The sequence below is a fragment of the Dromaius novaehollandiae genome, chromosome 8 (assembly GCF_036370855.1).
Source record: "Dromaius novaehollandiae isolate bDroNov1 chromosome 8, bDroNov1.hap1, whole genome shotgun sequence".
Classification (NCBI taxonomy): domain Eukaryota; kingdom Metazoa; phylum Chordata; class Aves; order Casuariiformes; family Dromaiidae; genus Dromaius; species Dromaius novaehollandiae.
The window spans coordinates 15,170,818-15,242,906 of record NC_088105.1 but is presented as its reverse complement, the minus strand read 5'-3'; the positions used below and the strand labels follow the sequence as shown (position 1 = coordinate 15,242,906).

The 72,089-nt window shown below is 37.4% G+C and overlaps 2 long non-coding RNA genes across 2 annotated transcripts; one reads left to right on the top strand and one right to left on the bottom strand.

Annotated features, from left to right (window-relative positions):
- Positions 1 to 14,915: 14,915 nt before the first annotated feature.
- LOC135329014 (uncharacterized) lies at positions 14,916 to 19,561 on the bottom strand. Its single transcript, XR_010390139.1, has 4 exons — positions 17,230 to 19,561; positions 16,974 to 17,110; positions 16,790 to 16,906; positions 14,916 to 16,501 (listed from the first exon to the last, which is right to left on the bottom strand). It is a non-coding gene; the product is annotated as an uncharacterized LOC135329014 (long non-coding RNA).
- Positions 19,562 to 25,497: 5,936 nt separating this feature from the next.
- Positions 25,498 to 53,546, top strand: LOC112987230 (uncharacterized). Its single transcript, XR_003260231.2, has 4 exons — positions 25,498 to 25,564; positions 35,198 to 35,251; positions 47,536 to 47,611; positions 53,263 to 53,546. It is a non-coding gene; the product is annotated as an uncharacterized LOC112987230 (long non-coding RNA).
- The last annotated feature ends 18,543 nt before the right edge of the window (positions 53,547 to 72,089 follow it).

Sequence of the window (72,089 nt, the reverse complement as noted above, 5' to 3'; positions counted from 1 at the left end):
TGAATACTACCTACTGTTAAAATTGTGCTTTTATATGGTTTGCTTGTTCTTTGTGTAGGAAAGGATTGTGCACTTCCAGAGCATCTTTCAAATACAGCTTGAACACAAGAAACTGAAAAGCAAATACATGATAATACAGCTAAGTCTACTTTTTGTACTACCGCAGTTCATTGCTATTATAATTTAATTCATTTTGAATCGTGCCTGCAGACTTGGAGGAAGAAAGAGAAAGGAACAGAATGTGAGCTCCCTATTTCTACAAGCTGCTTCAAATCATTATCTGATTTGAACATGTTTACTCCCTCTGCTTTATGTAGACAGCTTCAGCTCCTCCAAGTATATTACTCAAATTCCACTAGCGTCCCTCCACAAAGACAAAAATCTATATAAAAAAGGGGAATACTCTTTACTGTAAATTACAGAAATGTTTCAGACATAGCTTGATAGACATGCTGTATAAAAACCCAATATGATCAATTGGTATTGTTCTTTTCCTTAACTGAATGGCTTAACCTTTATATATTAGAGTATTTTTGAGGTATCATAACAATTCTTATTTTTTAAACAAACCTGTGATATTGTAAAATTTAGCAAAGCCACTCTAAAACGAACACAAGTAATATGGTACAGTCACTGTTACATATGTAACAATAGAAAAATGTCCCAAAGATCTTACAGTCTACTCTGATCATACATAAAAAGGAAATCTTTACAAAAAAAGATACATAAACTGTCAGAAGCAATACAATGTCATCATAGCCAAGGAAGCAGCACCGTTACTTCTATGCACACAAGGCTAGACGTCCTTTAAACAAATATCATACCAGTGTCTCCACTTAAAGATAGTATTTATAGATAACAATAAAAACAAATAAATAAAAACAGCCTCTGAAAATCTGGGCAAAGGAGGTTTTTCAAAAAATAGGAATTTTGGTCTGGAAATACACAGTTTCCAGTGAATCAGCAAGCTTTATTTTTGATATCTTTCTTCAAAAGCTTTCATTTCCTTCTTTCACAGTAAATACCGAGTTACTGATGACAAGACTGCAAACCAAATATCTGCTTACTACTTTCCTGTGCTATAGGATTATTATTTCAGAAAGTCACTCAGTAGAACACATGTAAAGTAATAGAAAATATTAATAATTTTTGAAAGAAGATTAAAGTATAACCTTTTCAAGAATTAGATATATTCCCCAGCTGGAAATATATGGCTACTGCTGGATGAGTAAACAAGAAAAATGGGGAGGTGGGCGGGGGGGGAGAGAGAGGAGCTAAATTCATTCTTATGTAAAAGTATTGACAAAGGATCATATTAAAAACCTAACCCTAACGCAATCATCTCTTCTCTAAAATCTTAAAAAACAAAACAATGCCCCCTCCCACACACACACATGCACTTTTGGTGTAACAGGTGTGAGGAATGGGAAAAAGTGATGCAGAAGAAAAACAGAAATTTTTGAAAGTTTATCCTCAAAAAAATCCAAATACAATTTCTGGAGACCAGAATAATCTCTTCACCAAATAATATAGTATATGTTCTATTTATTTTTTAATTACAAAACTATGTATTCTTATATACTACATCAAATTTTATATCATCTACCAATGTCAGAGAAGTACACCTCCTTTTATTTGGTGTGCTACAGAGGGAAACTCTAAGCATATTATTTCTCATGCTCCGACCCCTTTCTGTATGCCAAAATATTTTGATCTTTATGAATACTGAAACTTTTAAAGTATTAATACCACAGATCAGAAATGTGAAGCAATCAGTTTGCAAATGTCTACAGACCTGAGGTTTAAAAATAATGGATTTTTACTTTGAGTCTGCTGTCCTCCATTTAGTCTCTCTTAAGATGTATCTAAATATATGACTAGCTATGGCTAGTAGAAAAATGTGTAGATATTTACTGTTTTGTATGGATGCCACAATCCCTACAATGGAACATGGAGCTATTTTTGCTTCACTATTAGTCATAGCTAGATAATAAAACCAGTTTAAACATCAGATGTCAAAACTCTAAAAAGCTCTAAAGCTAAAAAACTCTAAAAATTATTTGGTAATCAAAGTTTTAAAATAAATTGTAATTAGTCTAATACCAGCTATTCTTATTTTGACAAACAATGTTTTTCAAAACATTTCAGTAATATTTTCAGTTTGCACTCTACAGCAATTCTTACAATTTTGTAAAACAAAAAAGCATGTGGAACCTTATAAAACAAACTAATTTGAAAATGCAAAACATTTTTGCATAGGTTACCTCTTCATTTTTGATCATCTATACTATCAATAACCACTGATTTTGATATAGAAGCATTATATTTTCTTTGTAAGAGGTCTGTTCTTAACCTTCCTTCCTCCTCCCTCCCATCCGGAGTCCCCTATTGGCAAGGTTTCAACATATAGCTCATTCCCTTAATTTCAACGGAATCAAAGATATCAGTGGGTCTACTTCAGGTTTGCTTTATTCTTTTTTTCATGTCCTTAAGCGTGCTCTTGAAATGACGCAAGGGTGAATTGGTGCCTTTATACTGCAGTATTAATAGGAGAGACTGGACCAATATATTTTAACTGCAATTTGTTCTCTTTTCAGAGCCAGACTAAATTCAGAACCAAGTTGTTTAATCATACATACTTTATATTGACAGTCATGCTAAAACACAAATAAAAAAAAATCCTGCATTTGTGCTTATATACAATTGATCCTGAAAACAAGGACAACTGAAAGAGCATCTCCTTAGAAGAACAGTCAAAGTGTCATTCATGAGAGTCTGAAGGCCTCTCATTTTCACTCTATGAAGTTTTCATACGTGATATTTTCCTCCAATACTGATTCAAAAGTGAAAAGGAATTTTCTGAATAAAAATGCTTTGGCATTTAGATAGCTATCTACATATAAATTAACATGTTAATTACACTCTCATGAGTTGCATATAATTAGATTTGCAGAGAACACTTAATGTTAGGCTTCAGTAGTGAATGTGTCCAACTGCATAAAGTTCTTCTTTTAATTGGGCATTTACATAAGTTGCAAATCATTAAAAAGTTTTATTCAATTTTTATGCTAATTTATATTTTAAAAGGGGACAGGTCCTTGGAGATATTATGACTTAAGTAGTGGGAACTGCCAGGTCTGATAGCATACATGAAAAAAAAAAATCCAGATGGCAAAAGTCACCAACATCACTCTACTAGTAAGACCATTTCTATCTTGGATTCCATCACATGACTAGCTGGTGGCTTAGCAAACAACTAGCATTCAGTAAGACCACAGAACCCGTTTTGGATGGAATAAACATCAAAAGTAAGGGATAGCAGCATCCAGACCATGTTAATTTCACATTCTTTTTCTTTCAAAATTCAAGCACAAGTAAATTACTTCTCTGTGAACCTGCAGAGTACATCCATTCCACCAGAAAGCCGGAACTTATCAGAATAGCAAAGAAGTTTTTTTTTTTTTAACCAACTATCTGAGCAAGGGGACCACTCTTGAACTAAGATACAAGGCTATTTGTTTCTTATGTCACTGTCCTACAAGATTCTAGACTAATGCGTGTATAATCTAAAGGAGAAGAATACTGTTATGGTAGTCTGTCCTATATACACAACCTCAATCCCGGAAAGTGTTCATTAAGCTTTGGAGAAAGGGTTCATTCCTCAAATACCTATTCTTTGATATTAATGTATACACACACACACCACAGTATATAAAATGCAAGTCCAGTACGAGTAATGCTCCATTTCCTGGATTGTTCTCGGTCACGCCATGGGAAATATTAATTCCCACAGCTGATCACTCTTTTGAAGTCTTAAATAATTTTGGTTGTGTCATTCTGTATCCTCAGCTTCCCTTTAAATATTATTGGGCTACAAACATTTTTAGGAGTGTCTTTTACAGTTTGTCTATTCCTTAAAGTAGAATGCAGACAAAACACAATCAGACATTGCACAAAGGACCATTGCAGTTTAATATGAGTCACATAGTTGAAACACCTAAACTATGCTTGAACTCTTTTTCTTTGTTAATCATTCTGGGAAAAGCAACTGTTACAGTAAATTTCCTCTATTTTCAATTTGCATTGAAACAAAAATGTAGCTTTGTGTACTTATCACGCCAGAGAAGGAATCATCTTTGTCACTGACTTTTGTCACCTTAACTTCTCTGACTTGTTTTTCACTATGTCAAGCTCTTTCATGTGTTCTGTGTTGTCTGTAGTGTAATGTACCTAACCTGTCATTTTGATATGTGGAGATCCTTTAAGTTTATACACATGTGCAAATTCATTCAATGCTGCCAATCTCTCACTTTTCTCCTTGAACAAAGTGAGCCAAATTCTACTCCCAAATGAAATCAGCCCAAGTCATTTGATTAGCATGGCTGTAACTGAATTTAGTCTAATCTACTTAGCTGTCTTGTGATACGCTTCTTGCAGGTTCACCCACAATATACTCTGTGGCTTGAACAAAGGATATGGGAACTGATTTCCAGATAGTTTTAAGGTGTTCTCTCCATTTCATCTTTGTATTGTGTGCCCTTTTTGTACAGGAACTTCTACTTCTTTCTGCAGTACACTTGAATTCTTTGAAGGCTGAAATGAGGACAGAACACAGTGATACCTATGAATCTGACATAGAGTTTACACTGCTAGGTCTGCCTTTCTTCTCTGCCAGCAGGAATCACTGCCCTACCCTGAAAGACTCTTCTTCAACAGTAACAACAGCCTGGCTTTGCAGGAATTTGGCATATACAAAGTAAGTAGTCAGGCCATGACCATTTTGTTTTCCCCAGAAATCTGCTCTGCTAGGTTGCTGCTACTTTGTTTTATTGAGAGTTAGTGCATACCCTAATACTGTATATCTACACATTCGAATCAATATTTTCAAAAATGCTTAAATAAAAAATCCTGGAGGGAACAATTTTCAGAGGACATATCTTCTGCACTTCTGAAATACCTTGCTCTTTTAAAGTCCTGGAGATAAAAGTGAAAGGCTCTAAAAAAGTCTAGCCATTAGACAGGAGGAAAAAAAAAAAAAAAAAAAAAGTCGTCCCCCCCCCCCCCCAAAAAAAAACAAACAACGCAGTGTGCTGCGTATTTATTCACAGGGCATGTGTGTTCTACATCACGATTTTCTGAACATGTGATAGAACAGGAGAACCAGCAATATAAATTCAGACTAGTAGGATTAAATGCCTAGTAGGGGAAGATATTATAAACCAGCCAAGAGCACACTACAGAAATATTAAATAGACATCAGTATAAAAGTGCAACTCAAGGTCAGTCAGTTTCAGGACAGGGTAATGGACAAACACAACTTAAAGGCACAAAAGGAATTCTTCCATTAATCAACTTACTATCAATCTAGAATAGTCTATAAGCATTTAGTTTCAATAGCTTCCTCTAAAACTATGGATAAGAACTGCAGTAATATACAGAAATCGTTTCACTTCGATTGCTTAGTCAGTTATTGTATATACTTCATGAAACCATCAAAGCCCCTCACAAAGCTTTGTAGCATCTTTTAGTATATCAGCAACTCAATAACTTTCTAAAACTTGATGTGACTGATCAGTCACATCAATAACTCCAGCCATGAACTGATGAAACTAGTGTCACTTGCTGGTATGCAGCTCTTCTAATCACCAAAGCCCTTTGGCATACAATCAACCTCAGAAGCTGTAACAGAAAAAGCAGGGTTTTGCATGAGAAAATCCATAAGCACAAGCCAGATATTTTCACACCTCTCCCCCTTGATTCCATGTAGCCCATCACTACTGCACTATATCCCTCTTCCCCCCACTCCTCCAAATATACTGCATTAAAAACAAACAAACAAACAAACAAACAAACAAACAAACAAACCCCCATTAATTTAGAATGCTACAACTCTCTGGAAACACCTGCATGCTCCAGGCATGCTGTGCAATGTCATGTGCTGAAAGTTAAGATAATGCTTAAATAAATGCCCTATTCATTATGCTAAGGAAGGACAATTTTCATGAACACACTGAAATGCAATTGAGGAAATAATGAGTGTATTAGGCCTGACAATCTGCAGCAGCAGATACACAAATGGAAGTCCAGCATGGGGGAAGAAATGATAAATGACACTCCAAGTCATCAGGAATCTATTTTTCAAGTAGCATTCATTACTTTGGGAAGAGAGGACCAGGGAAGTCTTCAAAGTCAAGTGTGAAAACCTCACAAAATGACTAAAACAACGATGTTTTTAAAATATTAAAAGTGCTAATATGTGCTGCTTGTATTCACTGATACCAACTGAGGATCTCAAAGTACTTTGCAAATTAAATTTAAATACCTGAAAGAAGAACTAAAAGGCTTTTTTTTTTTTTTTTTTTTTTTTTTTGCATTAGATATTCTGTGCAAAATTACATTGCAAGGGATGTGTCTCACGGTCTAATCTGTGAAGGGCAGTTCTCCAGATGCCTCAAGAGTTGAAAATTTATGATTTTAAGACTATATTTAACTTAACAGGTGAGTAATGGCTTTGATAGTGAAATGAATGAAACTTTGGTCACATTCGAACTAGTGTTCACTTTCATAAAACTATACATCAGCAGAAGGATAGAAATTTTTATGCTAAGAACAAGATCCAAAGCTGGCATAAGTTGTTGGAGCTGACATAACTTCAACAGTTACAGAAGTTTCTGTCTAATGAAGATCTGTTTCCAATGATTCTACGGTAACTTCAAGAAGGCTCTCTCTCTAATCCACTTTAAAAAGAATACACACTAATATGAACTTTGTTTTGCAGGATATATTAGGAAGAGCTTGCCAAATAGATTTTAAGTATCAAATGTGGTAACATCCAAGTCATTTATTCTGTCAAAGCCATGAAGCTATACCAATTTAGAGTAGCTGTGTGCATTCTTTAATTGTAATACGTTTTATCAGAAAAATGTAATACAATGCAGCAATATTAGTTACAGATTTATTTCAATGAAGCTGATCAAAACATACAGCAACACTGGTTACTATTAATATGGCAACTTTACCCTGCTAAATGTAAAGTTATTGCAATATTCATCAGTAATTGACTCATTAATTTTCTTTACATAGCATTATTTACATAGCATTAATGGAAGCTGAACTTTTGATTTCTGTGTGGGGAAACATATCAGCTTTTTGAATTACCCACAGATACATGTTTGAGTAGCAGGTATTTCAACTGCAGCTTTCAACCAGATCATAAGGCAAGTGTTCAGAAAGATAATTTCTTTTCCTTCTACAAAAAGTTTTAAGAAAATAAAATACGTGAAAGTCCCCAATTTCTCCTCAGAAACAACCACTCCTTCCAAATCTGAAAGTACAGCACATCATTTTGATGACTAACAGTTTTATATAACATAAAGGTGATTGAATGAGTAATGAAATGTCTACAACAACTCTGATCTAATAAGCACTGTATCTTCAAAGGTTCAGGTACGGCATACATTAATGAGAAAATCCTTTGATGAGCTGGAATACACAAAAGCCTCCATAAATGCTCATTTCAAAGCAAAATAACCTTAGTTCTAAAAACTTATGATCACCAAACACTATTAGCAACAGTAAGCACTTAAAAATAAATGCAAAAATGTTTTTCCTCACAAAAGTAAACTAGAGGTTAGTTCCTCCTTGGAAGTTATGTTTACTTTATTATGCATATGGGGAGAGGTTGAGTTTCAAAAATAAGCACAAAATTACAGTAACAGCAATGCATTTTTTCATGTTTCTTTGGGTCCCTTCCCCCGCCCCCCGACTCTGTGCAAATGTTTTCTTTCAGTCCCACTTGCTTCTGAGAGACTATGATTCAGCAGAACAGGATTTCAACCACTGCACTAGTCTAAACTCCTCTGCAGTAAGAGCATTCTCAGTTACACCAGTGAGCTGTGGTTTATGAATGAATTAATAGGAAGTCTCCAAGTTTTCCAGTAGAGCCAGCATTCCATCCATGTGGCATCATGCATTGCTGACTAACACTGCCTGTATTTCCTCTTCCCCACCTAATGCCTTGACCCACACACTGATAGACTTCTGTTCTTCCTTCTCCCCTTCCCAAATAGTCCCCCTCCCCAGAAATTCATTAATGTCATCAATTCTAAAAAAGGAAGACTAAGTGTTTCGGCTTCATCTTCCTATTGTTCCCCTTTCTGGTGATGCACACTCCATAGAGTGCTTATACTGTACAATCAAATGATAATTAACACAAGCTCCCTGGTTTCAATTGGCATTTTCTAGAGACAGCATGTTTACATTTTAGAGTGATTTTTTTTTCCATATCGCATTCTATGTTACTTAAAGACACTAAAAAAAAACCAAAAAGAGAGAGAGAGAGAGAGAGAGAGAGAGAGAGAGAGAGAGAAAGAGAGAGAGAGAGAGAGACAGCAAGCACACGTGAGAGAGCATGCACACACGTGAGCAGCATGCCTGCATCCTTCCACTTTTTCCCCCACAATGGCTTGGTGGCTGTGGTAATTTCTCTCTTCCTTCAGCATATATGCTGCCTTGCAATCTTACACAATCTCACACAATCTCCTACTGTTTTCATCAAGAATATGCTTATTTTTCTACTTACACAGCTGCCCTCATCACACGGATGGAATATAGTTACATTTAACTTAATAATTCATTTGGTATTCACTAGAACCCTGTAGATGATTATGAATTCACATGGTATTCACATGAATGTCAGGCATACTTCCACATGAGCTCCCTTGTAATTCAGCATATTTAAAATCCAATTGGCACCATGACCTGTAGTACATAACTGATTAACATTTGAGGAAGTAAAGAGTTTCCTTTGTTAATAGCTCTATTTCAAGACGATACAGTAAAATGCCACATGACATGAAAAATGGTGTAACACAAATAAAAGCTTCATGTAAATATTCTGCACATGCACTAGCATGAAAGACAAATGTACTTAGAATTCTTCTTTTATAGCTGTACCCAGAATTTATACACATGATGAAGTGGGGAAAAAAAGACCCAAATGAAACTGTTTTAATCATTTATAATCTCTGAATGGAAGACTGATTTGTAGTTCTCATGTATTAAGAAAAAATTATAAACCTGCAACAGTTTCATTAAAATATTAACCACTTCAAAGACTATTAATAACAAACTTCTCAGATTTCCAAACTACAACTTCTCCGAATTCAGCAGACCTCTGCTTAAATCAATGCAAAAGATAGGAGATGTTCAGTCCACAGGAGCATCTGCAGTAATAGAACAGAATTGCTGAATCAGTTATTCTGATTAAGGCAACCTCTAACAGATATTATCACTAAAGACAGACTGTTCTGGTTGTAGAGACCACTTACAACTCTAGCATGAACAATTCATCGCCACTTCTTTTTTAAAACCTAAGCTATTTCTATGTTCTGTGAATGTTCATACAACTTAGACATTTGGGGCTAGTCCCATCTCAAATTCACTGTGGCTTTTGAGGACACCAATATTCCACAGGTCTCTATACTATATACATATATATATACACACACACACACATATATATATACATATGTATGTATAAAAATAAAAATCAGACTCTCTCTCTCCCCCTCAAAAGAGTTCTCTTTACTATAACAGAACACTTCAATTGCTGCCATATAATATGGCTCAAGACATAATGCTAAATCTAAGGTTAAATGTGTTCTTTCAGAAAGAAATGCACCTTCCAAATTTTGGGGGTATTTTTTGCCACCTCATCTCAGGTGCCTTCAATTTTAACCATCCAGTTTAAGAAAGACATTAGCCAAACCATTAGAATATTATACATGCATAGCTTCATACAACAAAATTTTTTCCAGAGTAGGTTCTTCTATTATTGTTTCTTCTTAGAAGTTTATTTCTTCTGAAATAAAGTTTGTATTGTTTTATGCATCACTCACACAACTGACACACATGACTAAGATACCCAAAATATTGAGAAAGAGTTTAACTGCAGGACTTATTTTCATTCCAGCCAAACGAATAGGTTCAATGCAAGGATGATCAGGTGAAATGAAATGAATTATGATACTCAGTGGTGAGATGAGATGTTTTAACATGCCTGTTTGCTCTTAAGCTACATAAATATATGCACCAATGCTAAGGAATGCATTTGCAAAAACTAGCTTTAATAAGCTGTAAAAATATAACAAAAAATTATTTAAGCAAGGCTTATTATTCAGGTAGTTTAAAGCCAACTAATTCACATTCACACGTATTTTTCTTACACTAATGTGAAAATATTAAGTTTAAAATGTCCTGTTACACAGAAAGATTCTGATGGCACATAGATTTGTAACTCAACTGCAACATTAATAAAGGCCTGTTCATTCATAACAGTACAAACACGAAGAAAGAGGACTAACAAATAAGGAGAATGCTTTTGTAACAGAACTTAAAAATATACCCTGAATAACACTGCAAGTTCAGGGGCAGAATTAAATATATCCTTCCTATTACCAGAAGGGACAAACTCTAACTGTCTTCCAATCCAGCAATCCCTCAAGGGAACCTCCAAAGCTAGGAATACTGTTCTCTAGCCAGTAATTAGCTCAGTCAGCTCTAAAAACTGCGGTGTTATTGTGGGAAATGCCAGACCATTAGCTGTTTCTATCAGCATAAAATAGTTCTTGGTTTTATTTTAGTAACTGTATATAGCTTTTTGATTGCAGCACTAGAATACAAAGAATGTACTAACTTCTGAACCACATTATGTAACAAAACATTAATGAAAATCTATAATGTAATTGATTAACATTTTATCAATTTACATATGCCATGAGAATGTCACTTCAGAAATGTTAATTCATCTTACCTGGTACCTTTGCAACTGCAAATAAGCACTGCAACATTTTGGCATATGTTGTCTAGAGGATATGCCAAATTTCAAGTGGTTGATTTAAGGAATTCCACACATTTCTGACACAAAACTCACTGACAAAGAAATAAAATTTCTGGTGCCTCAATCAGCAACCTACCAAGCTGATTTGCTGTTCCTAAAGCATGGCTTCTAATTTCTTATTTCCATATATTTTCACCTAAGTTAGCAGATACCTAGTGCTTCTAAGGCCTCTCAGGATCTTAGCAAACCCACTGCTTGAACTACCATTTTCTTCTACTGATATCTGTAATGCTCATGCCCAGAGACAAAGGTGAAAAAGGCTGCACCTACCTAAAATTACAGCTTTCCACCTGGAGCCAGCAGACACCACAGGTGATGACATTTTACTTATATTCACTGTGTTACTGATTGGAGAGGAATGTGGAGAATACCTCAGCATAGCTCCTCGGCTGCATTTGTGAGCCAGAACACAACATGCCTCACTCCTGCAGATCCCAGCTTGCCAGGAGCCCTCCACCCTCTACCGGGCCATTCTGCTCCCGTCACAAGTCCAGGCGATCATTACTTCTTTTAATGTCAATGCATCACCTATGGATGGATTATTTTTTGCTGTGTAATACATTTTTATTTTCATTTCGGCAGAAAGGGTCAGGATGTGCATTCACAGCACCTCAACTCCACTCAAATTCTCAAGGCAAATTCTAATTGCAGGTTGGATCATTCCACTTCAGACCAGCTGTTTGTGCAAGACACAATGCTTGAGTCAAGCATGTATCAAGTCTCATCCAAATATCAGCTGGGGAGTTCTACTTGAGTTGATTTATTGCCCACCAACAAACCTTGATCATTGAATCGGGTATTGAGGAGGAGGAAGAAGAAGAAAACTCCCCACAATTAGACAAAGACTTCCATTAAAGCCCACCCTCCCACTTCCCCGTTCTCAATTTACTTTGATTTTGCCTCCAGCATACCAAAAACTCCTCAGATGAGGCGGCGGCCGTTGAGGCGGTTGGAATAACGGTTTCTGCCACGCCCTTCCTCAGGGGTGTGTCCCCCCCGCCCCCGGCACGGCTGCGCTCGCCTCAGCAGTGGCCCTGCCCCGGCAGGGCACTGGCTGCAGCCCCCTCAGGAGCACCCACCTTAGGGGCTGCAGTCCCTTAAATAGGCAGCACCGCCTCCTTCTCAGGTGGGTAATTTTGGCACAGGGTGGGTTTTTGCCACTCTGGTCCCAGCTGCCACAGGCCAGCTGGAGCTGGTTGAGCAGCAGGTGGTGGCCCATAGCCTGTGCCCCCCGGTCACCGCTGCAAGCCCATGGCCCTGGATGTGACACAGGGGAACAACCCAGCAGGCTGACAGGCTCTTTCCCAAGGAGCCCAAATTGTTGCCTCCAAATTTGCAAAGCCACTGGGATGCTAAAAAAACATCCTGACCATTGAAAGTAGGGAGGCTTAGAGTAACATTTCAGAACAGTTTCTGTCTCCACAGACTAGTTTTGCAGGTGTCTGAAGAAATTATCCATGCTACGGGAACAAGCTGATAATTGAGGAAAATGAAAAGGTCATACTCTGATTCTGATACAGCCAAATTATTTTACACCAGCAGAAAGCTTAGGCCTCATATATTCCAAATAGTCCACATTTCTAGCAGAATTGTGTTTCATTTTGCGTAATAGCTCATTCTGTGGTTCAGTGCTAGCAGTGTGTACAACTGTAATACTTCGATCATTTTGGCTCTATCATACTCTTGCAATTCATCTTGACTTGTAGTAGGCCTACATGCCACTATATGATTTGTTTTCTCAATTGTTTGTCCACAGTAAAGCACAATGAACACCTGCATTTGAGAACCGAAAGCTTTTCAATGACCAGAGTCAGTGTAGCATTCAAGCATACGAAACTAGGCCCTCAGCTATGTAAAACGAGCCTGGATAAAGCTATTTCTTTACTAAGAATCTAGTCCCTGTTCTGCAGTGGCAGAGGAACACTTTCAAATAGATGGATAAATTTGTATCATAAATTGACATTTTTATAAATCTTACATGTTTCCTTAAGAATAGGTTTTGTTAGAGTTACAGTGATAAAAAATACAAATTTCTCAAAAGGCAAGGTAAATAACTAAGATGCCTGAGGAGGGGGAAAGTTTTTAAATATAACACTCCCTTCACTTTCCAGAAGGTATAACGTGCAATTTCTAACAAACATAGGAAAAACATCACTACGTTGTGGAACACAAATCATCTAAAATTTTGCTGTTGTAGTCTTTGGTTTGATCAAGGAAGGCTTCTAGATACAATGTATTGCAGGGAAAAAAACCTGCTCAACTCACATGGTTTATATTGAATCAGGAAGCAGGTTATTGATTTGACAATGACACTATTAACTCGCACTCTGTGAGCCAATCATTTAGAATCAATATCGGCAATATATAATAACACATACTTACAAAATGTTAATAAAGACCTACACATTTCTCAGCACAGTTACAATTCATGCTGAAAAGCTCTAGTCACACGAAAGCACGTTCACAGTTGTAAAACACTCCCACCTGCGGGTGCGGGTTCCTGTATTTACACACACCTTCTGTTGGACTTGCAGATGCTCCGGCTTTACGTTTGTCTGTGCTGCTCCCTACAATCTGCTGATCCTCATGCCGGTGAGAAAGCCACTGTGAGGTGACATATGCACGTCCCAGGTGTGGGTCCCTACTGCTCTGCCTGGCCTAGGCAGAGCTTGGGATGCCCGTGGGGCAACTTCTGCCAGTGTCGAACTAGGTTGACTGCTGCTGTTACTCTTTTCTCACTCCATTTCCCTCACTATTGTTACAAATTTTCATGCTTTTTTCATACTTCTTTTCAAGTCAGTCCTCCTTTGTTTCAAAAGTCTCTTTGGAATTTCCTGGTTACTCTTTAATTCAGACAATGGCCATTGTCTTTAGCACCATCTGCATTTGGGAAAATGCCCTCACAGACAGTTTTGGCTGTTGCAGTCACACATATTGTTACTGTTTTGTCAGCTGTTGTTATCCAAATCATTGTACAGGCTCCCCCACCATAATAGTGCATATGAACATTTAGATCAGTCAAGGATGGAAGGGACACACTAAAAGGGGGAAAAGTTTTGGGGAAAGAAAGGGAAATGGGGAAGGCAAGGGAGCTGATACAAATACAAGGCTCACCTGTGTTTAACCATTCAGCCCTAAAATTCATAGCATCTTCTTATAATTAAATATATTAAATATAAATTCTTTATAATTAAATCCTTCGTGATTCAGAGTATAAAACAAGCCAATGTCAGTAAAGTATAAGCCCTTTGCAAATAAACCAAATAAACTTTTTAAAGAAGAAAAGTAAGAATGAGTTTGAAGGACCATGACAAAGCTACGTTCATTTCACTTTCATCTCTTCACTAGGTTTGTTTTTTGTTGAGAATAGAGCTGTCTCACTTTGGCCAACTTCTTAATGAAAGTCAAATTCATCAGTCCTGGTGCTATGTCCTCTGTGATATTAGGGGAATCCTTTCTCAGTAATGATCACTTTTCCCACTAGATCTAAGTGGGTATGGTGTAAGTGCTACCACGAGGATAAAGAACGTACAGGCTGTGATTTGTATGAGGGGTATTGGCTCTGATAGCTAACCTTAGAGCACAGAGTCATGGCTGAAAGGCTGTTTTGTTCCTGTAGCCTCGGTATTTTGTTTGGATTCTTTTTTTAAAAAAAAGCCAGCTGAGCTGAGGAAGTAGTTTTGTTAGAGTCATCAACTCATGTATATCACACATTAATCACTAGAAGACAAAACAGAGGGAAAGAAAATTGTGTTTAGTTGAACAATTACTGGAGTTATTTTTAGACATTTTTTGCAACTGAAATTAAGGCTTACAAAATACAGTGTACTGTACTCTGACTAATCTCTTCTTGTTACAAAATGCAGATGGGAAATAAGGTTTATTCTGTGTAGGATTTCTCCATATGCACTAGTCAGAATCCATATGTTTCCCATTTAGAAGAAAATGTTATGGAAACAATATTAGTTACTTGTAATTCCTGTTTGATTTAGGACAACATTTTCTAAACTAAACATTTTTAAAGTATGTAGCACAGTTTATTGTTGGCATTTCTTATGTGGAAAAGATCTGACATCGAGCAAAATACATCAGTTTTTAAGCAGTTTAAAAACACACATACAATGACAGCACCTTATTTTACCATGCCATAAGACAACACTGTTACCCATGTAATTAACAGTCTATCAGTCTAAAAAACCCTCATCAAATCAGCTGAAAGATTTCTGTAGACTTTTGTGGCCTTTCAAAATAGTCTGTTCCAAAGTCATCTAATTTACTATTGTATGTTAACACAAAAACCAGGCTTTTGTTAGCATCATCCATTATTTTTACTGTACTTTTTAGAATGAGAACATTATAATAAAAGAAACATAATTGGTATACTTACTCAAATGTCATGCAATATTTTTAGACTTAGTCTTTAATCATTTATGGTTTGTCAAAAGGAGATAAAAAAATAGATAAGCAAGTGTTTTCATAATTATCACTGAATTTTGGGTGTTGCTTATTCCATATGCTGATAATTTTGCCAGGGAAGACTTGCTCAGAATGATTATGAAATGCTTTTGTTTCAGTATTCAATCATAATCAACAATTCTTGAAGCAATAATAGTTCAAAATGGCCCGAAGGCCCCATAAAACAAGAGCTGCTTAGCTCTGTGACCTTGATCTTTAGAAAAGCTAAAAAGTTTTAAGATTAGATCTGAATAGTAATGCTGATGAGATACCGTTTAATGGTTTTAGAATTTTGAAATATAATTTTGATCCAAGTGTTTAATAGCATCTTAACTTCTATTTCAGAACTTGGTGTTTCTAATTAGATGTAATCGGGTCTCATTTTTGGTACATAGCCACTACAAAAACAAGACAAATACTGCATGAAATGTGGTATGACCTTTTCATTATTGCTTTGTCAGGACATCTGTCAAGAGACATTTCCCCTATTCCACAGCAGTCAGACATTTCAATGAACTATAGTAAGGTATAGCTTGTTCTTGGTAGGAAGCCAGACTGTTACCCAATAAGATTCATAATACACTATAGTCAACAAGATACCAAGGTACAAGGTACATAATAAAACAGAATTTGTCTTTTGAAGTAGTAAAGGTCAACAACTCACTGCACTTTAGAATGGCAGATAGGAGAGGGCAAAAAAAAAAAAAAAATTGCGTTTTCCACACTCCTGACAGTATTATCTGATTATACTAGTTAGAATTTTTATTACGCAAAAATTTCTGAAATGTTTTTAGTGAGCAATTTTGTAACATCCATAATGAAAGGCAAATAAGAAATGGCAGCTCAAAATTTACAGCAGAAAGAACAGACATAGGCAGACATAGTTTTCTAGTGAAAAGAAAAAAATTGCATAGACTTGCCAAATTCTGGAGAGTTTAATATGACAGTTTTTAGGGAGTTCGTAAAAATCATTCTGTCTTCTCAGGTTAAAATGAGTTGTTTCAGAGACAAAGCAAGCATCCCATCCCACAAAATTTAATAGTTTTTTTGAAACTCTGGTTATACAGTGAAGATGAAAGTGACAATCAGCTCATCCCAGCATATATGCATGCATTTTCTAATCTCTTCAGATTACTTCTGAGGGAACTGCAATGAATAAGAAAAGCACAAGCTACATGTCAGCGGTAATGACAGTTCTCTCTCTTGGGAAAGTTTTAGAGGTTTCCTAATCAAAAATATCATGGGTATAGAACAATTTAAAACTTAATAGTAATTGCTTACCACAACATCACAGTTCAAGACAAATATTTGCTACTAATGAGTATTTACTCCTTCATTCTAAGCAATACACAATAGAAACATTTAAAATGTTTTTACTGAAAATTAAATATTTATATTACAATTGTCTTTATCTTTTCTCAGTGCTTCACTTACCTGTTACATCTGTCATTTAATCAAGCCTCCAATCTTGCAACTGATTATATGCAGAAAGACTGCTGAACCCAAAGAGTGTCCTTTTGAGTCATTCTCAATGAGGTCTGAGAGTAAATTCTTTGGAAAAGAAATGATTTAGTGTAAATTTCTGTAGTTTTTTAAGTGAGAGAAAAAACATATTTACCTTTGTATTTTAGTGAATATCTTCAATTTTCAGAAAGCACAGGGGCAGGACATATTTAGGAGAAGGTAGACAGTGATTAAAACAGGAAGGGTTCAGTTCCACATTATCAATGCTACAGCACTGCAGAGCCTCCAGAGCTATATAAGGAAGCACAAGTCATTATTAAGAACAATCCTAAAGTTTGCCAGTCTTGCTTATAAATACACTAGGGAAGAAAATAGGGAGTAGCATTGTATCCTAAAGCAATGTTTAGTACCTTTCAGGAAAGACAACTGTGATTTAGCAAACACTTCCTTTTTCTGTTTAATTCTGTGAAACATTTCTAATGCTTTCTGATTCCTCAGTCAGCTTTTTTTTCCTTCCCGCTCCTTCATGCACATACAGAGAAAACTCTGAGTTACAGCCCAGTGGCCTGGTTCATTGTCATTTTCTGGAATGGAGTCACACTTTGTCACATCCGGTTACTATTATTTCCTTAAACTTTCCACATGGTGAGTCAGCTGAACTTTTCGAGGCAAACACCCACAGGGCTACTGCAGCTGTCTCTACTGAAAATGGCTTAGTAGTGTCACATACGACTTTGAGAGCTTGACATTCTACAGATAGTTTACAATTGAAATTACTTTTAGGAGAGTGCAGATTTATATCTCAGCAATTAAACCATCCACAGTTCCAAACTTTAACCCTGTGATTTCTCACCTGAGCTTGACTACATGAAATGGAGTTAGCATTACACAGTATGTGAGAAGACTGGCTTTAATTAATTACACCACTGATTTAATATGTCTTTCAGTAGCTGATCATGGTAGCAAAAATACTAAAATTATAGCAACTTCTTACTAGCAACAAAATGGGAGGGACCTCAATGATCAGAGCACAAAGTAGCTCAAGGTTTGGAGATGGGCATCAACATTTTTCATAACAAGATCTTTAACTAATAACAGGATGCGTGTGCTATTTTTCATGTTATAGTTACAATAATTATAGTTGTAGTAGTAGTTCCTAGTACTAATAGTTACTGGTATATAGTTGTATAGTAGTTACAGCAGCTCAAGAGTTTAGAAATTCTTACGCTGAAAAACTATGCTGAGAACAATGTTGTTCAAGACTTCTCAGGCATATAAGAAAATTAAGTCTTGAAGAAGCAGCAATTAAGATCTGGATTAGGGAACTGGGAGGGGTTATTTCAGCTGCCTCTGTGCCTTCCAGTACTCTCTCCTCCTTATTGCCTAAAACATTGACAAGTATGGGATCTCTTTACTCATCCTAATGGAAGTCTCCTAGGTCTCCCTCCCTATTCCCCAGACAGCACTTGGACATGTGGGAGAGATGAGAACTGGCCAGGAACTGTTCCTGCTCCTAGGCTGCCTAAAGAGAGGAGGAATAGAAACAGAAAAGAGTTCTGGAGAAATGTTGAGAGTTTAGCTTTGAAGCTCTCCAAAGTATGTTTTAAAGAACCTAGTTAACCTTGCCTTACTTTTATCATACTAAATATCCTAAAGGACTTTATTATTATTTGTGTATCATTTAATATGCTTTCACACTTTACCTAAACTTTTGAATGTGTGGAGCTGACAAAAGTATAATGAGTACGTAGCCATAGTCATTCTTTTTGAACTTGACTGTTGACTGAGTAGAAACAAGAGATTTTAGTCCTTGGATAGAAAGCCCTCACTAAAATAGAAAGTCTTGTTCTTGTTGATAGAGTTAAAGAGTACATTAATATATTCCTGGTACTGCAGAAATGTGGTGATGGTTTGGGGAGTATTAAAATGCCTTAAAAGATGCATAAGTCCAATAAGCAAGAATCCTAGATCCCAGAAGGCAAGCCGTAGCACCGAAGTAACAAGCATACTGTGCGGAAATCTGCACAGCTCCCCTTGGTAACTAGGCTTGGATAGCAATGGCTGATAAAGTACAAACATGAGTGTAAAAAGAATGTGTGAATGGAAAGCCAGAAGCATCTGAGAGTCTGTGTGCCCAAAGACTGATTACATTAAGAGAACATTAGCAGTGATGACGTTTGCTTAAGATGGCCATCATCCCGATTTAAGTGTAACTAAGGAATTCCAAAGAGACTTTGGGAGTCACCTGAAGCATGAAAGAAACATGAAAATTTGTAACAAGAGTGAGGAACCATGGACTGAGAAGAGGGTAACAGAGCAGCAGTCAACCTGGCTGGACACTGGCAGAAGTTGCCCCACGGGCATTACAACTCTGCCTCGGTCAGGTCTGTTCGTATGTCTTTATTAACATTTTGTAAGTGCATGTTACTGTAGCTTATCTGTTTTATTACTGGATCCTGAATGATTGGCTAACTGATTACCAGTTAATAACTTTTCATTAATAAATCAATAAACCACACCAATCCTGATTTGATGTAAATCACATGAGTTGAGCGGTTTTCCCTACAACAGCCTACCTCTATTATATAGGAAGCCATTTCTGTTCCTGTGCCAACAATAGCCATATGGCACAGTAGAACGGAAGGGAAAGACATCTAAACTAGCCCTCATTACTACAGGTATTTATCCTGGTTTGAACACTGTGCTAGTAGTGCACAGAGCTGTGAACTTGCCTCTGTACATGTCAACATAATCACAGTTCATCTGCAGCTGAAGTTATGAGTTATGAAGCTAGATGAGAAAGGGAATGAACATGTAGAACAGGGCTTCAAGATACCATTCATACCAGGGCCTTGCGAGTTTTTTCAAATGTTCATAGGTCAGTTAAGCTCTAAGCAAAGCAGGTTCTGAGGAATTTGAGCTGGGGTAAGCAGATTTCCACATTCAGAGGACAAGAGAGAGATCTGAGAGCAGCTACAGAGAGGGAAAGAGAGAGAGAGATTTATTTCACAGAATCACAGAACGGTTGAGGTTGGAAGGGACCTCTGGAGATCACCTAGTCCAAACCTTCTGCTCAAGCAGGGTCACCTAGAGCATGCTGCACAGCATCACATCCAGACGGGTTTTGAATATCTCTAAAGAAGGGGACTGCACAATCTCTCTGGGCAATCTGTTCCAGTGTTCTGTCACCCTCACAGTAAAGAAGTTTTTCCTCATATTCAGATGGAACTTCCTGTGTTTCAGTTCATGCCCATTGCCTCTTGTCCTGTCACTGGGCATCACTGAAAATAGTCTGGCCCTATACTCTTGACACCCTCCCTTCAGGTATTTGTATCCATTGATAAGATCCCCTCTCAGTCTTCTCTTCTCCAGGCTCTTCTCGGTCTTCTCTTCTCCAGGTCTCTCAGCCTTTCCTCGTAAGAGAGATGCTCCAGTCCCCTAATCATCTTTGTAGCCCTATGCTGGACTCTCTCCAGTAGTTCCACGTCTCTCTTGTACTGGGGAGCCCAAAACCATACACGCAGTACTCCAGATGTACTCACCAGGGCTGAGTAGAGGGGAAAGATCACCTCCCTTGACCTGCTGGCAACTCTCTTCCTAATGCACCCCAGGATACCATTGGCCTTCCTGGCCCCAAGGGCACATTGGTGGCTCATGGTTAACTTGCCGTCTACCAGGACTCCAAGGTCCTCCTCCGCAGAGCTGCTCTCCAGCAGGTCAACTCCCGACTGGTGCATGAGGTTATTCCTTCCTAGGTGCAGGACCCTGCACTTGCCTTTGTTGAACTTCATGAGCTTCCTCTCCGCCCAACTCTCCAGCCTGTCCAGGTCTCTCTGAATGGCAGCACAGCCCTCTGGTGTATTAGCCACTCCTCCCAGTTTTGTATCATCAGCAAACTTGCTGAGGGTGCACTCTCTCCCTTCATTCAGGTCATCGATGAATAAGCTGAACAAGACTAGACCCAGTACTGACGCCTGGGGGACACCGCTAGCTACAGGCCTTCAACTAGACTGCGCCACTGATCACAACACACTGAGCTCTGCCATTCAGCCAGTTCTCAATCCACCTCACTGTCCACTCATCCAACCCACACTTCCTGAGTTTGCCTATGAGGATGTTACGGGAAACAGCGTCAAAAGCCTTGCTGAAGTCAAGGTAGACAACATCCACTGCTCTTCCTTCATCTACCCAGCCAGTCATTCCATCATAGAAGGCTATCAGATTGGTTAAGCATGATTTCCCCTTGGTGAACCCATGCTGACTAATCCTAATCACCTTCTTTTCCTCCACATGCTTAGAAATGACATCCAGGACAAGCTGTTCCATCACCTTTGGAGGTGAGGCTGACAGGCCTATAGTTTCCTGGGTCCTCCTTCTTGCCCTTTTTGAAGACTGGAGTGACACTGGCTTTCTTTCAGTCCTCAGGCACCTCTCCTGTTCTCCATGATCTTTTAAAGATGATGGAGAGTGGCCTAGCAATAACATCTGCCAGCTCCCTCAGCATCCCTTCGGGGCCCAAGGATTTGTGGTGTCAAGTTTACCTAAATGATCTCTAACCCGATCCTCCTCGACCAAGGGAAACTCTTCCTTTCTCCAGACTCACTCTCTTGTCTCCAGGGTCTGGGATTCCTGAGGGCTGGCCTTAGCAGTAAAGACCGAAGCAAGGAAGGCATTCAGTAACTCTGCCTTCTCTGTATCCTTTGTCACAAGGGCATCCACCCCATTCAGCCGTGGGCCGCATTTTCCCTAGTCTTCCTTTTGCTACTGATGCATTTGAAGAAGCCCTTCTTGTTGTCCTTGACATCCTTTGCCAGATTTAATTCCAAATGGGCTTTAGCATTCCTCGTCACCTCCCTGCATATTCTGACAATGTTCCTATCTTCCTCCTGAGTGGCCTGTCCCTTTTTCCACGTTCTGTATACTTCCTTCTTTTTAAGTTTTGCCAGGAGCTCCTTGCTTATTCATGCAGGTCTCCTGCCCCCTTTGCTTGACTTCTTACTCATAGGGATGCACCGATCTTGAGCTTGGAGAAAGTGATGCTTGAATATTAACCAGCTCTCTTGGACCTCCCCTTCCTTTTAGGGCCCTAACCAATGGGATTCCTCCAAGTAGGCCCCCAAAGAGGCCAAAGTTTGCTCTCCTGAAGTCCATAGTTGCATTCCTACTTATTGCCCTGCTTCCTCCTCGCAGGATCTTGAACTCCACCATCTCATGTCCCTGCAGACAAGGCTGCCCCCAACCTTCGCATCCCCAACCAGTCCTTCTTTGTTAGTACACAGTCCAGCAGCACACCTCTCCTCATTAGCTCCTCTACCACCTGTATCAAAAAGTTATCACCAATGCTCTGCAGAAACCTCCTGGGCTGTTAGTGCCTAGCTGTGTTGTCTTTCCAGCAGATATCAGGGTGGTTGAAGTCCCCCATAAGAACCAGGGCCTGTGACTGTGAGGCTACTTCCAGCTGTCTGTAGAAGGCCTCATCAACTTCGTCTTCTGGATCAGGTGGCCTGTAATAAACACCCACAACAGTGCCACCCACATTAGCCTGCCCTTTAATCCTTACCTATAAGCTCTCAACTCACTCTTCATCCACCCCTAGGCAGAGCTTGATACATTCCAGTTGCTCTCTCACATAGAGAGCAACTCCACCACATCACCTTCCTGGCCTGTCTTTCCTAAAAAGCACATAGCCATCCATGACAGCATTCCAGTCGTGTGAGCTATCCCACGTCTCTGTAATTGCAATGAGATTATGGCCCTGCAACCGCACACAGATCTCTAATTCTTCCTGTTTATTCCCAATGCTGCATGCATTAGTGTACAGGCATTTCAGAGAAGTAATGGAGCATGCAGGTTTCCCAGGAGGGATGCAAGAGGATCTTTCACAGTCATGTCCCATACGCACTTCCCCGGCTGCATGCACTCGCTGGAGGCTTGCGACTTGAGCTGCATTTTGCTGACTACCCTGTCTCTGTAAGTCTCTTCTTCCCCCATCTTTCCTAGTTTAAAGCTCTCCTTACCAGGCTGGCCAACCTGTTGGCAAAGACATGCATGCCCTACTTAGTGAGGTGGATCCCATCTCTCCCTATCAGTTGCTGATCTTCAAACGGGGTCCCATGGTCTTAGAAACCAAAACCCTGTTGCCAACACCAGTGGTGCAGCCAGTTGTTAACTTGGAAAATCCATCTACTCCTCCTCCCATCCTTCCTCCTCACTGGCAGGACTGAGGAAAAAAGACCTGGGCTCCCAGACCCTTGACCACCATCCCCAGAGTTCTGAAATCCTGTTTGATGATTTCCACTTTGCCCTTGGGATCATTAGTGCCCACATGGAAGAGCAGCAGAGGTAACAGTCCGATGCACGGACAAGCCTTGGCAGTCTTTCCATGACATCTCATATTCAAGCCCCTGGCAGACAACAAACCTCTCTAGACAAGCGGTCAGGTCAGCAGATGGGTGCCTGTGTCCCCGGCAGCAGGGATTCACCCACCGCAATCACTTGCCGCTTCTTCCGGGCGTTCCCACAAGGCACAGGGTCTGTTGGCCGGCTCAGTTGCTTCCCTTGAAGCCATGCCCAGCTCCTCCTCAGCCTGCAGGGCACAAAACCTGTTCCTCAATTGCAAGTCTTCAGGAGGAGTACGAGCCTTTCTCCTCCTATGAGAAGTAACCAGTTTCCAGCCTTCTTCTACAGTGTTATGATGTAGTTTCACATGGCACAGAGCCCTCCAGCACCTCCGCTGCTGTGGAAGGTTGGGACTCCTGGAGCTGTAGTAAAAGTAAAGTTTCAGTAAAGTTTATTTAATCTACCAAAAAAGAGCTTAACGAGCTTAAACTGCTAATAGGTGAAGCTATCTGAATTCACAAAAAAAGGCACTTAAAAGAAAAAACAAACAAACCAACCCCAAACAATGACCTGACCCAGTCACAGGTAAAATAACTACTGGCACCACAGCTGTAGTAGGTTTTCACCATTTGAACTTTTTCAGTGAAGACTTTGTGTCTAACTTAAATTCTCTAACCAAACAAATAATAGGATTAAGATGAAATTTTGTCATATAAATTATATAGGTCAGCCTGACTAGTGATAATGATCCTTTAGATCTTAGTACGTAGCCATCTGCCTAATACTTTATATTCCTCCTACCACTTGCTAATGTTCCTTTCTTGCTATGTAGAAGAGGTTTTTCTCAAGCTTAATTATCTTTTAAGTACTAAGTTATAAATATGCAGTGTTTATAATCACATTTTCATGAAACATTGGGAATAAGATGAAATCCATTCAATAGGTATTAAATAATGAGAAAATGTAATTCAAATAAATATACAATTCTGTTTAATATTTTATTGTAATTTAACATAGGAGTCACAAACATTGAATTTGCAAAATATTTTATAACTAGTGTTATGTCCGTTATTAAGACTGCAATTTATTAAGTCTGCATGTGATTTGTTAGCCCCTTTTTTCAAAGGCTGTTAATTTAAAGTGTTCCACTAAGTCTGGACTACTTTTGCTAGCTTTGTAGAGAGGAATAAGCAACTTATGGCACCCAGTGGCTACAAATTTCATCTGCGAGAACCATGTAGAGAAAAAACAAACACTGGATATAAATCATTTAAATTTGAGGGGACCAAGTCATGAAATAAACTTGCAATAGTGAGTAGCTGCACAGGCTTTGACAGTCCTTCTCTTTCATGTTATGCTAGAAGACTTTTCTCAATGACACTCCTTATCAATAACATTGTCATATAAGTAAACAGCAGTGTTTTATCATGGTATTTGAAAATCTGTAGAAAATCAAATTAAAAAAGAAAAAAAAATACTTCAAGCAAAACTTTTGCTTTAGGCTGTCAGGATTCCCTTCAGCTTCCTGACGACTTTAATACTAATTTTAATTAGATGTGTCCCTTGACAAGGTCCCTAAAGCTAAGATCTTGATGATAGTCAAACTAATATTCTGACCAGTGACCTAACAAATCTTTTTTTTTTTTTTTTGCTGGAAGGAAATAAGGTAGTTACTAATCATGTTTGCAGATACATAAAGATTGAGACTGATAAATAATGTACTGAAAGGATCATAATAAAAAGCAATCTTATTTATTAGGTAAACTGGGCACAAACAAAAAAGTATACATTTAGCCATGATGAAAGATGTAAAGTCTAGTACATATGAACAAAACAGACTTGTGTTCTTAAAGGATAGGTGACTGTACCGGGAAGAAGTAACACCAGAAAAAACCCTGGGAATCATGAGAGTTATTCAGCTGAGCCTGAGTTCAAAACATTCCAATGCAGTGAAAAGTGCTAAATGTAAACTTTTTCTGCATATTCAGGGAATAAAAATATTATTTTATTTCTTTATTTAAAATATTATTGTCATTGGAATAGTGTCCACTGTCCAGAATGAAGAAAATATTGGGAAAATCTGAAGGGTGAAACCACAAATATCACTGAAAGCTTTGAAGACTTGTCAGACTAAGCATTTCAATCTGTTTATTTTATTCAAGAGAAGATGGAAGACTAACATGATAATAAGGTATAAATAACAATATGGAGAATAAAAGGTTTATAGAACTTTGATAAATGTTTATCTCTACAGATGAAAGAATTCAACTTCCAAAAGTTCCTATGTTATTTTAAATTAACATCTAAACATTTTGTTTTCTTCCTTGTTTACAGGGCTAAAGGGAAGAATGGATTAATGCTAGTTACTGTAGTTCATACACTGACTCTTCACTATACTCTGATACTGTAAGTAATAATAGCTATGATATTACTGCAGTTTGCTTTTATGATAGAGATTTAAATTATTCTCCCACAGCAAGCACAAACAAAAGAGTGGATTTTTTTGTAGTATGCTTATTGATACAAAGGAAACTAAACTTAATAATATTCAGTGTAACAGTTGTTACAGCTGCTTTCTTCATTTATGTATTTATATATATTACATATTTCTGGCTGCTTTTGAGGACAAATAGATTGTATTTAGAGTTAGTGAAATATATCTAATTAATCTCCATAGAATGAAAAAATAATAGTATAAAATACGTTTCAAAATGTCTGGAAAATTAGAGTAAAATTGCCTTTAAGAACCTCAAAAGACTTAAGGCTTGTGCCTTAAATTATAATGTCCCTTGGATCCTTGTTTCACCACCTTCTGAAAAGAAAATTGACCTAAGCCCTTATAATATTAAAAGTGTACAGTACTAGAAAAAAAATTATAGAAATTATAAAGTCTAAAACAACCAGATATAGGGCCATATTCTCCAGAATGAGTGACAATTGGAAGTTTTGGCTGACAGGGATTTACTGCCTTCATGACTCCATAGTCTGATTGTTGACCTAAAGTTCATGAGAGTTCAAGCAAATATATAAAAGATGAGGCAAGGTGTGGAAGAGTACAGCTCCACAACTATTAATGAATATGTTTTACCATCTTGAAAACAAGAAGCTACCAAAAACCAGAGAGAAAACAGAGTGGACTCCACTTCTAGATAATTAAAATCTTACCTTTTCCTCTCACTAAGATTTATGTATATAAGAAATCACATTTTTCAGTAGTTTTGGTTAAAGTAACACAAACCAAACTTCTCTCTACTGTGAGTTGTTAGTTCCAGGGTGCAGGTACCAAGAAATATCTAAGAGCACTGAGAAACCTCTTCATTTTTGATGGTTGTGTGACTTTTTGACCATGATAGCACCTTGCCTCCTTTCCCTTTTTGCTGTCACAGATGAACAAAAATTTCAGAGCTTGAAACCAAAGATAAGCAGTGAGCAGCAAAATGTTTGACGCTTACTCAAAGCTCATCTGAATTGACCATACCTCCGGGGACCACTCCTTCTTATAAGATTTACAATTCTTCCAAATTCCAAGCAGTTCAGAAATACTAGGAAAATTGTTTTGAATCTGTTCTTGCTAGTACTTCTGTCTCTGCAGACTCCAGCTGAGACCTGCAAATGCAAAGCTGTATAAAATAGAAATATAATATATAATATAAAATTGTGACTTGACAGAACTCTATCTTAAAGTTATTTGAGTTTTGAGGACTGTTATCACTTTTATTTTGAAGGGCCTCACTTGGCATCCTATTTCAATCACAGATCTACTACCATATGACTTGCCAGAAGTGAAACACTGCTATTCACAACACCTGCTTCTGCATCTTCTCACACCCTACTTCTCTATATTGTAAATGAATTTTTCACTGGAGGAAATCATGCACTCCAAAAACTTTAAGCTCTGAAAGTTACACAAAAAAAAAGAAGTTTTATTTAAAACAATGTTCAAGATGAAGAAATCATTGTAGGGTTCCTCAAAATAATTCACTCCAGTTTTACCATTTCTACTATAGAAAAATTGGAAAGCAACTTCAAAGGAGGAAATTGATACCATTATAAGAGATTCAGGTTGGAATGTTTAATTACTACAATCCATAATATTATAGGACCAATTTCTAAAACAACCTAGTCACTATTGAAATCTAAATGTAAATTAATACACTGCTTCTGCTCCTTTCTGTTTGTGAAGATGGATTACTCCCTGGAGAACTGCATATTACCTGTGCGTGATGATCAACACAATTATATCCCATTTTGAGAAGATAGGCTTAGAATTACGTGACTCCTTTCTTTTTTTTAACCAAAACCTTTACATTAAAACAATTAAAATACAGCTCTACGCTCCTCAGACAGTCTGTTAGAAGGATGTGAAATAATAATAAGCTTAAGAGTTGTAGCACGCACTCATGCAAAATTAAGCTCTAGGGATCTCCTTATTAAACCATTAAAACTAGGCCTATCTTAGCCTTCATTAGCAAGAGCTGGCCATTCAGGAGTTGCTGGAAATTTTTACAAATAAAAAGGATGCTACGTATACCTCTGAACCACCCCCCCCCCCTTTTTTTTAAACTCTAATTGGGAGGTTATAAAGACCTTATATAGTCACTGCATCTACTTTTAGATGTTTAAAGATTCCAACTAGGCTGAGACTACAATAGTCATAGTATAAGGCTGATACCTTACTTAAGCAGGGGCTAGATGAAGAATAACTACTCAGTATTTGAACTTTTACCACACAATGCAAAGAACAGCATGAGAGCTAAGGCGCAGTGTGAGGGAAGATGGAGTTAAAGGTTTCGAGTCAACAGACATTATAAGCCCAACTTCACCATATGAGTTTCACGTTGAAAGGTATTTCTGAGTGTACACTAAAATTCGTACACTTGAGAGGGGGGAAAAAAAACCCTAGAGACATTAGAACTGAATGTATATCAGAGCCAGAGAAGTAGGAGAAGCTAATACAATTTTTACAAAAATTTGAGAATCACCGCACACAAAGCCTGTAATTGACTCACTGAGAGACTCAGGCAGGGAGAAGGGGGAAGAGTGAGGGGAAAGAGGCAGAGGAGGACTGAGAGAAAGAACATGAGACAAGCAAAATGAACAAAGCCAAAAAGCCTAGCTATGGCAACAGAGATCTTTTTGTTGCATTAGCTCAGCTTTCCAGTAATACAGAAAGGGATTAAATGAGCTTAAAAATGTAAAAATAAGGTGCTCTTTGATTCCATTTAATTTGTGCCTTGCAGGAAGAATACATTTTGGACAATCTTCTCTTTCCTAACTACTTCATTTGATTACAAATAATGTTTTCAGGCAGTGGCTTACAATTGCTCTTTTAAGAATGATTAAACCACCTTTTCCTTCCTGGAAACCCTAACAGCACAACTGACAGATGAAGAAATATGATTAGTAATGTTGTTATTAGTCTGATCCATTCTATTTTAACTATCCCGTAACAATTTACTGCCTAGCTAAATTATACTACCAATTTAGTCAAAATAATAATGTCCATGAATTATATTTGTTTGGTTGCATTGTATGTATAAACAGCTAAGTTATGTTTGAACATAACTAGGATTAAATATTTCTTCCTCTAGTCTTTCTTATGATGATCTAAGTTCATCCATGATAGCAACCCCACCTGAGATTCCTATATCTAGCTCTGCATCATTTGGTCTATAACATTCTTTAAAGTAGTTTCTTGTTTTCTGTAAGTCTGTATTAATAGGTAAACATAACTGGTTTGGTACTGCTTTTCCTATTGCTATTCTGATAAAAAAATATTTTATTGTTAAGTATAGTCACACTAAATTATTAAGTAGTATCTTTTTAATAAAGCAAGGAAGAGGAGGTTTTGTTGTTTTTTAAACTAACTCATATTTCAATATTCTCAAAGAGGTGAAAACAACTCTTGCATGACCCTTGCACAGAGCTAACATGCCTATGCAATCTGTTATATATATTTGACTGTGCATTGTTTTTGTCTATGTATGTATACCATACCTGTGTAGAAAGACAGTTTAGTAATCTGAGCCAAGCAACAATTTCTACCAGCCTCTTGAGTAGAAACAGAATGAAACCTCTAACATGCAGCTTTAACCATGGTTGCTGAATGTCCATGAGTCATATTTTTTGTATGTTTTTCATGGTATGCAATTATTTCTTTCTTTAAATAGAATTTCCCTCACTTGGAAACCATCCCACCACATTCTGTTCATGTTTGAAGTGATTCTAAGGTACATTGCCCTGTTTTTGAAGTAAAGTGTTTTGAATTTTGTAATCCCAGACTGAAATCCTACTGCCTCTGAATCCAGCAAAGTGTTCAGTGTCCATTTCTGCACTGGTCTTTGCACTGCTACCTAGGAATGTCCTGGAATTCAGGAAGTACAGCACTTCCAATTCCGAAGCTGCAAGCAGAAGGCCCCCATGTCTGACAGCATTCCAGCTCTGCCAAAGCATATGGCACAGTTTTATTTAAATGTAATGATTTTCGTGTTCAGCATGAACTCTTTGAAGTAATGTTGCATTTGTCTTTGATAAAAAGTAGTTTGATAGAAAATAGCTTAATTAAAAGTTAATTTAATAAGTTTTCAGAGTACTGAAACTGTAATTCTTCAGCACCAAACTTTCCAATCAGGACATATTTTTAATTGGTAGAACCATTACAGTGGTTTTAGGAAATCATTTTCAATTAATTTGGAAGTGTTTTTCCGGTTAGTAGAATCAATGCCTCTTGCTATTTATCTTCAAGGGAATGTTTTGTTTCTAAACAAATTATATCCCAAAGGATTAAAAGTTGTATTTTAGCAGGCTCTCCAAATGTTTTCTGTTTGAAATAATTGCTGTGAAAACAACTGACACAGTTGCATACAATACAACTTCAACTTCTGTGCAAAGATCCATGAAAGACATTTTGGCTATACAATTTCCTTGGGGAAACAAATCCATTGTCTGAATAGAAATTACACTGAGAAATGCAAAAGCTAATGTACTGCAGTCATAGTCTGACAGTACCTTACTGTTCATGCCATGTATTTTGTTTATCCTTATCAAAGGTAGACTTGACTGAAAGTAGGTGACACTTCCAGCATACCAGAGACTTCCAGCAGGTGGTCATGTCTGTAAGACTTTGTAACAACTCTCCCTGAGGTACATGTAAAAGAAGTTAGCACTCCCTCCTGGGAGGATATCATATTTGCAGTCAGTTAACACTTCTGGCACTGCAGCACAAAGGGTGGTGATTCTGACAGCAACATATTCTATGAAACAACATCTAATCTGTTGCTAGAATCATGTGTAGGCAGAAAGAACATCCTCTTTGACAGTGACCTAAATGCAGAACTGTCCCAAGTGACTCTTGGCTTGTTTTTTTCCAAATATATTTGTTCAAGAAGTGCACCTATCTTGGAAGCTGAAAAGCACAGGTTTGAAATACCATCCCATCAGACTCAAATTTCATTTGGCTTCTTGACCTACATGAAAGTGCCATGCATCTTTCTGACATCATTTTAGACATTTATGAATTGTCTTTCCACTGAAGGGCATGTACTCTGTTCAAGCAAGGCATCATACCCGTTCAAGCAACTTTCCTTTCCCAGTCAATATTTCATCAATGGAAAAGAAAAAAATATTTTTAATACAAGTTTCTCTCTAGCACAGTATTTTTTCTTTACATGAGTCAAGCCCCCCTTCACTTCCCCCATACTACATTTCACTCCTACTGATGCAAAGGAGTTAAATATGCCTTCATTCCCCAAAACCAGAAACATCAAGATAAAAGCAGATTCATGTAACAAAACTATACCTTTTGTAAGTGTATGTTCACTCTATATAGTTTCTACTGCCCCCCAGCAGACGTTTTACTGGACCTGTCCAGTCCTTTCTTAAATTAGATGCTTGCCTATCAAATTCTGTCTGCAGTTTCCCCTCCCAACCTTTTCCTAATTTCACACCAGTCTCCTCCCTGCATTCCCTCAGACCACCACTTACCTAACTTGAGTGTCAAGGTCTGTTACCTCAAACTACAGAGGACTCCCTAAGTTTTACTTCCCTAGAGGCTGAACTGTCAGTCTCTAGTTGGAGTGCGTGTGGGATGGCACTGTTATGGATTCACATCAGACCTGTATATTTAAGCAGAGTTAAACATCGCAGATCTGAACTTTGCGTTAAAACTAGAGGAGAAACTCAGCTGCAGTGTTTCATTTTACTTAGTGAACTTTGATGGAGTAACACAAGCTAAAGTAACTTATTCTGCGTACAAACTTCAGCTCTTCCTATTCTCCAAGTTATGATTTGCTCAGTATGTACTGGCAATCAATGAAGCTCGCATAGGCCAACTTCATCCAGTAAGCACTGTTTAGCATGAACTTCAATAAAACAATGTTGCTCTCTTTCATTCCAAAAACTCTTAAAACTACCATTCTTTGTAATCTAGGTTCCCTGTGAATTTTATTAAACAACTGATATGATTTGGGCAGACTGGGGAGCACAAAATGCTGATATACTAGGGTACAAATTATACAAGTAATTGCATGATCACGCAAGCAATTGCAATAGGCTGAAGTCCAAATGCAGAAATGCAAGTTTGAAGCTCAAGCATTCCTGCAGGGGATAGTAGCTAGTTAATCTGCACGATCTGCATCTGTGCATTACATGTAGATAAATCTTTAATGGATCTTTCATATCCATGATTGGACAAGAAAAAACATACTGTGAATATGCTGAAGAATGGATAGCATTAGGGCTATTTACTAAAATTCCAAATAAGACTCCAAAACTTTAAGTAGGCCTGAAGCTGCATTTCTGAAGACATCTGAATATAACTTAGGGATTGAAAGCCACATAATGATTAGAAATGGTCATCCAAATCCTTGAAAAAAGGCCTTTGTCTCCCGTTTAAAAAAAAAAAAAAAAAAAAAAAAAAAAAAAAAAAGGCAAGTTTGACTATTTGCATTGTGACAGAAAGTTCACTTTCTTGCTTAACCATTCCTAGATAAGGCTTTGGCCTTTAAAATGCAGAAAATGGTAATAAAGGACAGAAGAGAGAAGGTTTCAGAATTTAAAAGTAACCTGCCTCAAAAGAACAGTCATTTTATTCCTCTGTGTGCTGATAATTTCAGGAAAAAAGGCCATTTCACCATTTCATTATTAGGAAAAATGTGGGTCAGACCTCTTTTGCTGTGAGCTGAGGACTGGTGCAGGAACATATATTGTTCACAATTTTAAACTATCCAAGGATACAGTTTGCCATTGGGACAAAAGCAATAACAACTGTAAACCCTTTCAGTTCTTGAACTCACTAGATCTGGTCACTTAGTCCTTTCTGTTCAGTTGGAATAAGTCTGTTCATTGAAAATAAAACTTCTTAATTAGCACATCTAAATGCTTGAGACCTAGATTCAGATCTCCTCTGTTGAATCAGCTAGAGCACAAACTTGAATATGCAACTTCCTTACCTCTAACCAGCAATATTCTTGGCTATCCCTCTGTGCCTTACCCCTCTAAGATGACTGTCAAAGATTAATTTTTGTTCTAGCAAATATCAGAACACTGAAGTTTTCCATGAAAGGAAGATTTATTTTATAGGCAGCTGTGTTCCTAAACTGTGATTTTTTTAAACTGAAGAACAGATTTCTGCCATCATGTTTTGAGCGAGAACTTGAATGGAAGTGGATGGATCAAGTACTTTCCCAGCTTTCATCCAAGCCAACCACACAAAAGCCAGCTCTACCTCAGAAACGGTATAGCCATATTAGCACATCATCATGCCTTGCAGAACAAGCTTCAATCTGTCTGTATTGAACCGTCCAGAGATGCCCTACAATGCAGTGTGGAATTTCTGCAGAAAAATTAACCATGCAACCTGGAAACACGCATACTAGAAACAAATAGGCTAGAAGAAAATTGAAGCTCAGCTCAACTTTAGAAACAACCGTTAGAAATAACCTCAGGAGAAAAGGTACATACAAAAAAAAGATACTGCCTTATGTTTTTCTGAGCAACAGAAGCATGTTCTTGATTCTAAATTGCAAGATATTTAACAAGAATATTTTATACCAAACTGTACTTAATGCAGGAAGTTTGAAAAATTTTGTGAATTAAATTGTGGAATCAAAGTACAACATGGGGCAAGAAAGGTGTAGTCACTGTTTAGCATTTAGATGATATTGTTATTTTCCCTGCCAGGTCTTTCTGCTAAGTGAAAATTTATGTCTAAAACCATCTGCATTTATTTATAGATATATGTACAGAAAACAGTAGAAAGAAAATGTATGTGTTCCTTTCACACTGACCTGGGACATCCATTTGTATAAGTATACGTAAAAAGAACTATGAATATTTAGCTTGATGGAGTGACCTGCTTCTGGGATGAAGAACACAGATGAAGTGTTTGCAGTCCACATGGAATGCACAGGCAGGATATGATCCAAAACAATGAACAGGCACCTTTCTAACATGAGCACAGTCTGCATACAGCTGCTTAGAGCAACCCAAGCTTTGTTCAGGGAATTTTGATTTTGGGGAGGTTGGTTATTTGTTTTTAAGTTAAGTGAGGGACATTCTGTTTAATTAATGCATGCCTACTAAACCCTGTACCAAGTACAGTTACTTTTTAAAAGCAGAACCTTCATATATTTTTCCCTGTTGTTATCATGAGGCTATGTTTTGGTGTATTCAGTGTTTGTGTGTCTGCATTGCAAAGAGTTCATAGTGCTTTTGGCCAACAGACCAGTTAAGGAAATTCCATACCTGATCCACATATAGCCAAATATAACTGCAAAACTTTCAGAGGGTAGGAATATCACTGCACTTTTTCACTCTTAACTGGGAAGGACAAAACTCTCCCTGGGGATAAATCTCCAGCCACTGCAGAAGTAAAAACAAAAACAGTAAGGTACACTTCACAGGAAACAGGGCTCCTTTTTGTTCCTTATTATTATCTTATCATTATATTTCATGGTGAGATGATACAGAGATCCTGTAAGGTATTCAAACTGACCTTGCCACATGTTAAGCATTTACTGTGTAATGATTATTTACAATGACGTGCCATGATATGTCTGTATCTCCCTCAAGAAAAGGTTAAAAAAATGGTGGAATAGGAAATACTATACAGTGATCAATGAAGAACACTCATAAGATCAGTCATTTATCAATATTATTCATTATTTAGAACTGAAGAAGAGATGACCATAATCATTCATTAATCATTTATCTAAACATAAAACATTTGCAACAATAATCAACCAAAAATGAGTAACTATTTTCATCTAATTAATGTCCCCATTCCAGTACTGATTGACAGTCTTGCACTACAGGACTTTCAGTAATGGGTAATCCAGCATGCAGTTAAGCAAGCATTATGTTGCCTCTCATTTAAAAGCTGTGCAGCTTTTCTCATTTGAAAATTGTTATGCACATGCATAAGACAAGTTGTCTAATACTAGCTTATTGAAATCAGCACTGTTTCTACTCATAGCAAATATATATGAGATTATAAAAGCTTTTTCAGAAGTATGATACACATTCAAATGATTTCAAACACTACACGGTATACAGTCAAACTCAAATTTATATTTCGAGGAAAAATTCATTCTGTTTTGTCTTGCTATTCAAGCTCAGCATGTTTCAATGAGATCTATAGGCAGGAGAGATTTGATCCTCTTAATGTTCTATGACAGTTGTTAACTTTTAAGATTTCTTCCACATAACTGAACTATTTTGAAAAAATATTCTGTATACTTAAACCAATAAATTCCCAAACAGCATTCCGCAATCACGGTAAAAATACCTAAGTGCAATCCATGCAAGTTGATCCTGCAGTGAATTTCATACAGTGATCCAGAACATGCTGGGTTAGAATATAAGGAGCTATAAGGCAAAACATAAGAATTGTGTTTTGTCAGTAGCATGCTAGCAACAATTATTAGATAATTTTATTATTCCTGATGTTAACTTAGGAGGAAGTCATGATTTATTTCATGTATGTTGGTCAGTTCAAGTGTGTAGTTCTTCCCACTCCATCTTCTTTCTCTTTCACTTCAGACTACACTCAGTATGGCCCTATCCAGCAGGGCACAGAAGGATACATACAACTTGGTAAGTACCATCAATTTCAACCTACAACTTGTACTTAGCTTAACTGCTTTGCTTAACAGATAGTCAGGTGAGCAAATAGTTAAAAAGACCTTATTCTGAATTTTGGATGTTAATTGAAGAAACGTAAATAGCCAATTCATTTATCTGCCTAGGAAATTAAGTATAGCTATTTGTAATCACTTCAGCAGCCAGTTCATAGAATGCAATATTTCATCACTACTCATTCAGCTAGGATAACCAGCTGTTATTAAAAAGGAACACATCCTACTTCAGGTGATGTGATGAGATTCGGTTCCTGCATCAGACACTAGGACTGATGCTAGGTTTGGGAACACTGCATGTCAACTATGTTGGGTCAGGAGAAAAAGCTCTGGGTATGGTTCAGAATGACCAGGGCTGTGATCCAAGAAGACAACCAGGTGGTTGGTCTGCTAATTATATGTGTGAAAGTGGTGCAGAGACAGTACAAATACCTATGTGTGGTCAAGAGCTAAGGCTCAGACAGACCTATTTTCAGAAGAGTTGGATAATCAGGTCTGCGTACAGAAGTGAGGATATACAATCTTATGAAGGAGTTCCATTACAGAGAATTTGGTACTGTGCTATAGAGAGAATTGCCAGTAAGATACGTAATTAGATTAACATATTCCAGTTTCGTTTAGGAAACCTACAAGAAAACATCCTGGTGAAATTATTATTTAGTAGTTTGTCTACATAAGTAAATACATTTTTTCTAATAATTCAGAGTTTGTGTATGACTTGCTAATAGTATTTATCCTGTAAGATGCTAGTTTTATCAAATACCATCTAACATATAATTTTGTTTCATGGTAAGAATACCTAAGATGAAGTCTCAAGGAAGTAACATGTAGAAATTGTATGGTAGTGTGGTGCATAACCAGTCACATCTGTTTAATAATTTCTTGTTTGCAACATCTACTTACCCATAAATGTAAATGAATGAAAAGTCAATGCATCTAAATGGACATGATGGCTCATTTATGGCTTAGTTGGATTTGCTAGCTCTGTGATTATTTCCTTCTGTTTATATTTGGAAGACTAACTCAATCAGCACACTGAGAGGAAGTATTGATCTTTTGGGGAGATTACTTTGCAGTGGGCTGAGTAACTTTGGGGGGTGTGGGGGGGACAAAATAGTAAATCTTAATGTGTTTTCTAGAGTCTCTCAAACCTGATCAACCTGTAACTTAAGTACACAAGGAATTCTATTTAATCTTCAGTGCTGGGTGTTATTTAATTATATGGCACTTTATTCTAATTGACTGCTTTCTTTAATCCACAGAGTGTCTTTCTTCCTAAGCACTGAAGACACTTGGTAGCTAGGAAAACAATGGGTACCTGAGACCTGTCTGGGTTTGCTGTCAGGGTTACCATTTGTAACTATTTTTAAATTGTTATTTTTCCCAAGTAGATCTAAAGTTAAGAGAAGTGTGGATACAGGTGATCATTAAAGATCAGTATTACAGAAGTGATTTCACTACTGATAGAACAGCATTATTTATGGAAAAATATTAATTTTGAAACTTTCTGTTCTGACAATTACTATACTTATCAATCTGGAAATTTAACTGACTTCGTTTGATTGCAACAAACCTCTAAAACCAATGTTGCGATACTAGGAAAAAATTTATCTGTGAGATATTTTGTTTCTCAATATAAATTTGTTGTTATTAATTTCAGAGAAATCTAGTTGTGCTTATTTAGCTACGCAAATATAATACCCGTTCAGCCAAACACATTATTTGCTCAGGGTATTGTATTTTCTTACATTTCCACAGGTTAAATTTTACATAAAGCACATTAAAATTCCAGTACTCTAGGGTGAGCATGTGTCAAAGGCAAAGGTCTTTTTTTGCTCAATGTGACATGAGAAGGGGAAATGCAGCACACAGAATTACCTACAGAGTTCAGAGGAGCAGAATGTGATCATCAGTGCTAATCTAAGCCACAAATGTGTCAGAATAATTACTGAAATATGTCAGAATATGTCATGTCAGAATAATTACTGAAATTATAGAATTATTCAAGAACTTCAGTTGAAGGTCCTAAATTTTTAGGTTTTATTCAAACTGAAAAGAATCCCTTCCCAGATACATTGAATTTTGCCCTCATATCAGTATTGAGGTATGCTCAAGCAGGAAAACAAACAATTTATCTGAGAAATGGAAGTCTATTTAGATGAGATTTGCAAGTATGTAAATTGAGACAGACATAACATAACTAGAATATCATGCATTTGTAATAAACTTGGCTTTAATAAAGCTGCGTCACCTTGAAAGCAGTTCTAACACTAAATCTGTACACATCAAAAACATTCCATGTTTTCATAGATGAGAAAACTCAAGAGAGTATTCCAAGAATAAGTCTTAAGTACAAATTCTTTCCTACATAGCAGAAAATGGGAACCTTGACCTAACTCTGGCAACAGGACAGTCAAACAGACTTCGATTAAGGAGTCATTCCTATGTTCCTACATTGTGCTTTGCTGTCAGGGTTGCAATCCAAAAGATATATAGCAACAATATAAAGAAACAGATGAACATGAAATTGAAAAATATAACAATCAGATATCAGGATCGCAATACAAAAAACAGCACAGCATCTCACATGGGATGTCTGGCTGCTAAGTGCTGCCTAATACAAGTAGTAACAATAAGTGAATTAGCTTCATTAAAAGTATACCTGGATTTCACAGTGCTGATCTTTCCTTTGCTGAGAAACCCATTTTGCACAATTCCAACATTTGTTATCATGTAGATATCTCACAGATAGATACATATATGTTAAAAAACTAAAAACACGTCACGATTTTTAGCAATAGACAGACTCAGATTTAACTTTCAATAGATTATACTTAGAGATTTCTAGCATCCTATTGCTTAACCTTAGACCTTTAAATCTCAGGCTGATGTTAACAGAACATTTTATAAATTAAACTCCTTTACCAGAGGGCTCCCTTCTTCTATGCTTATAATTCAATTGTAAATACTATTTCTCTGAAAAACTAAAGTGCAATAGCAAACAATCTTCTTTTTTCTGACTCTAGGGAGTCATTCAACTCAATATAAAATCCCTCAACTCCACATTAGCATCCTATAGAGATTTCAATAATAGGCTGTCAACATTTTCAGTTTCAACAGTTACCCAAGAGATGACTTCTCAGTGAATTAACCAGGCTGGTAATTTACTGGAATTGTCCCAATGTTCATATGTTTAGCACTGCCTTCAAATCCTCCCCTACCCCCATGTGACCAGTGTTAATCAAATTGTATTCAGATTTTATTTAACTTTATCATGCTTGAAGAGATCTTGTTTTACTAAGCCCATTTTCAGTATGAAATTGCCTTTTCTGGCAATACGATGACCTGCCTTATTCAGAATACCAGACTAGAAGAGAATGTCCTCTTCTAAATGACTTTTTGATTAAGCAGCATTGCCAGGGCATATTTAAAGAACTGAATAAATTCACAAAACTAAGTAAATAATAATAAAACCATGCTCTCAGATACTTATGAATATTTGAGATTTTATATTCTGTGAACTGAAAACATCGGAATTTCTACAAGTTACTTCCTTTATTTCCAAAATAACTCTTAACATCCCCATAAAATGGGGGTGAAAAACCATAAAATGGTGATGTTATTAAAAAAGCACTCCCGTTCTGTCTTAAAATCTGACAGAGTTGAAAAGGGCACAGAAACTTGACGTGATTAAGACAATAAAAACATCAAAGTCCCAAACTATGTTCTTTGTTAAAGCTGTGGCTGACAAGCTCCAGAACAGACCAATATTTAGGGCACAATACTGATCTCAGGTTCAGCTCTCTTTGTTTTTGCATACCTTGCCTGTGTACCTTTAATCACTGAACTAAAGAGGCAACCTGGGTTGTACCAGAACACCTCTCCTGGACTTCAAAAATTTTGGGTTTGAGATTACAAGGGTAAGGGCTGTTACGTGTGTATTCCTAGCCCACAAAAATCCAGATTTTGTTTGCTGTTCATAGGTGCCATTGTTCAATTGTTAGGTATTGGAGATTCATACCTAGCACAAGGAAATGCCTCCTAAAGCAAAAGTAATTCAAAGAGTAATTTGAATTCCAATAATTGTAAAGAGCACCCAAATTAGTATCTCTGTTAAATGTTGTAATGCATATACACACTTGAGAAGCAAGTCTGACATTAATGTATGTCATTCACCACATCTTGTTAAACAGAAGAATTTAGAAGTAGGAAGAGAGTGCTTCTAATGCAATGGAATTAATATTCACGCATACCTGTGCAGGACTGTTTTCTGAGTTTTGGCATACAAAAAATGTAAGGGCCCTAGGTTTTGGGAAGATTTATTTTACCATACCTATTATAGGAAGTGCCATGACAAGTGACATCCGACAGTTTCTCTTCAACCTTAAAGTAGGTTTTAGTCAGGCACTACTCTTACAGTGCTTTCAGATCAGCATTGACACAGATCTTGAAAGTCACACAAAATCACATGAAAACATTTAAAGATGTGATTTCTGCTGAAATCTGCTTCTATTGTTAGATCAATTCAATTCCTTTTACATGTATAAGATAGCACCAATATTTTTACTTCAGAAGTAAAACTTCTGTACTAGAAAAGTAAAAAATCCTGAGCAGGTGACTGCTTTTTACTGCCTGGGATGTTATTCTTTTGTTTTCTTGCCATTAGCCAATATTGCCTACCAGATGTGCTCCTTATCTTGCTTTTAATTAAAAAAATTAAAACATAATCTATACCAAACCGGGTTTTAATGTGCTTACATGAAGTAATGGACTTGTGCACAATTTTTTAGTGTCATTACTGTACATTTCCATCATAAACATCAGTTGAGTGTCTTGTAGCAATAATATAGCTAGTAGAGCAAATACAAATATTATTGTTTGTAAATAAGACATTTTCATTTCACTAGGTGGCAAGGACAACTGAATCATCCATTGAGAACTGAATGTTCTAAAACCTCTAACCTGGGAAGCAGAAATTGTTCTCAGATTTAAATATTCTGTATTTTTCTTTTTTATACATGCACACATATAAAAACATTGTGCTAATTCAAGGCTTCTACAAAGAGTTTGCAGTGTTTTTATAAATTTTGATGAGTCTACTAGGTGCCTCCGTATGAAAAAATCTATCATACTGAGCTACTTAAAATACATTATAGATCTTTCATATATTTTCCTAGCATGACATTTAAGTGTCTCTTAGGCCAAAAAAATCACTTTGTCAAAATGACAGCTTGATGATGCATAAAAACATTTACTCTTTCACTACAATGTCATATTGGCTGACTCTGCCATTAAAATAATTGTTACTCTCAACAATGCATAGTCAGCCTCAGCTATGAAAATCTCAGATTTTCTGCTCCACTATTGCATAATGATGGTGATAAAAACAAACGCAAAACAAAAGCAAGGTTTGTTAGACAGTCAGCTGTAAAAGAATTAGGAGGTTGGCCAGCTAATACAAACCTGAAGTTAAAAATGTCATTTTTCCACACTTTCACATGAGTTCTTACTGTAAAAGAATAAACTGGTCTTTATTACTTACTGACCAAACACAAACATGAGACACACTCGTTTTAACTTTGTATGACTTAGCATCAGGGCATCCCCTGCCTCCTGGAGGTTTGGCTACCTGAGGAGATCTTTCACTTCATACCTTTTTCATCCTGACTCAAAGACTGACTTCCAGCCTTAGCCTCAGAGTTATCTCATCAGCACAGGTTTGTCTGGCAATCCCCAGACCCTTGGCTGTATCTGGCTGCCCTCCCCAGACCTGCTGTGTTCACCTTGCTCAGGTACTGTCCTTATCAGTGAGGGCACTGCCCTGCCTGCTTTCACTGTGAGTCTTAGCTCATGGTTCTCCTTCCCTTATGGAGTCTGGCAGCCCTTGCTGCTCCAAAAGGATTGTCCCTACAGCCAAGCTAGCATACAAAAGATAAGTGCAATTGGCAGAGAACAATGGAAAAAGGCAACATAACAAGGCTGATCACCTTCCTCACCATGGTACCATCCTGTGCCGAGATAACCCCTTAAAACTTCCTTTACAATGGGATGATCTCTGATCCACTTTGAAAAGTTCCAAACTTTTGTAAAAGTTCCAAAAGTCAGTTTAAATACTGTATTACACTTACAAAGTCTAACTACATTTAAGAAATTAAATATTTGTGGGAAACACTTCTTATTGTAGGTCAGAATGTAAACCAAAATAGGACAAGTCTTCCCCCAAAATACCTGTGAATGTTAGAGGGGGCTACACCACAAGCAAACTTATGCATTGGAAATGTAGCCTCCCACCCCATTTCATACATGGGTTTACTTGCATTGTCTGAACATATCTTAACCACCAGATGGAAACACCTCCAAAAACTCCGATGAGGAGAAGGCTGTGGTTCAAAGTAGGCTGGAGTCCAAAACACAAGGATTCAAATGTATAAAGTTAGTCAATTTTTCTACGCATGATTTTGTTTTTTGAAACTTATATATTTAGACCTCTGTGCTCTGAGATATGGCCTGTGCTTTATATATTTGCACCTTAATATAAAGCAGCCACAATAATAACAGAAATCCAAAGTGTCAGTTGTGCTTAAAATGAACATGAAGAACAATTAGCACATTATCAAACTAGAAATGTAGGGTGAATAAGTGTTGAGACAGTGAAATAGATGCACCTTTCTAGTTGCTTTTCTGATTTTTATTATATTTTAAAGAGATCGTATATCTGAAAGTAATATTCCTTTCATGTACTGTCAGTTTCCAAAATTCTCTGATGGTTTCAAAAACATCAGCTGTGCTCACTTGCATGTTTATTGGGATATTTATGGGACCACAGCTTAAGACAACAGTCCTGATAATCCACAGTGCATATCATGTCGCTGTAAAAAAAATAACTAAGAATCACATCTTGAACAGGACTGTATTTTGTTATGTTGGTTTCTGTAAGTCAACATCAGGAGTCAAACTTATATATACCAGCTATTCTTCTGATGTTGTAGCCTACTGAGCTGTATCTAGCAAACTTTATAAGTGACCCAAATGCTCATGCTCAGTTTGCATGCCTGGGTTTAAACCTATTGATAACTATTTAATCCTTTATCTCTACTTGTAGTCTAATAAAAATTAAACATTATCTGCTCCTGGGATGACAAAGAACAGCCCTCTGACCGTTATATTTGCTATTATAAAGCCATTAAGGGTAACTGAGAAATCAAGGAACTAAATGTTCTGAGAAACTTAAGTGCTTAATGAAAGAATTTTATAGTTTTATCCACATATCGCCATGAATTCTTGAGAACACAATATAAAAATAATTCAATAGAATTCTATGTCAGGAACTAAGTGTTATGATATGATAGGTCCAGTCCAGGAGATTTGTCTTATATTTTCTAGGATATCTGGAAAACCACTTACTTTCTTATTTGTATCTACAATTTGAAGAGTCTTGAAGAGAGCTCATTTCATTTTTTTATTAGAGTACATCAGCTAACGTTGGACATTGTACTGCATAGAAACAAGCTCTGTCTAAAGTAGCTTGCATTCAATCACAGGAAACAGTTTTTATCATTCTCATTTTTCAGATGGAGGCATGAAGCCAAAAGATAGTAAGACCCTAAGCACAAAACTTCCAAAGACCTTAACTGAATCATGACTCTCAGTTTAGGTCACTAACCTGACTATCACTGTTCATTCTTGCCTGTTTTTTCCTTAGAGCCAACTGTGGACATTTTTTTTTTTTTTTTTAAAGCAGAATAAGGAGAAGAACAAGCTGAAGAAAAACACTAAAAAAAATGAACTCAGTTTTGTTAACAATATTAACTTACAATGAAACTGTCTTGCATACTACACTTTATTGCAATTCATAATTATCAGTATAAATCTGCTTTCTATAACTTCACTGTGATAAAAACTGTACTGCAATTAAGAACATAATTTCAATATTACATGCAAAATCATCAGTTCTAATCATTGTCTAGCTGCCTGGTAAATAGAAGCTGTTAGTATTCATACTGAATAATAAATTATTACATAGCCTAAACAATTTATTGTAATGAATGTTTCAAAATGTGTGTGATACTGATTTTTCAATGGTATTAAATAATTCAAATTTATTGTGGTCAATATAACCTTAATTCATTATATTGCATTATTATAATGTAATTGCTTTCCATATATTTGTTATACATCTTCTTGATTGTTGATTAAGTTCAGTGGCTTTTCCAGTTCCCATGGTGCACGGCATTCAGCTCAGGCAGTAAAGCGAGGGCTAACACAGTGTTCTAGACAGCACAGATGCCAATGCATGGTGCATGGGAGAAGAATAGAAACAAGGTAAAATTGTAATTCCATGGCTCAGGATAGTACAGAGGTGTTTTTCTCCCTACTGCTTTGTCCTTTTTCCACAGCAGAGAAAGGGAAATTGTTTAGGCCCAGGCACAATTTTTCTTCACTGTGAGATTATGATGGCATATGACAAAGTATTTCACAGAAAGATAAAACAGCAGGACAACAGCTGACCTTTAAGTGTCAGATACTCGAAAGAAACTTCCCATCTTACCAATTGTTGGAAGTCTGATGACATGACTTACTCTGGACTGAATCTAAATGATACTATTTAGGACTTGGATAATCAGACTCTTCCCCGGTCAGGTGTTTGAACTTTATCTTACAGTATGCCATGTCATACAATTTTGTAACTAAAACCATACTGCCCACTTATTTCCTCTGGTGATAAAGGTGAGCCGAATTGCAGACTTGCACCACCTAATGGCTTGCTCCAGATAATTTACTAAACCAGATGCTATATTATTTTGTAAACAAATGGTATTCCAATTTTAGCAAGTTTGCTATAGTAAACAGAGGCTAATTGATGGTTCTGTAAATAAAATACTGGGCTTTTGTATGTGACATACAACTGCTTAATAGAATCATGCCTATATAAGTTACCTTTGGAAAGTCCTTAAGGTCTAGATTAATATCCTGAAATTGATTTACATTTAGCTGCACTAACATCAGCTAGATTAGGGCCACAATAGTCTAACAACCCATGACAAAGACCAGATGGTCTACTCAAACACCATGAGATAACCTACACAGTGAAATCAAATTATGGTTGCTGGGAAAGCTGCAGGGTTCATTCTAGTCTGAGTTACAGTGGGAGAAGATAGAAGTAACTTAACTGCTTCACTTATGCTAGTGAAGTATAATTGCAAGATCTAAGTGCCCTTCATTACAGTGTATTTTAAACCCTGTTACTGATATTTCATGTCCTTGTATAGTCTTGCATTGTATTAAACTGATTAAAGGACCAAATTCTTCTGGTTTTGAGCTCCTTCCTTCATCAGCAAGGAGTTTTTCCACATAAATAAGGGCAGCAGAATCTGTAACACATTACATTCCTGTGAAATCCGAGCTATCAGACTAACACTTTGCAATCTCTTTAAGTAAACACATTACAGTATGTTAAACTAAGCATAATTTTGGCCAACATTCTTTGCCATATAACCAGTTTTTGCTTATTCCTTTCTCATCTGAGGTGTGGCCCACTGTGTATTTGTCAGAGATGTGGACTGACAAATCAGTACGATCCAGTAACTGCTTTACGGACAGGATTCTCTGAGGACTATAAATTCACACAACCTCTGAATTTTTCATTTGGATCCAAGTTAGTTAAAAAACCCACAAAATTACATACTAGAATGACTAATATACTATGGATGATCAAAGCAATCCCAAAATGCTCGGGAGAAAAAGCATTAGACAAGGAAAAAAAACGTTGTCAGTCAGTGGGAGCCTGTAGAACATTTATGTATGCCTGAACTGTAGAAATGCCTACTTGAAGTTTAGTACATTTCTACTTCCTTTAATGGATCCAGAGTATGAGGGTAATTTCTAAACCTAATTTCATGTAATGTGCTCATCATCGCAATGTCACAGTCCTAATGATACCACTGCATTATGCCAGAGCAAATATATTAGAGGAACAATTTAATGCATCCTCCTCTGTTGCATGCAGTACATTGCTATATTCAGGACTGTTAATATTATTGTATACTTTTGGTCAGATGGTATCTACTGCAAATGACATTAATCCAAAATTCAATTACTAAAGTCATCTGATCTATCCACACATCTATCTGAAGTGGGAAAATACAAGAATTACTATTTTCAGGTTAAAAATAGTGGCAGAAGTTCACTTAAGGATACTTGCATAGGAAGTTGAGTGTATTTCTTGATCACATCAAGTATATTTATCTGTTGCACTACTTCAACCAAACATATGAGCATGACCCCCATATTTATTTCAGGCAACAAACTTTTAAAAGGCAGGTGGGTATGATTACCAAAGCTGCAATCAAATAATTATTTACAGTAAAAAAAAAAAGATAATAATGTTTACCCTATTATTTATGAACAGCTATTATCAGAGACTATTTTTTCTTGTAATATTAGAATGAACAACATTCAGTCAGGAATTTATCACATTTAATTGCTAACTAGAGCCAGGGCTTGGTGGATAGAAAGGGCACCAATGATACTGCCAGAGAAGACCTGAAAAGTATCAAGCATGACTACATGGCTCTGGGCGCAATGGTCAAAGGCATGGGGGCCCAGGTGTTCTCTTCAATCCTGCTGAGGAAGGAGAACAGCTTGAGAAGGAGTGGACAGATCCTGCAGGCCGACAGTTGGTATCAGCAACAGGGTTTTGGTTTCTAGAACCATGGGACCCTCTACTGAGGATCAATGACTGCTTTTAAGAGATGGGATCCACCTGAACAAGTGCAGCAAAAGCATCTTCATGCTGGCCAACCTCGTAAGACCAGCTTTAAATTAGGAACAATCAGGAAGGGAAAGAATGACAAATAATTAAGTGAGGAGGTGGTGAACCAGGCTGGCAAGCAAAGGATTCAGGATGACATGAGCAGAGGACCTCAATCAACAGAACAGCACTGAAGCAAGGCGATGCCACGTGTATGCAAAAATAAGGAAGTGCCTATGAGACAGCATTAGGGGGAAAGCTCTCTTACCCTTTCTGGGGAAACAGCTTGATTGGGTGCCTTTCTGAAGTGCCTGTACACTCATGCAGAGGGAACAAATAGGAGGAATTAGAAGTCTGTGAAGTTACAGGGCTATGATCCTTTCTATGGGCCTTTTTTCCTGCCTCCAACTATGTAAAATGAAGTCATTTGCATAAACAAAAACTAGAATCTTTGGTAATTATGGAGTTGTAAGAACTATACTTTTAAGAACATCATTGACTATCACAGGACAGGAACAAAAAAATCATTAGAATTAGTACTCCCATTTCAATGGACATCTGTATTGATTTAAAAGCTGAAAACATCCCTATTTGCAACTATGGATGCTTTCATTTTTGTCTGGCTCTATTCTCCTTTGTTTTGTTTTACCTTCCTAATACAGGGCACAGTAAGAATGTCATGTATTTGGCAAGAGATAAGAAACTAAAGCAGAAAGGATGGCATCTCACATCCAATACTGTTTTTTTTTTTTTTTTTTTTTTTTTTTTTTTTTTTTTGGATGGAGAAGATAAATTTTCCCTTTTTAGGAACAAATCTGACTAGATTTTACAGTTTATATGCACTGATAACTCCCTTAGATTTTGGTGGGCTTTCTATATAGAGAGTAAAAGTAATACAGAGGAAAAGTGTGGATGTAGAAAAAGATTAAAAACAGAAGTAGTAATGGAATAAAACACTTGTAAAAAAAAAAATAAAGATAAGTTGCAAGGACTTCACAATCTGGTTGTGGAACAAGGAGAAATGATTAATTTATGGTCTAATGCTTAAGCTGAGTCATTTACAGGTATACAACTTGAATGCAAATAACACAGGGAGAATTGTGTGGAAAGCTGGAGTTTAAATATGAGGTCAGGAGATTTAAAGAGATCTTAATTTGTGATTAAAGATAATGTTAGGTAACATGGGGTCTGTGAATTGCTGAAGAGGGTAATAAGTGATTATCCAGAGAGTACATCACAGGAGGTACAGAAATTTAGGGCAATTGTAAATCTCTTAAGGTATACCAGTACAGTAGACTGACACATTCCAGTTGAACAGGAAGGGGACAAGACTTACATTGTTAATACTGACTATATGTATTATATGTATATCAGTATATGTGCTTCAAACATGAGATGCAACTGCAAGCATGAAAAGCCAATGGAAAGGAAAAGGGAGCTATGACATCAGAAGAAAGGCTTAATCTAATAATCTTTTTTTTTTTTTTCCTCAGCTGCTGAACAGTACTTTCCGAGGGCTGTTGAAAACAAGATTATAAAAGTAGAAAAAAATCTCACATATGATGCTAGGTAAGTGAAAATAGGTATAGAAGGCTCATTAATGAAATTCCAAGATTTAGAAAATCATCCAAGCTTTCATGGGATAAACTAAACTCATCCATATCGCAACTTCTTGAAGTTATCCAACATCAGGCTTCAAATCACATGTAGGAAAATTGTTTTCATTACAGAGCAATTTCATGTTTGCGAGCTTACTACAGAATGGATTTATTTTTTGTTTTTTATTTTTTTTTTAAACTCATTTAAGTCTTTACCTGCCTGAGGGCTAAATATTTTCACTGATAGGACCTGAAGTTCCTCACAGACAAAGGACTAGGATGTTTGCACTCCATACTGTTCCATGCCTCTGTGGTGTTCTCCAGCCAACTGTGCTATGGCACTTCCTTTAAATGTCTCTGTGAAGGAGACAGTCTTTGACAGCATCTGAAGACACACAGTACATTGTATAATTGCCATTAACCAAACGTTAGCATTAGATGGATAAGGAACTCTGAGATAAAAGAATGACTCCAATAAAGAAAGATTTTGGAGACGGAACACTGGGCTTAAGGAACGTATGCGCAGTCAGAGCAATCTGGTCAAGACCACTTTAGAGACCTGAATACCCAGCATGTCTGTATTGCAGATATGACATTTCACATAAAAGGTATTACTACTAACACTGCTGCTGTGAGCTCTCATGCAAATCATGATACCGATTTCCCCGCTTTACAATCAAAATAAACAGCATAGACAGACAAGACAATCCCTTTCTTTCAGTCCTGACAAACCGTGGGATTCCAAAGAATGGGCAGTTTGCTCTGCTCTTTCAAGCCTTGATTTCTGCTGAAAGCATAACATGAGAACTACTTCATTATTGAGATTACTCTGACACACCTATCTCTATAGGTGAAAATGGAAAGTTTAAGTACCGGAGCAATTTATGACAAATTTGGAAAGATGCTTAAAGTACCTCAGTCTTAATTAAATTAACACATTTTAAAAGATTTAAGTTTAAATACTTTGAAAATATAGCTAAATTGTCAAATTGTCATAGACCAATATAAACATGCAATCCATGAATGTTCAGTGACAATTAGCTCCAGAGTATTTAAGGACATTTGTACACCTAGCAAGCAAAATGGACTGGAGAGTACAGACACAAAGCCAGTTCTACGGAAAGCCAATTCAGATATCAGACATAAAAGCTGTTCAGCATAGAACTTCAGGAAATCTAACAGAAAAACATCTCAGCATTAGCTAGTTTAGTTCAACTAAGTACACTTCTTCCAGGACCTGACCTAGAGTTCTGTACAGGACACACGCTTAAGTTGTCTGAAACTCAGGTAGAAATAAAACTTGCACCCATGTGGTCACGTTTTAGAGTTACAAGTATCAAATCAGACAGTTAAATTGTTATATTTTCACATAAGACAGCTGTTCTGTTTTATTCTTCCTAAGAACTTGAAAATGAAGATTATTTTGTCATGGCCATACAAGTACCTTTTACTACATACCTCACCTTTTGTCCATGTATTTTTATTTAGCAAGGAACATTCCTTTTTCTAACCACCTATTCCTTGCACTGTAAACTCTGCAAGTCATACAAAACAGAGAATATACTCAGTGAAAAAAGCAGGTAGTGAATATTTTGATATTTTCCCTAAATTTTTCCATTGCCATATTGTATGATTTAAACTGAAGTCATTATATCTGAGACTCAAAGTAATTGCATTTATCCCTGCTTACCTTATATAAGGAAAATATCAAAGCTTAGGGCTCGTAACTGCAGAGCAAGAACAGTATATTTGTCACATACCTTAATGATACTTAATCATTCATTTTATGGGAAACCACATTAACCATGATTTGTTACAGAATGCACCTTTCTTTTTAAAAATATAAACCAAAACTCTGCATGTGGAACACCTGAAGTTAGAATGAATATGGAAGAGGGACAGCAGACTGTTTCCCTGAAGATAGGTTTACACTATTATTTGTGTCTGCTCATAGAGTCAGTACCTTTATTTGAAATACTGCTGTTTTTCTGAAGCACATCCAGTTCCTGTTCATATTTTTATGAATGTCCTTTATTAGCTCTTAAATTGCATTCCACTGTGGATCTGCTTTTGGGACTTACCTTTTCTCATTATCTAATTTGCCCTAGATTCTGACCCCCAGGTTACTGGCAGGAAACCAATTGCCCTTTATCTCTTTTATTACTAATTGCATAGTTAGAACTGAAGGAAGAAAAAGTCATTGTGAAATGAAATTACACAAAGGTCAACTGTAATGATGGCTTTTATCTTCTAATGGTATTTGTTTCAAGTTAACTTTGATTAAACCAGATACTAAGAAGGTGATCTCTGAAGACACTAGCAGACTTTTTCAGTTTGCAAACCCAGATAATTTCGTATCACCCCTATTGTACGTATGCCCGTAACGTACTATCGGACAGAGAAATGCTACAAGGAAAGCTTCAATATCTTCATACTACAGATAGTATATTTGCTCTTGCTATATTGTACTTTTAGAGCTGTAATCCACATCTTAAAAATCCAGATTCTAGATAAAAATTTTACAATAATAAAAGAAAGTGTTCTGCTAGGCACAACAGCATGTTTCTAAAATGCTTTAAGGATAACTTAATTGTTAAATGTAAATGAAAACTCATTGTTAAATGCAAGTGAGAACAGACTTCATAGTTAGGCAGAAAATTATATTCTCAGCCTATGCAATTGAATTTCCCACTGACTTCAGTATAAGCTTTGCATATATAGTAAGACAGCATTTAACTATATTTCTCTCAGCATTGTCCGTCAAGGGGGAATCTATGGGTGAGGTGGTGCAAGGACAGAACCACACCATTCTGACAAAAATATCAAGGTTTTTTTTTGTTGTTGTTGTTGTTTTTTTTTTTTTTTAAACTAAGCAGAACTAATATAGCAAGTTGTAGCGATCTCCTGTCTATCACACTCACAGCATACAGAACATACTCTGACCAGTCAAGGCTTCCAGTCTTGTTGTGGCTGATACCATGGACTCAGAGAAACACAACACTAACTCCAGGTGGTTGAGGTGTCCAAGTCCTGGCTGGCAGCCTGGCTTTTAGGCCCAGCACCCACCTTGGGTGCAACCTTTGCTCTGTTGAATATTCATGGGCATCTTTCCCCCAAAGTGCTACTGTTTTCACTGTTTATTGCTTTCTAATTTAGATGGTTGGCATAAGCCACTGATGGCTTTATTGGTCATATCACCCCAGGCCAACCTCTGGCTTCCTTCACATCTAATGTGAATTAGCAGTTGTTACCTGGACCACTATCAACTTCTGGTCTCCTGCCACAAGTGCGTTAAAGATGTGAAGCTGCTTCTTTCCCACACATACCTAAACCATTAGAGGAAGGCATATATGGTCAGAGCTTTTGGGTAAGCCTCCCCCTTAACAGTCACCTATGCTTGTTTGTTTTTCAAGCACCTACCAGAATCATCTAATGAACTAGAGCTGGGCAGATGTAGTTTATTTGTTTGAGCTATACTTTTGGGCAGTCTTCACCCCATGGCAGTCTTGCGTTTGGAAGCCAGTATATATGCAGGAAAAGTTTTCAACAAAGAATGATCTGCCAAAATCAAAACTCTTTATGAGAATGTTCAGTTTTTATTAGTTTTCTATTACAATTACAATAAAAACTGTCTTAATAGTTATAAACTGAAAAGCTTTTTATCATTTTTTATAGTTTAAAGTTGGCTCAAATATTCAAATATATGAACTATTTATCACTATTGTGATATCAACCCTTTTGTCCTAACTACAGAAGGAGGAGAAAGGGGACAAAAATTGACAATTTTCCTGGGATAAGTCTTTTTCTTCCCAGCTCTAGTCTCCAGCTGGAGACATGTCACTTGGAAATGAAAAATTGGCAGTGCAAGCAGTGCAATTAACTCAAATTCAAACACTTAGTGGCTGCCTTCCTTATTCTGCAGCTAAAACTGTAGATGCAATTAATTCTAAAAACCCACAGCACAATTCATAGGCAACTCTAGTGATAACACTTCTATACCACTAAGAAATTAAAACAAAATCTCCTCTTTGGGACCCCCTGTAAGCACTAGTACCCTCTATTGGTGGTGGAACTATCCAAATAGCTTCTCTGGCTCAAGGGGAGCCAAGGAAGTACTGATAACTTTAGCCTAAAAGTGTCTTCTCAAACTAGAGATGACAAGCAATAGCTACTGAAAAGATTATGACAAATGTTTAGCAAGAAAAACAATCCATGATTCTATGGTAGGAAACACACCAGCTATACTGGAAGACAGCTGTGACAATTTCATCCTGGCACTGCCTCTGAAACTGCCTTTGACTTTTCAGTTTTGGAGTGTGGCTAAATGTCAGGTACATGCTACCATATTTCAAGCTAGTCTTTGTGGATCTGGGTATTGCTGAGGACAATGTCCCATTAAAATAGGACACAGGGACAAATCAAAGAAGGAAAACCTATGTTTTGAAGCAGGGAGAACCTTATTATTCTCCCAGAAGCTTTTTTTTTGTTTTTTTTGTTTTTTTTTTTTTTTAAATCAGAACTGTAATACTACAAAAGGCAGTGCCAGGACACCAGTACTAGTGAAGGAAACCAAGATACTCAGGGCCTTTTTGAAATATTTGAAGGCTCATATTAGAGCTTGCCTTTTTAAAATAGCAGCGAAGGCCAAACCTGAATGCTGGAAGGGGAAAAACAGATTTTACAGCTAGTAAGTGCTATTCACTGCTATAGATATCTGTAATTGATTATGACATAAAGCTGCCTTTTCCTTTAACATAAGAAAGTCTTATGACAGGGTAGATTTAAAACAAAAGAGAAAAATATATTCACATGGTAGTACAGGAGTATGACTATTTTACCTATTCATGGATGAACTATCAGAACAAGAGAACTAGCAAGCAAGGCTAGAAGTAGAGCCATGAGAAAACACTTTATACAGTGGTTATCACAGTTTATAGTTCATCTCTGCCAAAATGTATTTGTCTCTTTGGTCAGAAGCTTTATATTCTTATAGCCTGTATATCATGAAGTGTAAAATAATGTGTTATTTTATTAATACGAAAATCCATAGAAATATTGGAAGTTCTGTTTGTCTGCTATTAGAAGGACCTTTAGCAGTGTCTGCATGGTACTGAACCACAGGCTTTATTGGCTCAGGAGTAGCTGTCTTGTATTGCAAATACATAGTGGTGTTCCAGCTACAATCTGGAGTTGACACTGGTTCTGCAATCTTTGTGACATACTGTATAGATGTTGTTGCAGTTTTCAAGAGCACTTGCAGCATTAAAGAGCGTAAGTCCCCCTGAAGACCATGCAATTTCAATGCTTTAAGTTTCCAAATAAAATCACAGGGGTGTATCTAGACCAATAGTCAGAAGCATGTAGGCCCTGGTACTCTGTTCTCACAGCATATATATCAGTTTGCTCATTGGCATTTTGGTAGGGAATTAATTGCTTTCCTCTAAGACAAAGCTTAGTCCATTAATTTGCTTCCAGGAATGTTTCATATAAAACTATATCAGGTATGGGTCCCATCCACAGTAAACATCTTCCAACACATGCTAACTCACACTCATTGCATGCCCTCAGGCATAAAACGGCCTTGGGATCATACCCTAAAGACATCTCGTGCTCTCATTTCAGGGGCTCTGAACTGAAACCACATTAAAAGCAATTGCTTCTGGCTGGCTTGGATCCCAAGGATTCGCCATGTGTACACTGCCTAGAAGAAACTAACGCTCAACAATGAAGACATAACCCAGTCTGCACTACAAGGCCTGAGAGCTAGGAACTGATCCTCAGAATTGATGCTTTTAGTATTTAGAGGTAGCCGCCACATACTAATAGCCCCCACATATCAGATTTAAACACACCCACACACCAAGAAAGCTAGTGTTAGCATTAGAGTTCAATGTGAAGACTACACTTGACAAACTCCAGGATTAGCTTTGATCCGCAGGTTCACTTACTGTGAACACCATCATCCCTGTAGTATGGCACTCTATGCAAATCAGCCACCGACTTTCATTCAGCTTCCAAGTGTGTTTCCTACTAGCCTGCATTGAATTCCCTCACCCAAAGTTACATTATTTCAGTATCCGCTAGCTAACTTTAACCTAGCAGAGATGCTCATGCTGCAGCTTGTGGAAGTGTACATCCCAAATGCAGGCCTCCAGAATATACAGATTTGATTATAGACACTAAATTCCTGTGAACCTGAGGTATGGAAGCCCAGATTCTCAAACATGCTTTAGTATCTCACTCCCAAAGTTTCGGGAACTTAGTGAGAAAACAGAATTTCATGGCACACAGGTAAACTTTGATATACTAAAATTAATTAGTTTCCATATCACTTTTGCTTTTTTAATGCTGAGAGGATTTTTTGAAATTGTGCGAGTGTGGCTGATGGTGTGTGTTTTTGTATCTTGTCATCTTACTCATCCCTTACAAATAGGGTTTGCTTGGAAGAATTTTATTGGACCCCCACTGATTACTTTAAAACTTCAATTAAGCTGACAAATTCCAAGGCTTTTTCCTCCTCCTACCTCCAGGAACAAGCCTAACTTCTATACTTATAATTTAAGTCTTGAGCCAAGTAGCATATTGGTTAGATAGCTTTTCATCCCACCATGAGCAATTACAGCTTTTCTCACATGGCTATTAGTGCATGCAAGGCTCTTGCTGAGATCTAACCAGTACCTTGTAATTCCTTTAATTTTGTTTTCATGCATCTGGGATTCCTGCCAACATTCTGTTCCTTCTGCGAAGTGCTGACACCTTAAGGGCTTTTCCTGCTTAGTGTTCTCAAGGCTTGTATGTGGTCACTGTATTCTAGCACTTCTTCCTTTTTATGATTTTTCTAAGAATTCCTTCTTTTGCATTAATCTCCATTAAATTCTGATTTCTATATAACAACAGCTTCTGTCTTCTGCAGCAAAGTATGCACTGTAACTAGAAGCAAAAGAGATAGAGGCGGCTTTCACCTTTAAGCCAGCCCTGCCTCAAACCAAGGCCACCTATAAGTCACAGCAAGCAAAAGGATTATCCAAAGCCAGCCAGCCATCCCCACAAGCCAGTATGATTACATACATCTGTGTTGAGCAGGAGAGGAACAGACATGCTCAACATAGAAGGTTAATCATTATAACACATGGAAAGAACTGGATGACCTTGGCAACTGGAGTAAAAGAAATAAAGGAAATTCAATAGTGCAAAATGAAGTTGTGTACTAACAAAGTTAGTAACAGCAACTGATAACACAACACTTTGTGACAAAACCTTCAGCAATAATCCAGGAACTCAGCAGTTGAAAAGAACAAAGGAGGAGGTGGTCTTCAAGCGATTGGGTAGTCACATGAGGATTATGAAGCATCAGTGAGATGCAGGTTTAAAAAAGGCAAATAGAGTCAACATAGACAGTGAAGTGTTAAGGGCTTTGGACCATACAAGAGTGATCCATTACCTGAAACGTTTTACTCAACCACCAAGTTCAAGAAAGAAATTTAAACCAGAATCAGTTAACAAGGTAACTTCAGACTGGAGAATCTTACAAAAAGGGAAGTTGCCTTGTTTTGCCTGCCAAAATAAAGGTCAAAAGCAAGCATGTCTGCTATCTGTAAGCTCATCCGAGAAATAAAAACTGCCTAACTACTTTGCTTGGAGATAAAAAAGAATGGCTAAAAAACAAAATGGGCATGAATAAATGTAACCTGTAAATTAGAAGAAAGTTCTAACCAACAGAACAAAGATCCTGGAACAAATTTACTTCTGGAGTGGTGGACCAAGAAATTTTAAAGATGCAGTTCATGCAGTTTATGAAAGAGCATATATATTGAGTGTTATGAATAACAAGCTACCAGAATCCATTATTCAGAAGGCCTTTTCCAGTCTTGTCTTCCTAGAAGGAAACCCTACCTATATTATGCTTTCTGGCAACACCCTCATGTCAGCCAGAAAAAAACGAATCCGTATTTTCCACTTATAAACTATTCTAACAAAGAAACTTTTACATACCCCAGGTTCTACATGTTCCTTAATTATATTAACTACAATAAAGAGGCCATAGGTCAGGGTGGATCTAGTCCCCTGCTAAACACCTGGCCAAGGAACCATCACCTAATACAAAATTTTAAATTGCACAGCTCTCTGAGCTATTTCCATTTGGGAAATCCAGATAGAAGTACAAGTGTGTAAATCATGTAGTGCATGCACAGTAAGCCTGACAAACTGTAGTTCTGTGCAATCAAACCCTGATTTGGCTCTCTGTGCTCACAGTCACAGATCTAGACTTTCCAGGTTTGACAGCGCAGAGATAGTAGGGTGCCCATCATCAGGGAATCCCAGACAAATGTAAAATGCCTTTCTGCTGTGAAAAAATTTCTGTACAAAAAGAGAAGACTGCTGGTAGTTTGGGGGGAAAAACCCAAACCTAAGGCTTTTCAACTCCTCTCAAAGCTGCAGCTGGTATGAGAGAAGAAAATATTACTCTAGGCATTTTAAACCACACCACCATTGACATTAATTTTAATCTCTTTTGAATAAGGAATTGCAAGTTAGTATTAAGCATTTATAATACCTTTTCTGAAGAAGAATTTTTGAATAGCATATATAATTTTCATTCTCAGAAAGAAAGAAAAATACATAGTATTGTATCTGTAGCTTTTATTGTGGTGAACATGGATTGCAAAGTTAATGTTTGTCTATGAGCACTTAAGATGACCCTGTGTGGTAGTCAGGAAAGAGGCTAAATTACAAAATGCAAGCTTCAAAAATAATGGGATAAAAAGTGTCAGAATCTGGTAGGTTTTCACAATAGCTGTCATTTAAGCATGGTGAAGCATTTACCCTTGTGTTCTTTGTACTGTTCAGCTTAGTGATCCTGCAGAGTGTTTCCTAATGTGAAACTGTTTTCATAGTCATTTCACTGCTGCTGTCTGCCATGTAAAACTTGACATAAATTTACTTTAAAAGATGCAGTCAATAGTGACAAGGCTTGGTAGGAACTTTTTTTTCCCCCAGATGGGTTTGCTTCCTACCCAAGATGAGCATGAATGCTAATGGACCTGGGCACACATGCAACTATGTCAAGGTTTAAAAGATGTTCCTTGCAGTGAAAGGCCTAAAAGAAATTAATAGGTTACCCTAAAAAGTATTCTCTTGCAACCTTTTATAATATGAAAAGCATTTTTTGTGTGTGTGCACGCATGCGTGCATGCGCCTGCACCTATATCTTCAACCACATAGAAATTCTTGGCCTGCCTCACAAAACAGAAAAATGCACAAATATTCAACTGATAAGAAACAGTAGGGTGACAACTGAACAGAAAATAGAAGTCCTAACATTAAGTACAGAGCCATGACTTATGCTTTCATAATTCAGTCTTCTATTTATGTATTTAATCATGTATAACTAAGAAGTAATATACAAGGCAGGTGGGCTGAGGATATAAGATAAAAGAAATAAGTGATGAATAGGAGCATTTTACAGGAATGTCAATGATTAACTTTGTAGAGGGGAATAAAAAAAATTTTTTTGAACCTCTGAAAGTACATTTTCTTTGCTTATTTGTCTTGGTCTTCTCTCTTTCTGATTTGCCAAGTTTCACAGACCTACTCTGCAAGCAATAATTTGCACCATTATGCTTATTCATAAGACTTTCCAATTACCTAATTAACAAACCACCACCATCTACGTTTGGTTGACAGTATCATGCTGGAGTCTAGCCCATCACAATTGTTTAAGGCAAGTCACACCCTAAATGTAAGCGTGAGAGGCAGAAACATCATGAAATTCCTCCTTGGGATTTCTTCTTTGTTCTTCTGTAACTGGGTCAGGCTTACCTCTTATTGCACATTAAAACAGCTTGAAATCTGGACTGCACACCTAGAGGATTATAAGACAGAAGACTGTCTCTGTAAAGCATTTCTGATTTCCCTTATGAGCCCCTGCAATTCTGAATTTGAAGTCGAATAGCTGTGCAGAAAAACCATCAGTATCCTAGGCATTCTATATCCTCATCCCACAATGTAATGCTTTGTATTGAATTTTGTGAAGCAGACCTTGAAATATTTATTGCTTTTCCTTCTGCATACATGAAAGGGGAAGACAGAGGACCAGAAAGACGTGCATCTCCAGTCCTAAAGATACCACCAGATAAAGCAGCAAGAAACACACAGTCCATCTACACAGGCACAAGCATTTGACTCATGTCTACATGTGCACCATCTTGGAAACAACACCAGCCAGGATCAGAGATGATCAGCCCCACCCAAGCAAGAGGCATTGACCAGCACTGCTCTTTCAACAATTCTGTGTGAAAACAAGAGGATTTCCTTCCTAAATATCACACGCAATCAGCTTATCTTTGGGGACAAAAGATTTATCTTTAGGACAGCTTACAGAACCAAAAGTGTTACTAATGGAAATCAATTTACCTTGGGATGAAAAAACAAAAAACAAAGAACAAAAAAACCCAGGTTCAGTAACCTCCCACAATAGCAAAAAACAAATCTTGACAGCAGACTAGAAACAAGTCCATTCTTCTCTGGTCACTTCTGCCACTAATTCACAGATAAGCTGCTCAAAAATAACAGGGCAAATAGACAGGAGCAGTCAATAAAATATGCTTCTGCTTTCCATTCCTGTCATGCATAAATGTCATTAAGTGTTCATATCAGGCCATAGAAACTAAGTATTCATTTTCCAATTCAATTGAAAATCCCAGTCTAAAACAAACCAAGAACCTTCAAATCAATGAATTCTAATAACAGTCTGTTACCAGTCAGTCAAAACACTGTCTTCCAATTTAAAGTTTAGGGTTTGGTATCCAACAGGCTGATCTAGCACTCAGCTCAAAACAAGAGAACAAAGCAGAACAAGACTTCATTTGATAGGGGAATGATTATTCTTTTTAAGTGTTTCCACTCCCACTTCATCATGGATAATCTTAATAGCATATGTATTACGCATTGCAGAAGGGCTAACAGCAGGATATCTGTAGGCAGTCATCTGCATTTGTAAGATTCCACCATCACCACACCCCTGAATTAGGCTAGCACAATAATTTTGTTACTGTTAAACAAGGAGGCTGGCTTTAGCCTTCGATGCAGGTTAGCCATAGTTGACACAACAGTCACCATTACCTTCTTCACCCTCCAACCTCTACCTGTTATTTTCAAAACTCAGTGCTAGAAAAAAAAGAAATGTGATCTTAGCACTAAAAATGGTCTCTGCCTACCACTTATCAGGCACACTGAACATTTGATCTCAGTGTAAACAACAGATGATAGGCAGTTCTGCCCTTGAAATAGAGATCAAGTAATATTGCAAATGCATGCAGTATTCTTCTCTTCCAAGCATGCCAATGAACTCCACACAGATATTTAAAGGCAGGTTCTTTGTTACTTCAGCAGTCTCTCTAGATGACTCGAATTTCTTTTTTATTTTCTTCCAGAGATGCAGGTGTCAGTAAGTGGCTGCACACATGACACTAACCATAACTTTGTGAGTAGGCAATTAAGTGGCTGCAGGCTTCTAATTAAACTAGTAATTAGATTCTTTTGGACATTAAAGGAAGGCAAACTAATTATGTCTTGCATTAAACTTGCCAAGTTTTGTTTAAAATGGTTTTTCATTGCTTTGCCCTTCCACTGCCCATTTTTTCCTTTTGTATCCTGGAATCCTCTCAAACATGTGGGGCATTGCATTCCTATGTAACACAACTCAACCCCAAAAATGATCTGGATAAAAATCTTGCAAAGAAAGATTTCCCAGCTCTGTCCTAGTTGTTGGGACTGAACAAAAGCATTCTGAACTGAATATGAATTGGATTTTTCTGCATGCAGGGCTTTCTCTACTTAGACATGATTCTATCATGACAGCCACTTCAATTTAGCCATCTGGGACACAAAGCACAACTGCAGATCCACTATATTGCATCAGGGACTGTACTACAGTGCAATGGTTTTCAGGCAGTTGCAAGCATCTTCAGTTTGTTCACAGTGTTTGTAAGCAGGTCTGAGTTTATTTTTAAAAAACGCCTACTGAAAAACAGTTTCACTCTTGTTTATGCTACAGTAAAATGCTAGTAAAATTCTGGAATTAGTGTATTTAATTTTCTGCAGCTAAATGCAGAACAGCAGAGATGCGTCAAGGGTTATTTTTGACCTGACAGATGTAATTGTCTTTGATTATCGAACATGCCACTGAAGTCAACAAGACACTGTGTGGGCTCAGTGAATACACATTCAAGGCAACTGCAATGCTGCTTTAGAAAAAAAAAAGTATTGGTGTTTGTTTGTTTTTCAAATTAAAATTACCATTTGAAAGCTAAGTCAAAGCCCTTGAAATTCAGTGAAACAACAACTTTTGAGTTCAGTATACCTCAGGTGAGGCTTCTAGGGAGAAAAACAGAAGACAGATAAGGTTTATGAAGGATGGCTTTGATTAAAAAGGAAATCTTCAAGAAAAGATGAACAGAAAAAGGATTGCGTGCATTTACATCTACTTTGGCACTGGTTCATATGAACTACGGTAAATTATACTGTCAGAAATGAAATTAATAATGGTAAGAGACTTCAAAACATAATGGTTTAAAAGAAGCTAGTTAAAAAATATCATTAAGGCACCTCCTGCCATGAACATCTGCTAGAGACTCTGTGCAGTGCACTTCTGAACACTTGAATTTGGAAACATTGTTTCTGTGCTAATTAACAAACTTTGGTCTGGGATAGTAGGTGTGAAAATGCTATCATTTGAGATTTTCAGGTATGTTTTCTTAAACAACATACAACTTCACACAGTGAATTCAGTTTATGAAGTACTAATTTTTACAGTGATGTTGAAAGAAAGATTATAAGAAGTCCACATATATATGGAGATGAGTTTTACTTCATCCATTTCTCTTTGTTTCAGGGACTAAGGATATTTCTATTAGAAGCTGAGACTGAGTAGAGATGTGTAGCAACAACAAAAATACTAGCTGTGAAGTATTACCCTAACTTTTGATTCCCTGGTTGAGCGCATTAACTTCCATAAGACTGAGTACAAACTGCATATTTGGATTCCAAGACTTAATTTCTTGAGGATATAATTAATAGCTGAATAAAAAATATACTGAGTTTTCAGGAACTCTGCTTCAGGAAATGAATAGTCTGAAGTAATAATATTATCTCTTGGATTTAAATTGGCCAGATTGCTGAACTACTGAGAATTTAACCCAGGGGGAAGGAGCAATGCTGGAGAAAGAGAAGACAGAGACAACAAATATATATCAATTAGAGCCCGTGTCCTCTTTCAGCCAAGAGACAGATGCAGACTTACCATAGCAGTAAAGATTTAAGATACTTTTCTCCTAACAGTTGCTTTTCTAAGATTTCATGAGGGTTCAAAGAGAAAAGACTAGGTGAGATTGTTTTACATTAAAAGCACTGAAACATATAATAATAAAGTATGATAGCAATCTTCTTCCTTATTACATTACAATGCCTGTTTCTTGAGTAAACATTTTTTTTGAGTAAGTTCTCAATAAATGTGTATCCATACAACTTGAACTAGACAGACGTTATGAGACTTCACGGAGCTATCTGTGTAACTAACACTAACAACTCTCAATTGCCAGTTTTCTAGTAAGAATCCACTTAATAAATTGAGTTGATGGGGACTGAGAGGACCAGAGTCCAGTTTGTGAAAAAGAGCCACAGAGCTCTTTTGCAAAGCTGGGACAGTCACTTAGCTTTACATATTCAAAGCTGCTTAAGGAATTACACACTAAACTAAATGCCACCACTATCTATCTGTATAAGGGTTCTACCACTTCTCTGTATCACAACAGTGGACATTTAAGGTCTCTGCTATTTCTGAGCTTTCTGTACATTACAGGAAAAGTTTTGTGGCCTTATAAAGACATACCTGTCAAGGAGCAGCAGAAGCTGGACATCTTTGTGAAGGAGCTGAGCCAGGACACAAGGATGACCCCAGTGCAGGCTGTGCCTTCCCCAGCAGGCACCATCCCATGGGGCCTAGGCAGGGCAGGCAGCACAGGGGCTGCTCACGGCCCATCAGAGACTCCAGGCACAGTGAGGAGCAGAGCAGTGCAAGGCCATCCTACTGCCAGGGGCAGCAAAAAAGGAGCAGAAGACGAGGCTACAGTATAGGTCTGAAGTCCATCCAAGAGACAAAGCCAGAGTCAGGCACACTTACGACACAGCCTAGGGAAGGGCTAAGCCCCCAGACTTGAGCTTAAATGGAGTCTCTGGGCCAGTGGCAAGGCATGTAGAGAAAACTCAGCTGAGGCTGCTTAGGGCACTTAAGGCCTCCTGCTGGCCTCAGGGCCCTGTCAGTACCCTTTAAAAGTCCATGTGAATGTGTTTCAGAAGTGAAATGAGTTAAGAAGTTGTGATCTTGTTGAATTTGCTCTTTATCAATGTACAAAAAAGCTGGCCCAATTGTCAGATTGCCCAGGAGGGAACTAGTAATGGGATGACAAGAGCTTGGCTGGACTGAAGTCAGCTCTGTTGGCAGAGCTGTATGGAGAGGCTTGTATAGCACCTGCTTCCTATTATGCTTGGCTCTAGCTACCAGAGCCAGTTAATTTTTTTTTTTTTTAACATACAATTGTTTTTTTCCTGAAAGGAAAAAAATGATCTCATAAAATATGACTGAGATAGTATGCTTGTTTTAAATAATTAAAGCAGCAGAAGAAGCCCATAGGAATATCAAGAAAACAAAACATAGCTAAGAAGATACTATTATGAATTTATACAAATAACAAAAAAATATTCAAGAGTGAGACCTAAATTCCCCTGGCACAGTCTACTATGCAACAGCTGGGCAAATTTTAGAGAAGCTGTGGAGGAGACTTAATAAACAAGTTCTTTGAATTAATGGCATTTCATACCCTTTCTGGATCCATAGGTGCTATATTCTGCTCCCTGAAAGTGAGGTCAAAAACATGATCTGGCTCAAAAAAAGTAAGCAAGGCTCTGGACTTGCATGGATGACTTCAGTCAATTCATTTTCTCTCACCTGCTTAAAATCTTGACTCTTCATCTGTGAGCTTCTGATTTTATCTCCCCACCTTTCTCCTTTACTTTAATTGCTATTACTCGCTATGATCAGCTGCAGGGATCCTGTACTCTTTCCCAATCTACTCAGCCACTTAATTTACATTCTGTTTTCCCTCATGCATCTTGATGTGCTCAATTTTAGTCCAAGCATTCCTTTGCCCTCTCAGGATCCTATTACAGACTACCAACACCCAGATATTCCAATTAGCCTCTCTCTCTTTGTGTTATGAGATTGCAAATGGAAGGGATTAAAAGATGCTTTTGGTAGCAGAAAGCAAAGTAAATACGTATTTAGGTGTGAAACTGACTGTACTGGAAGTGGCAACTTTGCTGTGTGGATATGTTCAAAAAGACTGCTGGGTTTTAAGAAACAGCTTCCATCTGACTGCACACAAAAGCATTTTGATGCGACTGCGCTGCCAGACGGTTTATTACTTTGCCAATAGTTATGATAGGCTTAATCCATGTAAATAAAGTGTAGTGAAGACATGTCAATGCAAACATGCCACCCTCATTGCAATATACTAACACAACAATAGGGTGGGAAAGCCACTTCTATATTTATGCTGTCTACTACTTTTTTAAGCCTCTGTGAATTCATTGTGGAGAAAAAACGTGGAAATATCACATCTCTCTAATTCTAGCTCTGTCCATCTTAGCTTAGCCCAAAACTGCCTGCTTTGGGCAGCCAAAGCATTCTGACTTGCGAGAAAATTAAATTATTTTTCAATGAGGATGGCAGAAGCAAACAGAATTGTGAAGCACTTTTGCTGCAATAACAGCTCTAATTATTTGTCCCCATTAAAATTTATCACTGACAAACTTAAAAATGGTGTTTATAAGCTATTCATATTATATTATCTATCCTCTCCAATATTCCCAATGAATTGTTGCTAGCTCAGCTCTTGGGTACACGACAGAGAAGATATGCTTACTGGAGTAATATTACCATTAATTACTATAATTACTGCAAATTATGCAGAACCACTACAACTCAATTACCAAAAAGATAATAACCTTTGAACTGAAAATGCAGAAGTAAATGCAGAAGTTCAACTTGTAATGCTTTAATTGTGGCAGACAGAATGCTGAGCAGAGTGTTTAGTTTTTGGATCTAAGGCCGTTTGGTTCTAAATGTATAGAATGCTATTATATGGAATATAGCAGAAGAAATGGTATTACATGAAGCTGTACATGTTTGTGAATTTCCCTTAAAGATTTTGTTGTACAGGATCTGATACTTTGCTTTAAACCAGCTGTTTTAAAAAGTGATATACCATGGATTTCTTGGAGAGAATAATAGGCTAGCTGTGTCCCAGTTTTGATGGGCAAACTAACTTCTGCCTGTTTTATATTAATAAAGTAGACAAACGATTCTTAGAGTACCGCTTCATAAACCCAAAGCTTCACATACAACATGTCTGATATGTCGGTATTTTTGATGTGGAAATGTGCCTGCAATCCTAACCTAAATTCAGCCCACCTTTAATTTTAATTAAGGGGTCAGAAATTTTTTATAATAATTGTTTGTAATACAGATTCTATAATGAACATGCAAGAACTGGAACTTTTTGTAAAATTATGATCCAGTCACAAAGTTCATGAAAAGGACCTGGTCCTACTGAAGTAAAACAATTTTGGCTTTTACTTCAGTGAATCAGAATTTCACCAACATTTACATCCAGATCCAAGACGAGGGATTCTTTTATTTCAGAGCTTTCTGATTTCAAACTCCCCCTACCTCTTAGCCCTTATTCCTGTAAACTTATTATTTGGCTAAATAATACAGAGGGTTTTACTAGATTACACCAGTAAACCAAACAGCTGAGGACATTTGAAAAGTCAGCTTTTGAACACCAGACATATTTTTACCTCCTGAACTATTAATTGTGAAGTAACCAGTTTAGGAGACAGGTGCTCTTAATTTCAAGCAGTGAGTGATCTTGAGTGTGCACATTTATGCAAATGTTATGTACCTAATGCAACAGTGAAAGTTCTCATGCATTTCTTTTATGAATCCTTCAGAGCTCTCCAATTCAATTATATTGTTCAGCAGTCTGTCTCAAATATGAGTTATGTGTAGTATTAAAAAAGGAAGCAATTCCCATGTTCATTTAGTTTGCTCTAGTAAGATAGCCATCTTCGGAAGAAAGGAGCATTTCATTGTGTCAAATGGGTGAAATCAAAGATATTTCTTTGAAGGGGGTTAATATTTAAATTCACCTAGCAATCTAGTTGCTTGATTGCGTGCCATGTACTATAGATGCTCTTCTCTGCAATTCAGAAGATTATTTGCTTTAAAAATATATGAGGATACCTTAGGCTTAAGATGGCTCATATCAATTAAAAATACAGTTGCTGTTTATCTGAAGAGCATAAATCAAAGCTTTAACAGTTGTTTTAAAGCATGTGTGATGATGATCAGATGCTGTAAAATACCAGATAGCCTAAAACACCGACAGCTGTGAATATTAAAAAATTTTCTGGAGAATCAGCAAAGGCCAAATAGTAGAATGTTGCCAGTAAAGTATTCCTATCTAGAGAAGAGTATAAGTGTTTACATAATGTATTTTTACAAATGAAATATGGTATACCTAGGTATATAAGTAGGAGTTACATGTGAAAAACATACTATAAGTCTGGTGTCTATCCCAGTTGGCACATGTGCCTATTCAGAAACAGGTCACTTCCCAGATCCATTTCCAAGTGAAATAGAGACAATGTTACTGACTGCAGGCCTACCCGGAGACAGGATTTGTCAGTAGCTTCAGGAAAATACATCGACTTTATTTCTTTTCAGACATTAAAGACTGGGAAAAGTTAAAGACTTGATCTAACCCCCTGTAAAATTAAAGAAAAAAAATCACATTCTTAAAGCCAAGCATGCCTGTAAGCATTTGCAAAAATCACTGCCTAACCCCTTCTGTTACTTTAGTACTTTCTCTTCAACATTACCATATCCCAATTGGCTTGTTTCTGGTAAATGTGGATATTTTCACTCCCTGGTATTCTGTTTTCAAAATCTGAATGTCTTCAGTGTCCACTTTTCTCTGAGTATAATTTTTGTGTTTTCTGCAGTGTTTGTTTATTCTAACTGCCTGTCTAAGCATGCTCTCAATGCAAAATTGCTTTGGTTTGAACAGAAATTCGAGAGTGCTGATTTTATAATACGCAGATTTTTGTAAACATTTTTATCCCACTCATGTATTCATCACATCAGCTTGTTAAATAATGTTATGTATGAAAGATTTTTTAAAGATTATTTTCCAGTAAGAACGGATCACAAAAGCCATGAAAAGAAAACTCAAAATAGGCTCAACTGAGATAAGAAAGTGAAAGGCACTCTTGGAACACTGAAGCCCAAACATTGGCAGTGCAGTAACTGAAAGGGAAACTGGGGTAAATGTCAAATGAATAGGTGGAAAAAAGCTAAAAAAAATGTTACTGTTGGTCTGTAATGACAGTTACTTCTCCTTGTAACTAACTTGCAAAATTACTTCCATGTATCTTACTTTTCCTAGGTTTCATTTTTCTTCTTCTACTTTATTGCATATTTGACTTTTGCACTTCTGGGATTATAAACAAATTTCTGCATCTTAAGCTTTACTCAACAAACGTAGGGCAAGCAGTCATACTTTTGCAAAAACTATTTTAGCTAGCACAGGTAACATCCACTAGATATATCCCACACAACCTAGGCAAAACTAAGCATCTCTAGCAGCCCACTGAAGCTTGGGCAGCATCCACTTAACTACTGCTATTAACCATGGTGCCTAGCTATGCCTATGCCAATGTGCACAGTAATTATGTTTCTTTAGCTGAGCTGAGTGGCTGATGAAAACATGCATCGCTAGGCTCACTCAGTTTTGTACATTCCCGCATGACAAAAAAATCAGCAATTAAACCCCCAAAAGCATGACATCAGCTTAATACTCAGTAAATACGTACATGCTTCATAAAGTGATGGGTTCCCAAACAATATAAGCAGATGGCTTAAAAACATATTTTTAAAAGTAGTTTCATAATAATGTTGCTACTCTTTTACTCAATTTATGCCAGAGCATAGTCTTAGCCGTTCTTGCAGCAATGCGTGATCATAAAGGCCGGGCTGCCTTTTGGAACAGAGAAGTCAGGCAGGAAAACTGCCTCACTAAAGGCCAGCTACGGCCCACTTACCCACTTTGCTTCTGTCTTCTCCCAGTGGCAGTGTACAGCAGCTGTTGAAGAGATGTAATGTCCAAGCAGCTGATCTCATTTGCGCAGCCTCATGCATAGCTGGCCCTGCTGCTGTTGCAGCCACCAAGAAAGGACTCAGGAGGTGAGGAATGATGGCAGCTAACAGGCTGTGTGGTAGAAAGGGCTTTGCTGGAGGTAGAGGAGATAGCTACCCCTCTCAGAAGCAACAGGGAGCATCTCCAACCCCCCTCCCACAGCAGCAGCTGGTACATAAAGCCCAACTCTCCTTCCCAGTGAGGCTCCTGCCCCCTTCCTCCACCCCCATTAACGTTGCCTGCTCTACTGAGAGCCCTAAACACAGCTCCTCTTTAAAGAGTCTGCCAGTCTTAGGGCCCTGTAAAAATCCCGATCAGGTAAATGATGAGTAGTAACTGAAAATCAAGGCCACCCAATAGCAGCTTAGCCCTGTTCCTGAGATGACTTATGTCCACATCCCACAAAAACATCATTTTCCTTGAAATGAACTGCTGGTAACTTGAGCAGGAAGAGTTTGGCTGTGTGAGCCCAAAGGCTTAACTGCCTCCCCCCTCAGAGATGCTGCTTGCATGCTGAGAACCCCAGTGCAACAAAAAAGCCTTCAGATGGTTTAGATGAATTTAACAAGCACTTCAGTGTTTTAAAATGACTGGCATACTCTGAGGTAAAGATTGTACAAAAGCCAAATGAGCAGAAACAAGACAAGTTTAGATCTGGAGGTAAAAATAATCCATTGTCAGTTTCTGTGATCCATATTTCATTTCAGACCATTATAGAAAGCCCTTTCCATGAATTTCAGCATAACCACAGAATTTAAGTCTTATCTGTTTAATACTGTAAATACCAATTTAAAATTGTGCTATCAATTTTTGCAGTTGTGTTTTTAATCTGTGGCTAGAGAAGTTTGATTTTGTTTTTCTTCTCTGATATTGCTGGAAATACGACCTTAAAAGAAAGCCAATATAAAAAAAAAAAAAAAAAAAAAAAAAAAAACTCCAAAACTCACCCACATTTTAGTAAGTGTTTTGAGGCTTGGGCATTCATTACTCCCTATTGCTCTTAGAAGACTTTTCTCCCTTCTTTGTATTCTTCCCAGGAATAAAAAAAGGTTTGCAAATATAACTGAATTTTCAATTCTGCCATTTGACAAAACACAGGTGGGAAACTACATTTTCTGTTGTTTCTTTTAAGAGACAAAACCCACCTCTATCGGGTATTATTTTTGTGAAAGATGCAGAAAAGCCAAAGGTGAAGTTGTAGTTTAGCTGAAACCAGTGGGAGTTTTGCCATTCACTTCAGTAAGCCAAGATTCACCCAAAATGTTTTCAAAATTCACCTTTTCTTATCCTGGCTGTCCTACAAGCTGCCTTCCCCATCCACTGTTCACACCATTTAAACATTTGGCCTTAACGCTGATGTCAGCAGAGGCAGAAAACAAAGTCCTGAGGGAGCGCTCACTCCAAGGCTACTTGATTATAAAAGATTTGAGCAAACTGTTACTGTTACTCTCCAAAAGATGTATCATCAGTTGTACAAATCCAAACTGATCCCTGAACAATTTTATGCATGTGTGTCTGTTCCATTACTAGTTTCTAGGCTTTCTTTTTCATGTATTCCTTCCTTCCTTTTTCTTCTCTTTTTTCCAGTTTTATCAGCACAAAGTGTTCTAGGGCATGATAAGCTTGACTGTATGGGATGCTTTGGAAATTACATGCTAATATTTTTGATATGCCTAGTTTTGTTTAGTGTGATGAATCTTAGTTCAGGTCAGCAAAAGATGTTTGCCCTGTTCCTGGGAGAGAATGCTTGAATTGACCTTAACTATTTGGTACATTTAGAAAAATTAGAGGAAAGTTATAATTTGGCACTGGTTTTTTTTCCTCCTAACCTTGGCTTTATCAGAGTGTCTGAAAGGAAGTAGCAACCTGCATTTTATTTTTGAAAATCCTTTGAGAAATCTTTTTCCTATTTTTATGTATTTTATCTGAGAAAAATTTTATTTTTTATGGAGACCTGGACTTGTTTCACAGGTAATACTGCTCTGTTGTATCCTGTCAATTGTATGAAGTGAAGTGTACCTATACACGTGATAATGCCCAGTGCTGACTGGCAGGCTCTGATCCTGCAGCTATTTATGCATGTGTACCTCACTGTTTGTATTGTGAAGCTTACAGCTTTTGCAGGATCAACAACTAAGTAACTTAGCTTTCATCATTTAATATTCTTATTTGTCATTTTATCCGTAGTGTTCTACAGTTTTTTTCCCCTTCATGCCACTCTGAGTAACAACTGTGATGTCAGTTTACGTCGTGGTGGCAGGTTTCAGCAGATGGCACTGTTACCTGCAGGTCAAGGTACCTTCCCAAGCATGTACTTCAGTTTTCACTTCTAGAAGAGAGAGTTGCCCCCTTTCTTTGAGAAAAGTTCGGCACTTTGATGACTAACGAAATTTCCTGCTTAAGCAGTCTCTGGCTAGAACTAATTCCAGGGACAAAAACATGCCCTGAAGGCAGCATACCCTGAGCCCCTGACCTGCGCAGTGCTTTGGCCACCCCCGTGGCACAGCCTGCTCCAGGGCTGCTTCGGCTGCGGCCGGGCGGCCGGGCTGCTCCCTCCGGCTCTGGGGAGGAAGGGCATCGCTGCCGCCCCCAACGCTGCCAGCCGCTCTGGTTTGCTTCAGCTTCAACTCCTACGAGCTGATCGATGGGTTTGTGAGGTTAGAGAGAGGGTACGATTGGGCTGGAGAAAGGAAATTAAAGTATTCTGTAGCAATTTGGGCCTCTGATTCTAAGAGTTTCTGATTAATCTGAAGGACCTTTGGATTTTAGAGATCCATGGTCTGAACTGATTAATTCAGTTGCTCTTGATTATACGGGGGTTGTGTCTCTGTCAGGCACTTTTATTCTTATTTCTTTTAAAATGAGTAAACATTTCTATCTGGCCATTCTTTTACTCAGGTTGTAAAATCATCTTTACAAAAGTTCATGAGCTTGATCCTATTTTAATTTTAGTTTTCCCGTTAATTGTCATTACTTGGCAGCAGATATATTCTGCATTGGCTAACCATTAACAACATGGAGATGCTGTTTGGGACTAGGCCAGAGCTCTAAATATTTAACTTCTGTCCCTGTCTGCATTTATTGTCTTAATAAAATGTGATTTCTTTGTTTTTGTTCCCATGACTCAGTGTGAATTAAATAGTGAATTTGGTACCCTCAGCAGCCCGTTATCATAGATAAGACTACCTGTTCTCCATGGAGTGAGAGACGGAGCACAGTGACTAACACCCTTACAAGCATGTACATTTATTTCCACACTTCACCAATTTAACCGCAGTCAGATTTTGATTCATGTGGAACAATAACATTATTTTGGACAGCTGCATTAAAGGAAATGAATGCAGGTCATGCATAATACCAATCATGTTTTTAAAAAGCTTGTTCATGAACTTAAAAATTAGAGTTGCCTGTATACCAGATTATAACTCTATACCCTTCACATGATATTCCTAACAGCAAAGTTGGTACATTTTAATTACCTAGGATATGCACAAGTAATGTGGTCACCCCTTTAGAAGTAAAGCTTTACCTTCTGAAATGCAAGGGCCATTCACCAGAATCCAGACTTGCTGACCTCGTAACAGGAATTGCCAGTATTTTATTTTCATTTTACTGAAATGAAGCCCAGTTTGTAAGGACCTAGTCTGAATGTAGATTGACCCAAGATGATTTAGCAAAAACAAAGCCAAGCTATAAACGCACTATCTCAATTTAGGAGAGGTGAACAGAACAGAAACGCAGAATAGTAGTACTCTTTTCTTCCTGATAAAGGAGGTTTTGGGGGATTTTTAGTGTTCTTCCGATTTAGAAAAATTTGCTACTTTGCAGGACTTATGTCCTAGGGACACTCAGCTATGAATTCAATGAAGTTTTCTTATTTTTCACCTACTGTGGATGTGCTTCTCTCTGCTCCCACCAAATACACATTTAAGTTGGAGTATATTATTAATACTACTAATACATTTTGAAAATGCATTAGTAGATGTATTTGGTAGAAAGACACTTCTAACTGAATCTGTTCACTTCTGTACTGACATAGCAGGGGAAGAAGGTGGATGATTTACTGCAGGAGCCCAATTCAAAGTGAGTGGAAGTGACAGTAAATTCCAATGGAATTATCCATCAACTTCACATTTTATTTCATTTTGCAACTTTTTTGTATAAAGTACAAATGTTTAGCTGACATGCTACGGAGGGTCAGCTCACCAATCCTGACTTTTCAAACTATGCTTCTGATAAAAACAATGCTATCCTGAGAGGCTTGGCAGCTGGACAGTTTCCCCGTATCTCTTTCTTTTGTTGCCTGTTCATGTAGACTGCAGATTCAGTACTGCATATATCAGCATAGTAATATAAGTATCTTTGACTGAGTCAGTGTGTTCATAAAAGGGGGATAAAAAACCAAAAATGTTTTAAAGTAAAGCCATAATAACAAGTAAAAAAAACTTACTGCCAAATATGTCTGCAGTGTTTCTCCTTGAAGAATGAGTACATATTCGTCATGAAATGAAATTCAGTGAACAGATGAAATATTAATTTTTCTGTGCATAATGTGTCATGAGCTGAACCTTGTTTATTTTGTATTTTCCCTTCCTTAAAGTTTTGATACTGAGATAGCCAACATGTTACAAAGCAGTGTTTTTAAAACCAAAGACTAAAACCATGGTCCCAAAACTCAGCTGGTAAAAATCAGTATTGTCCTCTGTGTTTAAAATAAAATATTTAATAAAGTCACTGGCAGCTTCAGAGGATCTCTGGCCTACTACTATACCGCAATAAGGTTGTCATAGAAACAAGAAGAGGTTCAGGATCATTTGGCATTTTATGAAGACATTTTAAGGCTATTTTGTATACAGGAAAAATGCAAACACTAAGGTACAACTTTTTCCATTTTCCAATTAAATGAGTCAATGCTAGCAATCCAAATTTGTATTTCAAATTTGTCTCTGAAAGTAAAGTAATATATAAGGATGAGCAAACATTACTGTTATCACCTAATGCTATTCTTTGCTGTTATTTAAATTCAGCTGTGTAATACACATGACAATAAAAAGAATGGCTGATTCAATACAAGAGTGATTGGAGGTTTTCTGTCAATCTGCAATACAATTTGGTGCTGAGAAACGAAAAAAA